This window comes from Epinephelus lanceolatus, chromosome 2, assembly GCF_041903045.1.
Source record: "Epinephelus lanceolatus isolate andai-2023 chromosome 2, ASM4190304v1, whole genome shotgun sequence".
Classification (NCBI taxonomy): Eukaryota; Metazoa; Chordata; class Actinopteri; order Perciformes; family Serranidae; genus Epinephelus; species Epinephelus lanceolatus.
Genome location: NC_135735.1, coordinates 617,653 through 689,741, shown reverse-complemented (window position 1 = coordinate 689,741; position 72,089 = coordinate 617,653). Strand labels below are relative to the sequence as shown.

At 43.6% G+C, this 72,089-nt stretch overlaps 1 protein-coding gene and 1 non-coding gene across 3 annotated transcripts; one reads left to right on the top strand and one right to left on the bottom strand.

Annotated features, from left to right (window-relative positions):
- The first annotated feature begins 11,587 nt into the window (after window positions 1–11,587).
- On the top strand, window positions 11,588–11,659 carry trnaq-cug (transfer RNA glutamine (anticodon CUG)). The gene has a single exon. It is a non-coding gene; the product is annotated as a tRNA-Gln (tRNA).
- A 14,388-nt stretch (window positions 11,660–26,047) lies between these two features.
- Window positions 26,048–57,935, bottom strand: hsd11b2 (hydroxysteroid (11-beta) dehydrogenase 2). Of its 2 annotated transcripts, none has more exons than XM_033620121.2 (5): window positions 57,404–57,935; window positions 43,204–43,416; window positions 33,172–33,357; window positions 31,127–31,264; window positions 26,048–28,888 (listed from the first exon to the last, which is right to left on the bottom strand). In XM_033620121.2, exons 1-5 carry the CDS (start codon window positions 57,684–57,686, stop codon window positions 28,473–28,475), a joined length of 1,236 nt encoding a protein of 411 aa, XP_033476012.1. In that variant the 5' UTR covers window positions 57,687–57,935; the 3' UTR covers window positions 26,048–28,472. The 2 variants fall into 2 exon arrangements, with proteins under 2 accessions (XP_033476012.1, XP_078029092.1); XM_078172966.1 differs by lacking the exon at window positions 26,048–28,888 and adding an exon at window positions 30,021–30,976 and having other exon boundaries at window positions 31,040–31,264.
- Between the last annotated feature and the right edge of the window lie 14,154 nt (window positions 57,936–72,089).

Sequence of the window (72,089 nt, the reverse complement as noted above, 5' to 3'; positions counted from 1 at the left end):
GCACCTCCTGTATGCACCTGCTGTATGCACCTGCTGTATGCACCTCCTGTATGCACCTGCTGTATGCACCTGCTGTATGCATCTCCTGTATGCACCTGCTGTATGCACCTGCTGTATGCACCTGCTGTATGCACCTGCTGTATGCACCTGCTGTATGCACCTGCTGTATGCACCTCCTGTATGCACCTGCTGTATGCACCTGCTGTATGCACCTCCTGTATGCACCTGCTGTATGCACCTGCTGTATGCACCTCCTGTATGCACCTGCTGTATGCACCTGCTGTATGCACCTGCTGTATGCACCTCCTGTATGCACCTGCTGTATGCACCTGCTGTATGCATCTCCTGTATGCACCTGCTGTATGCACCTGCTGTATGCACCTGCTGTATGCATCTCCTGTATGCACCTGCTGTATGCACCTGCTGTATGCACCTGAGTAGTGAACACACGCACAATCTACAACTTTTTACAAGTTCACTGAATAGAAATCTAATTAACACTATGGGCCCGAACGACGCATAGTGCGTCCAAATTCACACCTGTTCTTCTCTGATGATTTTCTCCGCGACCGTGCGTCATAGCAATAAGCCACACATATCACGTGGAACAGCGAATTGTAGCTTTCCGACAAGACCAAGCACTTGTCGGTAGTCTAATATTTTCACAGCAAAAAAAAAAATGATAAAGTTACACTAAAATTATGTATAACAGAGCTTTCATACAGCTTTGCACACACATTACTCTTGGATGGATTACTCGCGAATGCAGGCTCGCACTGAAATGCCACGCATATCACATGAAAGCACAGGAGAGCAGAGCTTTCCAATGATACCACACACATCATTGTGCTGTCATCCCATCATGCTATAAATCCAGATTAATTGTCTACAAAACAAAAACCTGACGAATTTCTTTACAATCCATTATACAGATCTTGTTATCAGTCACTTCATATAGTGAGGAATATCGTATCTTACCACGTCTTAGGCTTGTGTGTGTTTCTCCCTGTCTATCCACATTTGTAGTCCGGCTTTCAAGATGCAAATATCACCATGTTGTCCAGTTGACACTCCATCAAACTTTGTATGACAAGACCAGCCACTTCACCTTTGCGCACCCAGACAACTGCAGCCTAATTATGCATGCATGACAGGGCCGTAGTCACCATATACATTGAGGGGGACATGTGCCCCCCCCCCCCCCATGCCCAAAATGTCCCCCCAATATATAACTGAAACTGAAAAACAACAACAAACTTTGTTTACTGGAAACAAAGTGGCAAATATTATCTTGGAGGACATCATTGCACTTGGTTGACTATTTTTCTATGATCTTAGATGTAAATATTGCATGTTTCTTTAAGATAAAACACATTTTTGACTTGTGAATGAGTCAATGGAATTTCTTGCAATAATGAAAAAATATTGGCAATCATGTCCGCCTGGCACAAACCACATGTTTTGGACAACTGTGAAGTGACAGAATGTCCCACCATCATGGTTCTTATATTGCCAGATTCCAGAGTCTCCCCTCTTCATATATGGCAGAATATGTCAACTTCCAACTTGCTATGCTGAGATACATGTAAAAATGTAAGAATTTAGTCACACGGATTTGTTTTTTTCATTGATATAAAAATTAATATAAAATACAGGCACATAGAAGGACATGAATGACTGACTGATGGTCTGGTCTGACAGACGTCTGAGCTGCAGAGTTGACGCCTGTTAAAGTGCTTCTGTCGCCCAAAACAACATCTCATGTTTCCGTCACTTGAGGCAGATCAATCTCGTTACTGTCTGCAGGATCGTCACTCTGCAGTTTGCTCCTGTGAATCCCCAGCTTCAGTTACATATGAATCTAATCTCAGCCACTCTGCTCTGCTCTGTGTTTATATAAAGACATACAGGAAGTCTGACCGATTTGTCTCTGCAGGCTGTGCAGGAGAAGGGAAACGAGTCACAATGTATCAGGACTCAGATTCAAAGCTCTGCGTCTCTGCAGTAATAAACTACATTATGAATTTATTCAGTGTCATAAATGAATAAACTTTAAATATTCTTAGATAATGTATTAACAATAAATAGATGCTGCTTTTAATTCCAAATATCCTACAGCCTGACTTCCTTTAACACCTCCAACAGTTACTGTCGTCCGAAACAACAGTCAGTAGAAACAACAGTCAGCAGAAACAACAGTCAGTATTAACAACAGTCAATATTAACAACAGTCAATAGAAACAACAGTCAGTAGAAACAAGTCAGTAGAAACAACAGTCAGCAGAAACAACAGTCAATCGAAACAACAGTCAGCAGAAACAACAGTCAGCAGAAACAACAGTCAGTGGAAACAAGTCAGTAGAAACAACAGTCAGCAGAAACAACAGTCAATAGAAACAACAGTCAGCAGAAACAAGTCAGTAGAAACAACAGTCAATAGAAACAACAGTCAGTAGAAACAACAGTCAGTAGAAACAAGTCAGCAGAAACAACAGTCAGTAGAAACAACAGTCAGTAGAAACAAGTCAGCAGAAACAACAGTCAGCAGAAACAACAGACAATAGAAACAACAGTCAGCAGAAACAACAGTCAGTAGAAACAACAGTCAGCAGAAACAACAGTCAGTAGAAACAAGTCAGTAGAAACAACAGTCAGCAGAAACAACAGTCAATAGAAACAACAGTCAGCAGAAACAACAGTCAGTAGAAACAACAGTCAATAGAAACAACAGTCAGTAGAAACAACAGTCAGTAGAAACAAGTCAGCAGAAACAAGTCAGCAGAAACAACAGTCAGTAGAAACAACAGTCAGTAGAAACAAGTCAGCAGAAACAACAGTCAGCAGAAACAACAGTCAGTAGAAACAACAGTCAGCAGAAACAACAGTCAGTACAAATGTACAACAACATTATATCTTTATTTTACATCAACTATAAATAAAATGTTTATGTAAAAAAAAATCCATTTAACGAAAAATTTCTTATTTGATTTGGTGTTTCTGTCGATACAGATTTACAGTGACAATTGAAAACGTGTGTGTTGATGTTTTCCAACATTATGTAGCTGTTGTGATGCACAATCTGGCCCCGGGGCCCCTCATGGTACTGTGCATGGGGCCCCTCATGATACTGTGCATGGGGCTCCTCATGGTACTGTGCATGTGGCCCCTCATGGTACTGTGCATGGGGCCCCTCATGATACTGTGCATGGGGCTCCTCATGGTACTGTGCATGTGGCCCCTCATGGTACTGTGCATGGGGCCCCTCATGATACTGTGCATGGGGCCCCTCATGGTACTGTGCATGGGGCCCCTCATGATACTGTGCATGGGGCCCCTCATGGTACTGTGCATGGGGCCCCTCATGGTACTGTGCATGGGGCCCCTCATGGTACTGTGCATGGGGATCCTCATGGTACTGTGCATGGGGCCCCTCATGGTACTGTGCATGGGGCCCCTCATGATACTGTGCATGGGGCCCCTCATGATACTGTGCATGGGGACCCTCATGATACTGTGCATGGGGCCCCTCATGATACTGTGCATGGGGCCCCTCATGATACTGTGCATGTGCACTCTCTCTCCTTCTCTCTCTCTCCTTCTCTCTCTCTCTCTCTCTCTCGTATTCTATTACTACATCTTGCTAACTCGGCCATTCTGGATGTCACTAACTCGGCTATTCTGGATGTCACTAACTCGGCTATTCTGGATGTCACTAACTCGGCCATTCTGGATGTCACTAACTCGGCTTCTTCTCCGGAGCCTTTGTGCTCCACTGTCTCTCAGATTAACTCATATCACAGCGGTGCCTGGACAGCGTGACGTGTGTGGTTGTGCTGCTGCCGTGGTCCTGCCAGATGCCTCCTGCTGCTGCTGCCATCATTAGTCATTAGTCATACTTCTACTGTTATTATACACATATGACTATTGTCACACATGTATACTGCCAGATATTAATACATACTTTCAACATATTGTACCACAGTAGCCAGAACTATAACTATAATATTATTACTTTCAATAATGTTGTTGTAACCTACTGTCATTACCTGCATCTCTCTCTCTCTCTCTCTCTGTCTCTCTCTCTCTGTCAATTTCAATAAGCTTTATTGGCATGACTGTAGATTAACAATATTGCCAAAGACATTAAAAATTTACAAATAAAGTACAATAATAAAAGTAAGTCAGAAAACTATAAAAAAAAAAAAAGATTAAATATATGATATATAATACAAAATACACCAATCTACAATACAATACACCAATATATAATATAGAAAAATAAAAATGAATAAAGAAAAATGTAGGTTGTGAGTTACAAGGACTGTAAATATAGACAGGTGTGTCAGGTGTTGTGATGGTTGTCCCTCAGGCTGTGGCATAACCTGACATATTTTGCTGCTGCTAAGCTGCTGACTCTGTTCTCTCCAAGGATGTGTTGCATTTTAGTTTGATCAGGCAGAGAATCAAAGTCAGTGACTTTATGTTTTATTTTTGAGAGGAAGTCGGCTCTGATGTGTTCATACTTGCTGCAGTGCAACAGGAAGTGTGTCTCTGTCTCCGCTTGTCTGTGTGGACAGAGCTCACACAACCTGTCCTCTCTGGGCAGCCAGGTCTGCCTGTGTCTGCCCGTCTCTATGGCCAAGCTGTGGTCACTGAGTCTGTACATGGTCAAAGTCTTCCTCAGTTTCTCATCAGTCACGGTGCTCAGATATTCTGCCACCGTGTACTGTCTGTTTAGAGCCAAATAACACTGAAGTTTGCTTTGCATTTTTGTGGTCGATGTCCAATAGTTAATGTAATGTTCTTTTTGTTTCTCTATAATTTGGTGGGTCCAGATTGTGTGAGGGCTGTCCTGAGGTCTGGTGCTGTTAGAGGAGCTGAGCCTCAGGACCAGCTGGCTGAGGGGGCTCTTCTCCATGCTCTCCTCTTGGCATTGCAGAGCTTTGTAGTGGTAGGAGTTGGGGTCACTTGTTTTAAGGTGTTTATAAAATTTGATGGCTCTTTTTTGAATTCTAATTAAAAGGGGGAATTGGCCTAGCTCAGCTCGGCACCCGTTGTTGGGGGTGTTCCTGTGCACTCTGAGGATGCTCTTGCAAATCTCTGTATGCAGGATTTCGATGGGGTGTTTGTCCCATTTTTCAAAATCTTGATTTGCAAGAGGACCCCACACCTCACTACCATACAGAATAATTGGTTCAATTATAGATTTGAATATTTTGAGCCAGATTCTAATGGGTATATTAATGTTTGAAGATTTCTTTATAGCATAGAAAGCCCTTCTTCCCCTCTCTCTGAGATCATCAACAGCCAGGTTAAAGTTTCCCGTGGACGTGATGTGTAGTCCTAAGTATGTGTAGTCGTGTGTGTGCTCCACCTCATGAGAGCCCAGGAAAAACCTGGTTTGGTCTCCCTGACCCCTGGGTCGTTTCTGGAATATCATAATTTTGGTTTTGTCCAGATTAACTGTCAGGGCCCAGGTCTGACAGAAGGTTTGCAGGTGATCCAGTTGCTGTTGTAGTGCTTCATTTGATGGAGCCAGCAATATGAGATCATCTGCAAAAAGTAGGCATTTAACCTGTGTGTCAGACAGAGTGAGACCAGGGATGTCAGATAGTTCTAGTGATTTGGCCAATTCATCGATATAAATGTTGAAGAGGGTGGGGCTGAGACTGCAGCCCTGTTTTACTCCTCTACTCTGGGGGAAGAAATCTGTTTCCATGTTGTTAATTTTAACAGCACATTTCATATGACTGTACATGGTTTTGATGATGTCATAGACCTTCCCCCCTACACCCTTCTCAATTAATTTTAAGAACAGTCCATCATGCCAAATTGAGTCGAATGCTTTTTTGAAGTCCACAAAACAAGAGAAGATTTTCCTCTTGTTTTGGTGGACGTCTTTATTAATGAGGGTGTGAAGGGTGTAGATATGGTCTGTTGTTCTATGTTTGGGTGTGAATCCTATCTGGCTCTTGCTCAGGACATCATGTTCTCTGAGGAAGTCTTGCAGTCGGCTGTTTAGGATGCTGCAGAACAACTTCCCCAGGTTGCTGCTGACACAGATGCCTCGGTAATTGTTTGGGTCGAATTTGTTTCCACTTTTAAAGATTGGTGTGATGATTCCTTCACTCCAGAGGTCAGGGAAATGTCCGACACCCAGAATAAGGTTAAATAATTTTAATATGGCAATGTTAAATTTATGGTCATCGAATTTTAGCATTTCATTTAAAATGCCATCAGGACCGCTGGCTTTCTTTGGCTGCAGTGCCTGGATTTTAGCCAGCAGCTCTGCTTCAGTAATTTGGTAGTCTAGAGGGTTCTGGTTGTCTTTAATGACTGATTCTAAAATTTGTAATTTGTTGAGGAGATTGTTTTGGGCCGAATTCAGGGGAACAGCAGTATACAGACTTTCAAAGTGATTTTTCCAGATGTCACCATTTTGAATAGCCAATTCTTCTTTTTGTGGTTTGCTGAAAGAGTGCCATTTCTTCCAGAAGTCATTGGAGTCAATGGACTCTTCAATTATTTGTAACTGATGCCTCACATGCTGTTCTTTTTTAGTTCTGAGTGTTTTTCTGTATACTCTCAGTGTTTCCCAGTACTGGAGGCGGAGCTCAGGGTTGTCAGGTTGTCTGTGTTTTTGATTTGACACATTTCTGAGAGTTTTTCTCAGTTGTCTGCATTCTGTGTCAAACCACTCGTCATTGGTCGGGTCTCTTGGTCTGTGGTGCTGGCGCTTTTTCAGACTGGATAAGTCTGCCACATGGTCAAATATGTTGTACATGTCCTGTACAGCCTGTCTGAGGCCGTCCTGATTGAGGGGATACGAGGTGGAAAGAAAACAGTCTAAATGGGATTGAAAGATTGGATTTTTGATTGCTGTCTGATATTCGTCTTTGCTTTTGTTTGTCCATTTATAAGGTTGTTTTCTGTAGGTCAGATTGCAGGGTTCTACTGTGTGAGGGTCGTTTGCTGTCGTTTTAATGTAGAGTGTGATTTTACTATGGTCTGATAAGGGGGTTAAGGGGCTGACTGTAAATGCTCTCAGGTAGAAGGGGTCTAGGTCAGTGATGCCATAGTCTACTGTGCTGTTGCCAAGAGGAGAGCTATGAGTGTAAAGACCGAATGAGTCCCCTTGAAGCCGACCGTTAACCATGTACAGACCCAATGTTCGGCAGAGCTGCAACAGTTGCTGCCCATTTTTATTGACAGTTTTGTCAAAGTTGTTTCTGCGGGGGTGTGAAGGGAGGGGGATGCTGACTTGACCAGGTATATGTTTGTCTCCCTGTGTGCTGATAAAGTCTGGTTCTGTACCAGTCCTGGCATTCAGGTCTCCACAGATCAGTACACTTCCCTGGGCCTGAAAGTAACTAACCTCATCTTCGAGAATGGAGAAACTGTCTTCATTAAAATAAGGGGATTGTGATGGGGGGATATATGCTGCACACAGGAATACATCTTTATCTGTGGTGATAAGGTCTTTTTTGATTTTGAGCCAAATTGAAAATTCTCCTTTTTTGATTAATTCAATGTATTGTACAAGGTTTGCCTTATACCAGATCAGCATTCCCCCTGAATCCCTTCCTTGTGTTACTCCCTTTAGTTTGGTGGACGGGGACATTATCTCTATGTAGCCTGAGGGACAACCAGTGGAGACATCTCCTCTACACCAAGTCTCTTGCAGTATAAACACATCTGCATTTTCTAACTCTCTAATAAAGTCTGAGGTCCTGCTCTTAAGGCCAAGAGCAGAAGATCTCAGACCCTGAACATTCAAACAAGAGATGACAAAAGATTTAGATTTCATTTAAAACTCAAAAGGCTGCATTTGGTGATCAAAATGAGACAAACTACTAAGTCAAAGAAAATAATTTAAGAGTATCTACATGACATATTATAAAAGGTAACAAATCAATAACTGGTATATTAAATAATCAATACTTATGTACAATGTAAATGTCCTTTTTTTTTTTTTTAAACTGTATGAGAACAAGAAATACTCTAATAATAATAATTCATACAGTGTCTATTGTGGTACCTGTCCAATCAGATGAGAGCAAAGCAGGCTGAGCATCTGCTGAATGTCCTTCAGTTTATTGTGTGGGGGGGTGGTTAAGGTTGGACCACCTGGGCATAACTCAGTGGGCCAGGGTGTGGCTTTTGTCGCTGTGGTTGGGGTGGGGCCCCTAGGGACAGGAGTGACTGTGGTCTGGCTTGAGGGGGATCATGGTTGCCTTGGTGGGGTCTGATTTGGACATGATGTGGGTGGGGCTGAGGGTGGTCTTGTCTCCATTGTGTTGGTCTGGATGTTGGTTGAGGATGTCTTGGTGTTCTGTGGGGGTTGTGGGCTGATGTGCTCTTTCTGCGGGCCGTGGATTGGTCTCTGTTGAGAGCGACGCTTTTCAGTGTTTGGGCGAAGATGGGGACTGTGCTTTTAAACAGATGGACGTGGTCGTAGAGACAGCTGATGTCCAGGGTGGGGTGGTGGGCTAGGTGGACATTGGGTCTCCGTGCACAGTCTCTGGACAGGCTGCTGTTGATCCTGTGGATGGTGTCAGGGTGGAAGTCTTTCCTTGGGAGCAGAGTGGATATGACCACTCTGCTGTTGGGGAAGGTGGTGGAGGCTTTCTCTGTCACTCTCTTGAGTGACTCTGACACCCTCTCCTGCTGGCTCCGCAGATCATTGGTGCCAGTGTGGATGATGATGTGACTCGGAGATCCAAGCCGCTCCTCTGACAGCAGGTCTATGGCTTGGTGGGTGTTTGGACACCAGATTTTAGCCACTTTGTGGGTGGGGAAAAGTTTCTTTTCATTAAGGAATTTTCCATTGGAGTCGATGAGGAGGACAATGTCTGTCTTCTCTCTCTGTTGTGCTGGTCTGGTGGAATGAGGGGAGGTGCTGGTCTGTGGGCTGGATGTGGAGCTGGGGGTGGAGGTAGGTTCTTGGATTGGTGGGTCCTGGCTGCTCACAGGGTCCTGGTTGTGGTCTAGTTTTTCATCCAGGTCCTGTGTAGCTCCACCTCTCTCCTGAAGCTGTTCTGACAGAGTGGTGAGTGCTCTGCTGTGCTCCTCTCTCTCTCCTCTGAGCTCCTTCACCTCCTTTGACAGAGAGGTAAGTTCTCTCCTGTGCTCCTCTCTCTCTCCTCTGAGCTCCTCCACCTCCTTTGACAGAGAGGTAAGTTCTCTCCTGTGCTCCTCTCTCTCTCCTCTGAGCTCCTCCACCTCCTTTGACAGAGAGGTAAGCTCTCTCCTGTGCTCCTCTCTCTCTCCTCTGAGCTCCTTCACCTCCTCTGTCAGAGCTGTCAGTGCTGCTAGACGCTGCTCTCTGTCCTGATGCAGCTCTCTGATCTCAGTCCTGAGCAGGCTCAGCTCTCTCCTGCAGCTGTCCCTGTCCTGCCTCAGCATGCCCAGCTCTGTGCTGATGGTGCAGGGATCAGGCTGAGCTGTGGTGGGCTGGCATGGCTGTTGGCTGATCAGCTCTCTCAGTTGTACTAGTTCTCTCTCCAGCTCTGTGAATTTCACCTTCAGTTCGGTGATGGTGCGGTTCAGCTGGGGGTCCTGGACCTGCTCTGGGCTGGTGGGCTCCTTCTCTTCAGGGGGCTGCTCAGTAGTTAGGCAGCTGGGAGCTGGGACCTGGGAACTGTCAGTGGAGCTAGATCTCTCCTGCTGGGCTCTTTCCTTTATAAGGAGGAAGTCCATCTCAAACAGTTTGAGGTTCCCCTGCACCATGATAGTCCCATTCTTGTATAAGTTTACTGTCATCATGAAAGTATCTGAATCCTCTGCTTCTTTTATTTTTATTTTCCAGCCGTTACAGATCCCCTCTTTTTTGACAGAGGGGTAGTGGGCACTGATGGCAGAGTGCCATGCTAGCGGCTGGTCTGTGAAGAGGATCAGGTTGCTGACCTCCCCGGTCTTGTAAAGATCAGAAAACAGGGTTTCTGGTCTTTCTTTTAGCAGTTTTTGTTTAAATGCCTTCCTGGCAGTCTCATTGGTTACATCAGGAGGATAGAGGAGAGGAACAGCCTCTGTACAGCCTTTGGTGGATTCCATCAGGCTCTGCTGCTGTTGAACTGCTGCTATTTAAATTCCTTGGCAACAGTTGCTAAGGGTCTTGTTTACAGCTAGCTGTGTTATGCTAGCTTAAGTTTATTTAGTGTTCAGCAATTTTTTGTTTCCTCTTTTTAAATGTTATATTTTCTTTCTGATGGTTTCACTCACTTGCGTCTTCAGCTGTTTTCCTCCTCTTTGCTTGACCTTTTTTTGTTGTTGCTGGTTGGACAGTTAGGCTAACTGTCAGTTTGGCAGTTGGTTCCGTTGTTTTCCAGTCTATCACTGTTTTCTGAGGTTTTTGCTGTTTTTTTTCCTTCTTGGTAGATTTTTTTTTAAAAACAATGGTTTTCTCTTCTGTTTTCTTCCAGCTCTTAGAAGAACAGTAGTTTATCTCACTTTAAAACATCCAAAAAAGCAAAAATATTCAGGAGCTCATGTTCATGCTCATCTTCATGCTCTCTCTCTCTGTCTCTCTCTCTGTCTCATTGTGTCATATGGATTACTGTTAATTTATTATGTTGATCTGTTCTGTACGACATCTATTGCACGTCTGTCCGTCCTGGAAGAGGGATCCCTCCTCAGTTGCTCTTCCTGAGGTTTCTACCGTTTTTTTCCCCGTTAAAGGGTTTTTTGGGGAGTTTTTCCTGATCAGCTGTGAGGGTCATAAGGACAGAGGGATGTCGTATGCTGTAAAGCCCTGTGAGGCAAATTGTGATTTGTGATATTGGGCTTTACAAATAAAATTGATTGATTGATTGACTGTGCATGGGGCCCTTCATGACACTGTGCATGGGGCCCTTCATGACACTGTGCATGGGGCCCATCATGACACTGTGCATGGGGCCCTTCATGACACTGTGCATGGGGCCCATCATGACACTGTGCATGGGGCCCTTCATGACACTGTGCATGGGGCCCATCATGACACTGTGCATGGGGCCCATCATGACACTGTGCATGGGGCCCATCATGACACTGTGCATGGGGCCCCTCATGACACTGTGCATGGGGCCCGTCCTGACTCCTGTACTGCAGTGGACACAACTATGAAAATAACAAGTAGAGAAGAAATGCAGACGTCAGTTGGCTGTGTTGAACCTAATCAGTGTGTGAAGTGATCAGGTCAATAAGAGCAACAGAGCTGATTTTAGGACCAAACTGTGGTTCAGAGAGTTTGAACTTTTCCCCTCTCTGCCTGCTTCACTCATATGAACTGGACATCCCAGAATAATCTCTGTAGGACTGTGATGATGGAAAGGGAAACAGCTGACGAGCCACAGAAGCTGTTGATCTGACTCTCTGCAGACAGTCTGATCTCTGGGGGGCGCTGTAGAGTCCTTCACCCTGACTGTGTATCAGCAGCAGCTCTCACTAACCTCCTGACAGTCAGATAGATGAGCTCAGTCTCCGAGCTCTCATCATATCAATTACATCAAGAGCTGAATGTGATGTCACACTATAAACACTAATAACGGAGGGAAATGTTCCCGCGCCTGTCTTTATATACTGCACACATGACTCATAAAGGCCACATGGTTCCATGGTGTAATGGTTAGCACTCTGGACTCTGAATCCAGTGATCCGAGTTCAAATCTCGGTGGAACCTGTGTGACTTTTTTTCTTTGCAGCTGAACTCAAGTTACAAACTGACCTGTGATCAGCTGATCTCTGCTCACGTGAGTGTTTCAGACAGCAAGGGAAATATATAAAATCATATATATAATATCTTCACTGACAGAGTTCATTTATTTCCTATTTCACAGCAGCAGGGGGCCTCCTTCACACACACACACACACACACACACAGGACATATATATACAAATCAGACTACAATATAATGATAATAATTATAATAATAATAATAATTAATATTAATATCAGTTATTTATCAATCAAGTATATCTCATCTTATTAATAACAATAACAATAACAATAATAATACCTCTTGAAAAGTTTGTCCTTATTTGTTGTCGCAGTATTTTTCACTGGTATCAATGTTAACGTTTTGTTGTTTTGTAAACAAATTGTTTTTGCAGCTGTATTTTCCATTTCTTCTTCTTTTTTTATTGTTGTTTATTTTCATCTGAGCTTGTCTTGTTAAAGACTTTGGGCTGAATCTCTGTACAAATGTATGAATACAGATATTATTATTATTATTATTATTATTATTGTATTTATCTATTTACTTATTATTAAAGATCCAGTTTGTAGGATTTAGTGGCATTAGGCAGCAAGGTTGGAAACTGCACAATGTGAAGAACTACAGTGGCCGATGCAAAAACCTGAATGTCTCTGTCTAGAGTCAGTGTTTGGTTTGTCCGCTCTGGGCTACTGTAGAAAGATGGCGGTGCAACATGGTGATCTCTGTAGACGAGGACCAGGGGCCTGTATCACGAAGTGAGATCAACCTTTCCTGGGTTACCCAGACCTATCCTGGGTTGACTAACCCTAACAATGGCAATCAGGATAATCGGTATCACGACGCTGGATATCAACTCGGTAACTCAACCCAGGGTTGCTTTATCAAGAGCCGTGAACGCACACGCAGCGGACCAATCACAATCATGAGAGAAGCGCAGCGTCACTGAGCGTCCTCACAGAGCGCCGTATGTGAGGGAGAAAAAAAGTGTTTCTCGTGAGGATCAGACAATAATTCTACTAAAATATGAGGAGAAGAAAAGCAACATTAGAGAAAAGGCCAACACCGTGGCAGCTGCAGGAGGAGGAAACATGCGTGGCAACGCATAACGGGATGAATAATGTTTAGCTTTAGTTTAGATTAGTTTATTTGCACATAATGTTAAAAACAGACAGTATAACATTTACAAGACTAAAAAAAGAAAAGTGCCGGAGAGGTTAGAAGCCACTAAAAGCTTATCAAAGAAATTCCCCTGTCAAAACATCAATGAAATCACATGATAGAGAAGAAAAAGAAACGGGTGAGGAAAGAAGAAATAGAGGAGGAGAGAGGGAAAAATCAAGACAAAACAAGGCAGCAAATAAAATGATGTGCAGGTTAAATGACTCATCACTGGTTCAAGTAGCTACAGTACCTGTACCTGTACATCTGACACTGATCACACCCTTGAATCCCATGAAATCAATGCTGCGCAGATGAATTGCGTGTATTACAATTATCGTCTAACATCATTGCGTCTGATAAATTGGTCTTCTTTGTCATAACGTTATATATGCTACAATAAAGCTTAAAGCTGACGCCACAATTAAATCATACCAACACCAAATTGATAGTCTGAATAAAATCATCCTGATATTGAGCTGTGTTAGAAATTAACAGCTGCACAAAAATATAGCTAGTGTCCCTCTTTAAAAAACAAAAAGGAAAATCCCTCAAACACCATGAAGTGTAGACATGATAGGCTACTTTCCACATTTCCAGCAGCAAAGCTGTCAATTAGGCCCATTATCTTTAACAGGGATCATTTCCTCCAACAAAACAAAATGTTGGCACTAATTAATGGTGCTATTAAGTGTCTGCAAATGATCAGTTTCTTTCTTATGAAGGGGTGGGATGAAAGTTCCACTTCTTTCCACTCCTTTTTGAACAATCTTTTCATTGTCTGTTGTTGATGCTTTCTTTTCTTTTTTAATGTTCAAAATAAACTTTCAAATCAAAATCAATCAAATGAATTAAACTTCCCGTCATGACTGGGCTGCATTTCTGTCAGCCATCAACAGCTGATTGGCCAGTGGGTGGTGCTTTTTATAGGATCAGATTCAACCCTGAACTTACCCTGCTCCGGAGCAGGATAGCCGTTCAGAGTAAGTTACCATGGTGATCTACCCCGATAAGAACTGAACCGGCTTCGTGAGACCGAAAACCCAGAGTTAACCCTGAAGTTACCTCGCTAAGACATTAATCCTGCTTCCTGATACAGGCCCCAGATCCCTGTGCAGATATAACCAGCTCATTCTGAGGGAACCAGAACACAAGCTTCAGATTTTCACCAGGACATGACGCTAAATACTCCACTGGACCCTGACATGAGAATAAAATGAAATCATAATAATAATAATAATAATAATAATAGAAACAAGAAGTCACTCTTCTGTTTCAGCTTAAAACATCTTCACATTTCCTGTTTCATAATGTTTATTGATTTATTATTACGATTATTCTTTTATCATTTCATTATTTACTGAGACGTTGAGAGGAAACATTGAACATCGCTCAGTTCATGCTAAACATTAACGTTGACATTCACTGAGAACGTGTGTGAATGAAAGCGTCCTTTGATCACATGACAGACAGGCTGGAAGCTGATTGGCTGCAGGCCTGCTGAGGTTTCTCTCTGTGACACAGATGAAACCAAAAACATGTTCCTCTCTGAACAAAGAAAGTCAAACAGTAGTAACTTCGCTCTGATCTGCTCAGCAGGAAGTGAAAGGTCAAAGGTCGTGACACACTGATCAGGGCGTGGCTGTGTTTCATCAGTAGTTCCACTTCCTCTGGTTCACTTCCCCTCAGGCCTCAACGTTACATCTCAGCTGATGTCACACAGTGGACACGTCTGTCAGCAGGACACGTTCTCACCCCTTCAAGTTATTCTGTGGAACTTCAGCAGGAACATCTGACGAGAGTCTGTTCAGTTAGGGACATAAAGTATCATCTCACTGATGTGTCACCACATTTATTCACTTCTCTTAAAGGTGACTGAGACCAGGCGAATAAACCCACATGAGACCAGAGTCTGTGTCTCTCAGTAACAGGACTGACATGAAGAATCCAAAATGAACTGATTAACAGATCAGAGAATGTTGTTATTCAAAAATAAAATCTCCCAGTGAGATAAAATCACACTGGAGCTCAGAAAGTTTCCACCCTCTTATTTTGAAGGTGTCAGGATTTACTGACTTGATGGAAATTGTACATGTTTCACCAAAGATCCTGAAACGTGACACATTTGTTTCATAGTTGTTTTGGAAATATAGATTTTAAAAAATACTGTCTGTTAAAATAAACCTTAAAGATGTTACTGTTTATTTTATGATAGATCTCATGATTCGCTTCTATAAATTACATAAACACAAATCTAAATCTGTCAAATCATCACCCTGTGTAAACAGCTTGGTTATTCTAATGCAGACACACAACACACAGACACACAACAACAACACACAGACACACAACAACAACACACAGACACACAACAACAACACACAGACACAACAACAACACACAGACACACAACAACAACACAGACACACAACAACAACAACACACAGACACACAACAACAACACAGACACACAACAACAACACACAGACACACAACAACAACACACAGACACACAACAACAACACAGACACACAACAACAACACACAGACACACAACAACAACACACAGACACACAACAACAACATACAGACACACAACAACAACACACAGACACACAACAGCAACACACAGACACACAACAACACACAGACACACAACAGCAACACACAGACACACAACAGCAACACACAGATCTGTGGTCTGTAGGAAGGTTGACGCTGGTGGTGAATTTGAGTCTTTAGTAATCATCACTGTTTGCTCGCTCCCTCGTCCCTCCAACAGTCGATCTCACAAAGTTCACTTCAGGTTCCTCAGACAAATGGAACGGCACTCACGCTGGCGGCGGGGATTCCCCCTCAAGAGGAAGTGCTGAGGGGATGTTAAACTACTAATGAAACACAGGCCTGGTCTGTTGGATGCTTGACACATGACAACACACAGTGCTTCAGAACGACACCGTCATTCCAGTACATCCAGGTCTCAGTCAGTCGGCAGGAACTCTGCAGCAGCAGATTAAAATCATACTTAGTGCTAATGAATAAAACTGCCTGAACTCGGTCAGATCATCGTTAGCGTCCGTCTGCAGAGAGTTCAGTCAGGACAGAGGGAGTGCCAGACGTCTGCGGCCAAATTCATGAAGCACAGAGACGCTCTGCTGGCTTCACTCATCTGTCACATCCCATCTCTGTTTCAATACATCAGCGTTCTCACAGGAACATTTTACTGCTCTTGTTCTCCACAGAGAACGTGACACCATGAACACAGGAAGCACAGGAGCAGCGCTAAGTGTTAAATGCATGTTGTGGTTTTTATCTTTATATTTCTTATTCTAATTATTTTACTCAGTGACGACCACATGGAGAACAGTGACAGTAACACTGAAACAAATGAGCCGAATTTTGGAACTTTGGATTTTATTCCTGGTGACTTGATGAAGACGTTGTTCTCAGGATCCCTCCAACAACTTCACCACAAAATCAATCAAACATAGAAAACCACACAATAAAAACAAGATTCCAAGACATAAAACATGACACAGTAAACAGTGCACAAGTTAAAATACATGAATTAAATATTTTAACATCTAAATATGATATAGAAATATGCGGGAGTGTTTGTTTTACTTTTATTGACTCAATATTTATTTGCTCACAAAACAGAGCAAATGAAAAATGACATGAAGATGAAGATGCACACACACACACACACACACACACACACACACACACATCTACTCATCAACATGATTCACATTATACTTGTATATACATCCAAACATGAGCACAAAGACACACAGCAGTCAGAGATCAGCTCACACTGAGAAGTTCTTCAGTTTCTGCCTCTGCAGCTGTTCTACATGATGTCATACATTCAGTGGACAGGAAGCAGCTCAGTGTTGCGCTCAGTGCGTTTATATGGCATCAAAGAAAACCGATTTATTGTGTCAGTCCGACTGGAACAACCTGGTCTCACTCCAAAGGTGTCAAATATCAACGTTTGGTCAGTGACCTCGGGCGTGAAAGAAGCCGTTCTTTCACGTCAGCGTGATTCACCGCTGCTCACCAATATCGGTGACATAGTGTATTGTCCACCATGGTACCAGTTAGCTGCTAGCTAACTGTAGTACTTGTTAGTCCATTGTTTGGTCTGTGACGTAATAGGTCAACAGAGAGAAAACAGAACATGGACACAAGACACCAGCCTGCAGCACCAGACAGCAGCTTTTACCAGTCACAGTCACCAATCCTCCTCGTTTCTGGCAAAGAGGTTAAAAAGAGAAGTCCCAGCATCACATCGCTGAGGTTCAACACATGTGCAGTGATATCTGGTCTGCACTTACCAAAAAGCTCAATAGCTGAACACAGAACATGCAGACTCATGAATTCGTTTCACTGAGTCGTCCACTGTCGGCCTTGGATCAGAATATGTTTGTATGAAAAATAAAGACGCAGGCCAGAATAACAGTTTTGTAATTATTGAAAAAGTCTGAACTAAAAGACCATAAAAAAAGCTCGATACAAACATCTACTGTCCATCTGCTGCCATCCACATTCTGTCAGGCTGAGCACATTCCAAGAGCAACTGAGCCAACACCATCCCTTTATATCTATCACCGTCAACTGTAAAACTCCAACATCACAACTTATGTACATGTAAAGCTCTCACAGGGTCAAACAGTCCCAGCCCTCTCAAAGTAGCTTTGATTTCTGGTTGAGAAGATGAAGACGTGTAAATGTCTCACATCTGCAAACAAGAATTACTGCTGGAGACCATACGAGGTGATTCCCTGATGCTCTGTACTAAAGCTGGAGTCAACTGCTCTGCACCGAGCGCAACACTGTGTGGAAACACAAACACTTTTCTACTGCAGTACACAGCGGGAGTACGACTGAAACAGACAAGACAATTCCCAACGTTACAGGCAGCTGCCTCTATTGAACGTGCTGACAGAATGAAGCTGAGTCAAATTAAATACTCAGGTTAGTGGTAACTTTAGTTTGTGTCTTGAATCACAAACTCAGAACAGTTTGGTTTTATTCTCACTGGAACAAGTTGCCTTCAACTTTTAATAAATAATGTTGCAGTTTTCAGCTGCTCCCTCAGTCTCGTTATGAAAAAAGCCTCAAAACATCATAACGAACATTTAATATTTTTTAAATGCTGCAGTGAAATCAGACATTTTACAACAACTCCAAATAAAACCAGTGAAACTCTGAACACTGTGTTGGTTCTGATGTTTTTACTGTCTGATAGAACTGATCTCTACTGATAAATAAGGGGGAACCACAGGGTCCTGCTCTGGGTCCTATAATGTTCACACTCTATAAACTATATGATCACTGGCACAAACAGAACCTGTGGATTTTTTAAATAGTTTTTAGTGTTTGATAGAAAATGAACATCTGCTGAATGTTTTCTTTTTGCTGGTCATGTGATCGCCAATATTCACACAACACATTTAAACCTAAAATGACCTCCAGCAGACTAAAAGAACAACTGAGTAGATTTTAGTAGAAACTTTGAATCAGAAATTTAATTAAATCCTAAATACTTGAGGAACACATGGAAACAACAAACTGTGGGACACATGAACATTAAAACTGAAGGTTCAATATGGAGCAGAGAGAGCAAACATTAACAGTACATCTGATTTCTGACATTTCTTCTCATTTCACCCCAACCTGATTTTAATGCAACTGAATACAACACAATATTGTCACACGCAAGCACGAGGTGGTGGAGGAGACACTGATGACATTCTGAGTTTTAGAAGCAACAGCTAGATTAATAAGTTCTGTGGCGCAGAGTCCGAATGGGCCTGATGATGACTACAACACAGACTGATGACATCCATCTATATGCAGATGACTCTCTCTTGTTTTTATCTGTATTTTGCTTTATTGTTTATGTGCAAATAGTTATGCTGGTTGTGCACTTTAAATGACGTTGCTCACATCGTCACACTGTCTTGTTCGATTTCTTTCTTGTTGTATAATGTTCTTGTGAAGCAGCTTGTGTCCTCTGTCTAAGAAAAGCTCTGTATTAATACATTTTACTGATTTTACGTGTCTGTATGTGTCTCCTCTTCCTTCATGGTGGATATGCATAATCTGTTTTCATTGCATGTTTTCCTTTAATAATAAAGCTCACTGCTGTTTATTTTATTTTTGTCTTTTTGTCTTTATTTGATAGGACAGCTTTAGTGTGAAAGGGGGGAGACAGAGAGGGGCTGACATGCAGTGTTGGGTCCCCCTGGGTGGTCTGGGGTTGAGGGAAGCGAGAAAACCACAGAGCAAACACTCACTGCCAGAACAAAAGAAAAAGTACAATCCAAAACTTGACTCCAACAACACAGGAAACAACAGGAGAAAAAGAGGATATAAAAAACTGGCAGCTCTCCGACAGAACCTACAGAGCCTCCTGGTAATTAACTTTAGGGTTGTGAATAGGACAGAAGAAGCTCGACAGGAAACAGAGACCTCACAAAGATTAATTTAACAACATGGCCTGTGTAACAGATCACTGTAGTTTAACAAAGGTGAGTCTAATAACAGCAAGATTAGCTCAGCAGGTAACAGTCACTCATCACAGAATAATCTGACAACAAGCTTTTCCTTCACAAGTTTACATAAAGTCACAAAGAGCTGTGGACCATCTGAGCAGAGCAGCACACCAGCAGAGCAACCAGGAGAGCAGCTCCTCGGCTTTTATATACTCCAGATGGTCTGATTGGTTACTGGTCCCCAGCCAATGGCACAAGAGAGGGGAGGAGCTAGAGTTGAGGCCTGAAGAGCAACGCAGCATAATGTCGTGTTTTCAGCTTCTGAGGTAAGATAGGTTAATCCGGGTATCACTTCACACAACAAGGAATCTTATGTCTCTGCACTTTACTCAACCTGGGCAGGTGAAGACTGAACATACAGACATTTACATCAGTGACGGCAGCTCTGCTGGTTGTGGTCTCTATCTCGGGCACAGAACAGCGAGCTAGCGCTGTCCACGCTATGAGCTGCGAGCACCGTTCAACCTCGACTAACTGACTCCTGCTGAAACTGTCTTCATACATAATCTTGTCAGGTCAGCTAACCAATCAAAACGTTACACCTAACAACAAGGAACCATTTGTAAGGGAGGAGAGGGGGCTCAAACTTAACTCTTGTGAACTGCCTTACATTAGGTTAATCACCCATTCACCTGTGGGCGATGTAACAGACAGTGAAGGACTGCACGCTGGGATCAAACCTGCGGCCCTTTATACATGGGACACCTGCTCTGTTATTGATGCTGATTTCATGTTTGTGAAAGACTGAATGTGAAAAGACTTTAATACCTGCTGACATCTTTAACACAAAGAAACAGAAGAATATGAGTCAATAATAAAATGACATGTGAGTGTCGCAGCATGGACGAAGACACAGTACGAGCACTGACAGCTCAGTGTTCACTTATTTATGAGCATTTTACTACTTTAAAAAGTCGTGGTTTTGGACATACGAGGTTTCAGTCTGACTGGATCTATTGTGTAGATGTAGATTTGAACTTTTCCTTCCTGCATATTTAACGAGCTCTGTTGGAGCGCAGTGAGATCTGACGGCTGCAGCTCTGTGACTGCAGGAGTTGAAACTTGAACGCTGCTCTGAAAATCTCATCAGTGTGTTTGCGCCCTGAGGCTCAGTGTTGATGGAGGTTTCCTCAGCAGAAACAGAAACAGGTCAAATGAGGCGAGCGCAGAGAGAAGTGTGTGTTTTCGGAGGAGGGGGGGTGGAGGTGTCATTGGGGGTGGGGGTGGGGGGGTCATAATAAATCATAGTGCTCTGTGGGGATTGTGAGTGAGAATTAAACCCAGTGACTCTGTGATGCAGCCAGCTGGTATCCCACAGAGCTTTGAACAATGTGAGTTATTTCCATCACTTGGCTGAGAGCGGCTGCTGGGGGGTCCAGGCCGCTACACACACCACAGATTTTAATCAGGGGGAACATTTGGACTCGTCTCCCTCATCCCCGATGGAAACGAGCCGGATTTCCTCAGCCGCCACTCTGCCAGAGTAAACGCTCACACACACGGAGGCCGAGCTGGAGGTGAGCGCCGACATGCTCTCCCACTACACGCTGGGTTTGTCCCGTGGGTGCCAGTAAGCTGCTGGGTTCGGTCTCAGTGGAAACATGCACCCCGCAGAGTTCGCAGGAAGCTGCCAACAGCTCAACTGCTGCTGGAGCAGATCCACTGCAGATCATCTGAGGACACACACCTGGTCCATCAACACGGGAAGTTCCTAGAAACCAGAGAGACGCATCATTTCATCTTAAAAACGTCTGCAGGCAAACTCAGCTCAGTGAACACACTCTGAGTTTTCTCTTCACAAAGCCAGCAGTGTGTGTGTAACCACAGCCTGAGATATCTTCATCGTAGGCGAAACTAAGTGGTTCAGGTGTGACAGCCGGCGCCAAGCTGTGTTGATCTAACTTTCCTCAACCAGTGTGAGTACGAGGAACAAACACAAGATCCACAGTGAGGTCACATGCAGTCGTAACATCAGACTGTTCTCACAAACTGTTCGTATGTTTGTCTACAAAAAGCAAACATATCAATTCAATTTTCAATTTTATTAATAAAGCCCAATATCACAAATCACAATTTGCCTCACAGGGCTTTACAGCATACAACATCCCTCTGTCCTTATGACCCTCACAGCTGATCAGGAAAAACTCCCCAAAAAAACCCTTTAACGGGGAAAAAACAGTAGAAACCTCAGGAAGAGCAACTGAGGAGGGATCCCTCTTCCAGGACGGACAGACGTGCAATAGATGTCGTACAGAACAGATCAGCATAATAAATTAACAGTAATCCATATGACACAATGAGACAGAGAGAGAGACAGAGAGAGAGAGAGAGAGAGACAGAGAGATGCAGGACAGACGGTAATGACAGTAGCTTACAACAACATTAATGAAAGTAATAATATTATAGTTATAGTTCTGGCTACTGTGGTACAATATGTTGAAAGTATGTATTAATATCTGGCAGTATACATGTGTGACAATAGTCATATGTGTATAATAACAGTAGAAGTATGACTAATGACTAATGACATATCCCACATAAGAGGCTGTGATCATGTGACCAATGAGCTGACGGCAGTAAACAGGAAGCAGTCCTGAGCGCCTGTAAGGAGGCAGGTTGGGGTGGTGGATGGGACTTTCCCCTGGAGTCACGTGATCAGACCTGTGTGAGTCATGTTAAGGTTCGTCCTCACCGTGTTTCTGTTCCTAAAGCTAACCTCTGTAACAATTTCGTAGGCTATCACACAAACTGTTCTTTGAGAATATGTCTGACTCAGTGACAAAGAATCTTTCTGTTCCAGCAGTGACAACATCTGTCTACACTGTAGAGCGTCCCCAAAACAGGAAGACGCACTGATCAAACAGAGTCTGACAATAAACTGAATTAAACAAGAGCCAGTATCAGTGAAGAGTTTCAGAGATGGAGAGAAAATGTTGCTATTAATTTAACCTTCTGCTAACTTGAGCTGAAGACTCATGTTTATGTAGCTAACGTTAGCTAGAGCCTCCAATCCCAGTGTGTCCTCCGCCTCACTCTCCACCACCACAGACCACCTCGCTGGGAGGAGAGCAGGTAGCAGCTCCAGAGACTGACCTCCAGTCAAATCAAACCCCAGCTTTGAGGGACCAGACAGCCCCGGCTCCCCACCAGATCAGCAAACTTTCTGTTGCTGCTGTTACACAGGTTAGACCTGACACTGCTGCTGGACACCAGCTTACTGTGACACCTGGCACTGGAGGGTTTGAGCTGGCTGAATTTGAGCCGAAGCTGTGGCTGACAGTGGCAGGGAGTGAAGTGGAGGGAGCGTGGGGTGTTCTTGCAGCTAATTCTTGTCTCATCTGAGGTCTGATAATCCGACAGAGAGCAGGGCGACGAGGAGCTGAGAGAATGAAATACCATGAAATAAATGTATGTAAGGAAAAATTACTGTATGTCCATAAGGCTGTGGTTATCTGGTGGGAGGGGCTTAGGACAGAGAGGGAGGAGTTTCGGGGGCGGGGGATTTCTTAAAAATTTTATTATTTTTTAAATCATTTTATAAATACTGACATTCTTTTTTACCCTTTTCAGATTTCTGCCTCCCTCTGCTTTAAGTACAGTTTATAGGTACTTGTATTTCAACTTGAAATATATAGAACGGTGTGTATGATATCCTACATATCTGCGTCCCACAAATTACATCACGTCCTTAACGTGCAGTTACATGATTACTGTAAAGTTCCAGAGGTTAGGTTTCGGAACAAAAACGCAGTGAGGACAAACCTTAACATGACTCACACAGATCTGATCATGTGACTCCAGGGGAAAGTCCTGGACGAAAGTCATCTTACTGCCGTCAGCACATTGGTCACATGATCACAGCCTTTAAAAACATGTGGGATATGAACCAACTTGGGTGTAAAGCTTTTCATAGGACAACATTTTTGAGAACAGCCTGATGTATTAGAGTATTTCAGTAGAGGGAGGAGCGTCCTTCTTATTGGCAGCTTCAGTTTGGAGTTCATTTTCAAATTAAAATTTTGAAAACAAAACATTTTAGTTTCTCTGTTAAACTATTAAACTAAGCAGTCGTACATAAAGTGAACTTCAGATGATCCTCAGATTGATGAGAGACACAGAGTGAGTCCATGTACAGAGGTGTAGTCAGCGTGTGCCCTGATGTTTGATGGTGATTATCCACACTGAGTGTTTCTATGTGGGCTGTAACATGCATGATTAAACCACAGGACAGTCACAGTCACATGGAGAGAACATACGGACCCAGCCTGCTGGGAACTAACATACGAGCTCATTAAAAACTCCTGAAATTTATTTGATGTCTCAGGAGTGTGAGTCAGCACCTCGTCGTCAAACACCTCTGATATGAACACACATGGTGAGACATGTGGAGGGAAATGAAACACACAGTGGGTCAAAGATCATGTGGTCGACCCCTCGGTGGAGGCCCCCCCTTGTCTTCTTCTGCGGTGGTGGTGGTGACCGTCGGCCCTCGGGTCTCTCGGAGTTCTCTGGCTGGAGTTCAGTTAAAATAACTGCAGATCTGTGAAGAATAAACACTCGCTCGTTCTGTCCTCTGATAAACTGACGGCAGCTGTTCATGGAGTCACAACCAGGTGTCTCTGATAATCCAACAATAAAACAGGACAAGATTTATTTGCATGTTTTTCTGCCAGAGGATCGGATTAGTTTTATTAATACGGTCACAGAGTGTCTGTTAATATTCACAGAGAAATATTTCTCTGTCAGGCCTGAGACAGGAGGCAGAGGATCCTGTTTCTGCACTGAGGAGTTAAATAATTGTTACTGCAACGTCATTGTAAGGATGTCTTGTAAACCCATGAGGGCTGGGCACATGCAAGTGTGCATGACATGACACAAATGAAATCAATCAATCAATCAATCAATCAATCATATTAAAATGCACCGAGTAACATAACTGTTACCACCTGCATCTTGCAGGTAAATAACTTGTATACAGTGCTTAATTTGTAAAATTAGAAGTAGGGGAACACTTTGGGCCTCTGAGAGAGCAGTGTTCCCCTACTTCCAAAAGTGGGGGAACACTTTTTTAAGCGATACCACAGCAAAAATGAGGCAGATGTGCCTTTTGTCATTTATGAAAAGATAAATCACTTTTCTATAATACATCAATGATATTTCAATGGAATAAATTACTTATTGACTTATTCATACTTCAAAAACAGCATCAATGAGTGATTAACATAGGGGGGATCAAAATAAAATAAATAAATAAAATAAAAATCATCCAGCCACCCTCCTCCCCTGACAAGTAAAGAACAGTCCCTTCATAAGTAAAGAACAGTCCCTAAAGTGCGGTGAGGTTTGTGGACCGTTACCTGCCACAGAGAGAGAAATGTGAACGGCTCGTTTCTCCTCTGACACGCCACATACCTGTGTGCCGCCACGGCTCGGTTGTCCAGGTACTTTTGGGCAGTCATGACACCAAGAAGAGGAAATTATTAGACCTGGAGCCGGACTTCACTGTCGCCGGTAAGCCGTTATCTTGCGCCGCGGAGCCGCCGTAGGCTATTTGACCACCGTATTCCTGTCTGTGACCCCCGTTAAACCACAACCGGCAGGATTCGCCTTTCGTTTCTGCTGCTGGTTGAAATCTGTAGGCCTACTCACACAACGTGCTGAATGATTTATTTTGCTGGCACAAAACTATTTTTAGTCGTAAATGTGAGTAAAATGCTTGCACGTAGAGCTCTGTGGAAAACAAATCACTGCTGACAAGTAAAAAGAATTAAATAATAACTTTCACTGCTCAAAGATACTCACATGTCTGGAAAACAAACCACTACAGCAGCATATTGAGTGCCAGGTGGCCAGCGCGTGCCGTTATTGAACGGTGCATGGACACTCACCCTCTTGCGAATGGACTTTGAACTTATCCCACAGTAGTGGTACGTGAGGCACCGTAGTACTACGGTACTCCACCCTGCAACACCAGTGACATCAGCCAATACTGTATGTAGACCCATGCAAATTAGTTCCGGAACGCACCAGGGCCTTTTCTGAAAAGATACTGGTATGCATTCCAGTACATTCCGGCTCAAATTAAGCACTGCTTGTATATATCTTGTCTTAATACTCTGATGAGGTCATCTGTGAGAGTTTGAACTGGATGGTTTCAATGGTTTTCAGTGACACAGCAAACTAACGCCACCATGACGCCTCATCAGTTCGGTCTGTACAGTAAATGCTGTCACTGTGCCTTCCTGCAAAGTGTGGATACGTAACATACGTTTCTACAGTGACGTAGTATCTGAGCTAACTGTGACATCAGCAGGTGGAGGGGATGGAGGATGGTGTGACATCAGCAGGTGGAGGGGATGGAGGATGGTGTGACATCAGCAGGTGGAGGGGATGGAGGATGGTGTGACATGGATGTGAGTCGTATGTTTTCTGGTGAGGCTGTGAGAAGTTTTACCTTTTTTTGTGTTATTATTTTTATGTTTCAAAAAATAATTGAAATCCTGTCAAATCACTTTTTTTCCTTTGTGTCTTTTTCTTCATTAAAACATCAGTGTATATATTTGTTCAAGTGTTGTCTGCACCTCAATAAAACACACATATATATATATTTATATATCAGAGGAAGCAAAGTCTGAAAAAGTCGACTTTATTTCTATCAAAGAACGAACCAAGTGAACATTTTACATCACACGTGTGTTGCTGTTTTTTTGAGTCATTTTTACATTGTTTTAATATAAAATTCACAGTTTAAGTGATGATACATGAAAAGACACCATAAATAGTTTGATTCAAAAAGAAAAACAAACAGAAACATTAATAACGTTGGAGGAGGCGAATCAGACCTCAGAAACACACTGAACTCAACATGTGCATACAAGTGCAAATATATTCCACTGTCTAACGTCGTTGTTGTTGCTGTTGTTGTTGTTGTTGCTGTTGTTGTTGTTGTTGCTGTTGTTGTTGTTGAGACTTTATGACGGATTTATCTGAACCACAGCGAACAGACCTGCTGGATTCGTCACAGCTGGAAACATCACTGCTTTATTAATGGGAGTCATTAAAAACACGACAGGAGGCGACGCAACATCCAGAGATCCTCGACATGAACTCAGAGACACAGAAACTAAACACAGCTGGATGATGTGCTGCTCTCTGCAGAAGAACTTTATTCTGAAGAGTAAAAAAAACTAAAATGTATTTTTGATTTAAAAAACTTGCAGCAGAAGGAATAAACGAGAGACTCTGCTCATTAACTCCCTCCTCTTCTGAAAATCAAACACAGACACCAGATTTTAGTTTTCTGAGTACAAAACAAACAAAAGCTGAATGTGAGCTTTTATTTTGAAATTATTCTGGTTCCTGTTCCTCTGAAGTTAATAAATCCTTTGAATATAAATGTATTAATCTTCCTGTATGATCAGAGATGTCAGTATAAAATCTGACAGACAGAGGCGTCACCACAGCAGAATGTTTCATTGAGCACGCTCGTTTCGAGGCTCCTGACGCACCACACGGATGGAGTTAGTGCTCATTTTAAGATGGTCAAATATCTCAACAAAGATCCAGCTGATGAGGCGTTATCAATCAATCTACCAATGATTTTGATTGGTCACCCTTTGAACTGCTAAAGGGCAGAAAATGCTGAGTTAATTTGGAATTTCTTCTAATTTAATTCTGACTTTCTGTTGATTTAATCTGGACTTTACCCTGATTTAGTCCTGATTTTACCTTGATGTAATCCTGACTTTATCCTGATTTAATCCTGACTTTATCCTGACTTTATCCTGATTAAATCCTGACTTTATCCTGATTTAATCCTGACTTTCTCATGACTTTACCCTGATTTAGTCCTGATTTTACCTTGATTTAATCCTGACTTTAGCCTGATTTTATCCTGACTTTATCCTGACTTTATCCTGATTAAATCCTGACTTTATCCTGATTTAATCCTGACTTTCTCATGACTTTACCCTGATTTAGTCCTGATTTTACCTTGATTTAATCCTGACTTTATCCTGATTTTATCCTGACTTTCTTTTGACTTTACCCTGATTTACTCCTAATTTTACCTTGATTTAATCCTGACTTTATCCTGATTAAATCCTGACTTTATCCTGATTTAATCCTGACTTTATCCTGATTAAATCCTGATTTTATCCTGATTTAATCCTGACTTCCTCTTGACTTTATCCTGACTTTATCTTGATTTAATACTGACTTAATCCTGCTTTAATTCAGATTTAATCTGAGCATATCTGGATTAAATCCCAAATTTGTCTTTATTAAATCCAGATTTAGTCTTGACTTTATTCAGATTAAATCCCAATTTAAACTTCATTTAATCCAAATTCTATCCTCTCTTAATCCTGACTTTATCCTGATTTAATCTGATTGTATCTCAATTTAAGCGTGACTGTTTGAGTGACTAATTAATCTAATGTCACGTATTTATTGATTTATAGTCCTTGATCTCAAACGTGTTCTGTTTCCTTCAAGGAAAACGTCCTCACCTTGTATTTAGCGTTATGCTAACAGCTAATACTAAACGTTTACATCTTGACATCATGTGTTTCTTCTTCCTCTGCTCCCTTTTGTGGTCGTGACAGATCTAATCTAAAATCAAATTAAGACCTCCAGAATAAATGTTGTTCTCTTTGCCATAGCTTGTCTTTGTTGAGATGTGAGGACGCGATGACATCATCAGAGCATCTACATGGTCGCCTGTCAGAACCAGCTGCTGATCTCTGCTGTGGCTCTGTCCTCTGTGTGATGAAGGCACATGAAGTCAGTGTGAGGTCAGAGCGGCTGATCTCGCTGACGGAGGTGAAGTGTTCTCTTATCGACCTGTGGCTACACTGCTACCTCTACCAGACCCCTCCCCCTGAATGTCCACAGGGGGGCGCCGCAGGGCCAGATAACACAGAAACAAACAGAAACCATTTGGTGTGTCTCTATGATCCTTTCAACAGTTAAAAACAACACATAGAAAAGCACAGGAAACAGCTCTATGAGTGCGTTACAGAAATGGTCCTCTATCTGCAGGTGGTTTTGTCACCTACTGTCTCGCCGCTACTTTCTCCTCATTGTTGTTGTTGTTGTTGTTGTGGAGACTCAGGTTCAGGTCGAAGCCTGACTGCTTCCTCAAAGCGCGCGGCATCAAAGTCTTTTTCACAAACAGTTTCTGGAGGAAGCGGTTGCTGATGCTGAAGGGGCAGAAGCTGTGGATGAAGTACATGAGGCCGACGCCGGGCCCCGCAAAGTAGCGCACCTGTGGCTGCGGGGACAGCAGCGCCTGGACGATGGCGTCTGTGACGGGGCTGAGGTCGGGGTTGGCCTGGCTGGCGTGGCTCTGGAACAGCTCCTTGGTCTCGTTCAGGTAGTCCTCGCCGTACTCCTCGAGCAGCGCCGGTGACAGATTCTGCAGCAGCTGCTTGTGCTGCTGCTCCCAGTAGGCGTGGTTAGTGGACTGACCTGCAGGGGATGACAGAGTTCAGGTTTACCACGGCAACAACCACTGCACACTGACTGTAAACACCACATGACTGCTGCTGTCAAATGAGTGAGAGATGTTCCAGTGTTAAAGTCCAGTGTTAAAGTATGTGTGCCGTTGTACTCAGGTGATGATGTGCTGAGGTGACGTTGTACTGAGGTGATAATGTACTGAGGTGATGATGTACTGAGGTGATGATGTACTGAGGTGATGATGTACTGAGGTGATAATGTACTGAGGTGACGTTGTACTGAGGTGATAATGTACTGAGGTGATGATGTACTGAGGTGATGATGTACTGAGGTGATAATGTACTGAGGTGACGTTGTACTGAGGTGATAATGTACTGAGGTGATGATGTACTGAGGTGATGATGTACTGAGGTGATGATGTACTCAGGTGATAATGTACTGAGGTGATAATGTACTGAGGTGATAATGTACTGAGGTGATGATGTACTGAGGTGATGATGTACTGAGGTGATAATGTACTGAGGTGATGATGTACTGAGGTGATGATGTACTGAGGTGATAATGTACTGAGGTGATGATGTACTGAGGTGATGATGTACTGAGGTGATGATGTACTGAGGTGATGATGTACTGAGGTGATAATGTACTGAGGTGATGATGTACTGAGGTGATGATGTACTGAGGTGATAATGTACTGAGGTGATAATGTACTGAGGTGATGATGTACTGAGGTGATAATGTACTGAGGTGATAATGTACTGAGGTGATAATGTACTGAGGTGATGATGTACTGAGGTGATAATGTACTGAGGTGATGATGTACTGAGGTGATGATGTACTGAGGTGATGATGTACTGAGGTGATGATGTGCTGAGGTGATGATGTACTGAGGTGATGATGTACTGAGGTGATAATGTACTGAGGTGATAATGTACTGAGGTGATAATGTACTGAGGTGATGATGTACTGAGGTGATGATGTGCTGAGGTGACGTTGTACTGAGGTGACGTTGTACTGAGGTGATGATGTACTGAGGTGATGATGTACTGAGGTGACGTTGTACTGAGGTGAAGATGTGCTGAGGTGAAGATGTACTGAGGTGAAGATGTACAGTGATGATGAGATGACAACGTAATGAAGTTTAAAAAGATTTAAAGCATAGTTGTTAAATGAAGAAATGAAGAGCGTTACATGTAAACGTGAAGATAAAGATAATTAAAAAAATAAATGAGAGCTCTGAAACGTTGTCGTGTGCTGAGTGTGAGCGCCGTGAGAGGAACTCCCTCAGACCATCTGTTGGTTGTCTGTAGTTTCACACTGACACAGTTCACTGTCATGTTTCTGTGCGGCTGCAGCAGGACGCTGTCAATGTGGACAAACATGTTGTATCTGTGTGAGTCAGCACAAGCCAGCGTTGGTTTCACAGAGTGGGTGCTGAACAGGATGGCAACACAAAGTGTGGATAAAGTTCATCCACCCAGTGGGCGGAGCGCCAACCTGAGCTGCAGAGTAACAGCAGGATTAGACTTTAAATACAAACCTGTTCCTACAGGATTAAAGTGAGATCAGCAGGATAAAGTGTGCCCAGCTCGCTGTTTACATCACACACACACACACACACACCTGGTTATCTCAACACGTCTGTGTGTATCTGCACACACACACACACAAAACCAGAGAGTAAAGAGGAGCAACAGACCCATCATCATCATCTTCCTCCTGCTGCTCCTCTTTAATCACATCCATCCTGCAGGAAGCTCACACTCTACAGTCAGCACTTTGTCCTGAGTGCGTGTGCGTGTGCGTGTCTGTGTGTGTGTGTGCGCGTGTGTGTGTGTGTGAACAGATGGCCCGGCCCACATGTGGTCCTCATTAGGACAGTATTCTCCTCAGCAGGAGTCCGATCATCATGTTCATCATGAGGCCAAACCACAACAGGAAGAGCAGCGCCGCTACTCCTGACCAATCAGGAGCCAGAACCATCAACACCTCACCTCAACCTGTGTGATGGTATAGAGGTGGAGGTGCAGTGGGTGGTGGTACAGAAGGTGATTGAGTGGATGGTGCAGCAGGTGGTGGTGCAGCAGGTGTAGTTACCTGTCATGAAGGCGGAGGGCAGGATGGTGCAGTGTGAGTGGGTGGTGCAGCAGGTGTAGTTACCTGTCATGAAGGCGGAGGGCAGGATGGTGCAGTGTGAGTGGGTGGTGTAGCAGGTGGTGCAGTGTGTGGTGCAGCAGGTGTAGTTACCTGTCTTGAAGGCGGAGGGCAGGATGGTGGAGACGTGGACGCCCCACGGCTGCAGCTCGTGTCTCAGAGTGTTGATGAAAAGATTGAGAGCTGCTTTAGACGCTCCGTACGCCGCCAGGCAGGGGAAGGGCTGGTCACCTGAAATACAGGTATGACATCATCATCATGACATCACACACACCTGGACCAATGAGCAGGGTGTGAACCTCAGGTGACCTCAGTGTCTGTAGATTCAGTTCATCACAGAGGCTCATAAAGAAACCTAGAACATAAACATACAGAAGTGAAATGTTTACTGATGTCACAGTGATGTCACAGTGATTTGGTTCATACAGATACCAGCATGTATGCTGTTCTTGCCATCACCATGGAAACGTGGTGGCTCAACATCATAAACTTCACTTGCTTTGACTCAAAGATCAGAAAACCTTTCTCAGTCTGCAGGATGAATACCCATGATGCATTTCTGTTCTGTAGTCCCTGTACAGGTGTGTCAGGCAGGAAGCACAAAGATCTAATGCTCAGTCATGTGACCTTTTAGTGTTGTGACACACTTTAGGTCGCTGTGCAGAGGATTGTGGGAGCTGCTGCTGTCAGCCGCAGCGTGACGTCATTATTATCAGAGGACGCCATGCTCACAGCTGTTCGTGTTTCTGTGTCTCTGAGGCTCCAAACGTCAGGTCCACTTACTCTGGAGCTCTCAGCTGGATCTCACTGAACTCATCAGCTCCGCCCACACAGGAAGTCCAGGAGGCGTTCAGGAGAAAAGGTCAAATAAGTCCATTAAAAGCTGTCACATGTGACAGACACGCAGACTGTGAGGTTCCTCTGCTGCTCTTCATCAGATGCTGCTTTACTCCACCCTGACTGCTCTTCATCACTGTTTACAGCACAGTGACTTCAGCTGTTCTTTTATCTCAGACAAAACTGTCACAAACTGACAGGACGGTCACGCCTCCCTAATATCAGCTGACTGACAGATCAGCTGATGAAGACGCGTCACAACCACCAAGGGACAGTTCTGAGGAAGAAACATGTCAAGGTGTGTGACATCACAACATGTCTGAGGTAAAAGAACAACTAAAGTCATTATCAGAAACTAAAGACATAATGAACACCACTGTACTACTGTGATGAAGGCTGAACCTCGTACAGCCAGGAAACAGTCCGGGATCAGCTGGAGGCTCACTGAGGAGGAGGAGGAGGAGGAGGAGGAGGAAGAGGAGGAGGAGGAGCCTCTGATGAATGAATCAGTGAGATAAAGGCGTCTTTGTGTGGAATTACAGGAACAGTCTCACCTGTACAGTCACATGATCAGCTGTAAACATCACACGCAGGATTTGAAAGGGAAATAAATAACAGGAGGAAACAACAGCTCAGAGACTCTTCACCCTCTGCTGCGCTCCTCTTCCTCTAGAGCCTGAAGGAAACTTGAAGACATGACGATTCTGCAGCTGAGTGGACGTTTGTTCTTGATGGACGCTGACTGTGTTTAATGAGTTATACAGAAGAGAAGTAAGGAGAGTTTTGGTGACATCATCAGTCTCTGAAGTGTTTTAGAGAACCTTCATATCTGCTGTTACTCTCAGAGAACAGGCGGTCAGTTTCATTGGTTCATATATCTAAGTTATGAAGTGGTTACTTATTCCAGAATGATTAACTCCGGCTCTGTTGGTCGTGTTTTGGTTCTGTTCTGCAGATTTTGGACGTTGTGAGTTTTCCTCTCGACCGCATGCAGCCTCAAAGTGAAACTCTGCACATTTCATCAGATGGAGCTCCAGCTGAAATCTGCTGAGTGTGTAACTTGTGTCGGGGGGGATGAACCTTTGTGATTGATTTGGTTGAACTCTGATGTTTTGGCGAGATGTCAGTTGGAAACACAGACGGCAGAGAGACGAGCAGCAGCACTATTTGTTTAGTTTGGCAGCTTGAAGGCAGCAGTCAGTTCATCTGTGGTTCAGTTGTTCTGGAACATTCAATTAAGATGTATTACATCATCCATGTGTGTGTGTGTGTGTATGTGTGTGTGTTTGTGGGGCACTCACCAGCAGGGCTGGAGATGGACACGATGCGTCCTTTGGCCTGTCTTAGCAGCGGCAGGAAGCTCTTAGTGACGCTCAGCGTGCCGAAGAAGTTGACCTCCATGCAGCCGCGGAAGTTTGACATCAGCGACAGCTCAGCATCTCCGAAGTTCACACACACGCCGGCGTTGTTCACCAAACCCCACAGACCTGCCGGACACACAGACACACACACAGCAAACATCACAGGTGTGTTTATACAACTGCCACCAGCTGGTCGGTGAAGACCCAGAACAGAGTCTGTTTCCATTTAGGTGTGGACACGCAGTCTGAACTCAGCCCTGTAACATGTACAGGAAATATGTGTCAGTATTTACACAGATGACACACAGCTATACCTCTCTATATACAGTTTATATATCTATATGTGTCTATCAGACTGTTCTCACAAATGTTTCATATGTTTTCCTACAAAAAAGCAATCCACCCAAATTCATACATATGTCATGTATGTTGAAAGGCTGTGATCATGTGACCAATGAGCTGACGCCAGTAAACAGGAAGCAGTAAGGAGTAAGGAGGCAGGTTGGGGTGGAGTCACGTGATCAGATCTGTGTGAACGTTGATACATGTTATGGTTCGTCCTCACCGTGTTTCTGTTCCTAAAGCTAACCTCTGTAACTTCTATCATGTAACTGGACGTTAAGGACGTCACGTCATTCATGGGGTGCAGATTCATAAGATATCATAAAAACTGTTCTATGAGAGTACGTTGATATAAATATGAAGCCCAAACTGCTCTTGGTGACACTGCATGTGAATGATGTTCAGATGAGCAGGTGGGACCTTGTAAAGCTGCCTCAGCAGTACAGCAGCGCTTTGAGTTGTCGGAAAACTACAAAGGAGCTTTACAAATGCAACTTTCACCATATCGTCACTTTGAGAACTGATCTCAGAGCAGATCTGATCTCACAACATTAAAATCGTGCTTCATGTTTTCACATCAGTGCAACAGTAATGATCCATCAGTCGTTTGGGGAGGAGTCAACCATACGTTCTGACACTAGTAGTTTAAGTGCATGTCACAGTAGTTTGCTGATAGTTCAACTACCTTCATGTCTACACTGTGATTCAAGCAGTTAAATTACTTTTTTTTTTTTATCATTTTTTAACCCAGTCAGCAGAATAAATACCGTCACTGTACGTGTCCACAGACACCTGGTACATTGCATTTATTATGAAACAAAGTGGCTCCCACCTGGTCCAGATTCACAAAGTTTAATACACTCAGCGTCATACTTGTGTTTGGCCACAAAGTTTGCTGTCTCTGTTAAGTAACTGTCCATTAGTCGCTCACTCCACAGCAGGAAACAACACTTCAAAATAAAAGCTCTGAGCTGGGCATTCACTGTACTTAAAACAAACAACAAACTCAACATGTCTGTGAGTCACTTGCGATCCATTCAGAATCATGTAGAACCACTGCAGATCTGTTTAGTTACAAAAACACTTGGTTATGGGTTGGAGAGGATCAGGAGGGGGCTACAGTCCAGCAGGAAATGCAGTGGTGCCAATAAAAAAACAACAGTCTTTCATGGCACAACCCCTGCTGGGAAAACACCCACGACTGGGAGCTAACAGGCAGCTGGAAACACAGTGACCAGTCACTAAAAACATCCGGTGTGTAGTTAGTTGGTGCTGAACAGTGTCTGCAGCTCTGCAGGCGTCTCTCTGAGGTGTCACACCATCCACCGTCCCCTCCACCTCCTGATGACACAGTCAGCTCAGATACTATGACATTTTAGAGATGATGATGATGTGATACATGAACCGTGCAAATGGCGTGTATTTGTGGCTTGAGGAAACGTACAATGACAGCTTGTCCTTGAGGGTTTGGGCTGTACATGTTGTTATAATTTCATCTCACATTGTCAGTTTGATCATTTTTACAAAGTAGTTTAAACTTCTTTTTCTAAGAAGCTTTAATGAACCAAACAAACCCCTCAAATAGGTGTCAGGCACAGACAAAAAAAGCCGTCCTTCGATGCCAGCATGGTACGTAGCCGGGGGCTGTCATTTTGTAACAGCGCCTGGCAGCGTCATGGAGGAAACAGAGCATGACAACAACGAAAGTTAAGGCGGCAGAAGTCCAAGTAAGCCGGGTGGGAGGGGTGGGGGGCGACTTTCACCCGTCAGGTTGGTGTTCACTTCCTGTAAGAACGTAGCGTCAAACCCTCTTAGGACGGACTGAGAATGTGTTGACCTAACTGTATTTGTCCTCAGGGTAACTCTGCTGTAGTTCAGCTTCTCTCAGTGTGAAGTCATCAGTTTGTTGCCAACAGCTCAGTGCATTCTGGGTAAATTCATTTTCCTGATGATCCTTTTAACGGAGTAAATTTAAACTGTGGTCATAAAGCTTAAATCTGCACATGTGCAAACAGTTTGGTGGTTATATATAAGACGTGCAGCATCAGAGATAAGACCGCGATGACAAACAGCACCGACTGCCAACTCACTGAGCTCAGGAGAACAGCACCAGGTCAGCCCCTCTTTGTCTGTTGTGCTGCTGCTGAAAACAAGCCGCGCTCGTCCTTATCTCACACGGCTGACCCAGAATCCTCTGCTTTGTTTTTACGAGCCACCATGGGAGCTTTTTTCTTTTTATCTGAGCTGTTCCAGAGCTGATGAAAGATAACCGGGAAAAGATTATCCAGGCTGGCAGACAGCCAAACACCTGAAGGGCCCGCCCAGGTAACTTCCTGTTTGCAGAGTGGCAGAGCAGCCGTAAATGTCCAGACTGTCGACACGAAGGTTTTACAGGAGTAAAGTTTAAATCACAGAGCAGGAAACAGAAAAATGTCCAGATGGTGAACCTTTCCTGGTCAACATGTGTTGGTATCAGACTGAATAATGACTTTAAGGTTCTCCTGTTTAATGCTCTGGCCCCGTCCTAGATCTCAGACCTTCTAACCTCCTATTCCACGCCCAGGTCCCCCGGGTCAGCTGACCTGGGGGACCTGGCTGTCCCATGCTCCAGTAAAATTGACAAGTTAAGAAAGAATAAGCAATGCAGTGATGGCTCACGATCATATACATTAATAAAGAAAACAATTATGAAGGACAAAAACCACCTCTTTAAATTCAGTCAGATTGACAGAAAAACTGTTTCAGATCTACTCAAGTCACAACCAGACTCCAGTTCCCGTGGTGCAGATAACTTAGAAAGTAAAATGCTCAAACTTGTAGTCAACTCTGTTACCACTCCTATATGCCACATGTTCAATCAATGCCTAAGCTATGGGGTTCATCCAACTATGTGGAAAGAAGCCAAGATTATTCCTCTTGCAAAAGACAAAAACAAAATGTGTAACGGTCCCAACCGGCGGCCAATCAGTATTTTACCATTATTAAGTAAAGTTATTGAAAAAATAGTATTTAAGCAACTGATGGATTACTTCTCTGACTATACTCTACTTTCTAGCTGTCAACATGCTTACAGAGAAAACCATTCAACAGGCACCGCACCTGCACATATGACTGATGACTGGCTAATAGTCATGGATGAAAAGAAATTAGTGGGAGCAGTTATGTTGGATTTCAGTGCGGCATTTGATGTCATCGATCACAGCTTGCTAATTGGCAAGTTAGCGTGCTATGGCCTCTCTCCCACTGCAGCCTCATGGTTCAGGCATTATCTCTCAGGAAGGAAGCAGAGAGTCTACTTTAATGGCAGCTATTCAAACTGGAATGCTACAGACTGTGGGGTCCCACAAGGAAGCTGCCTCGGGCCTTTATTATACTCCATTTTCACCAATGATCTGCCTCTGTATGTTAAAAATATCAACACTGTTATGTAAGCAGATGACACTACCTTGTACAGTGCCACCATATCTGAGCAGGCTGTAGCCTGTTCCCTAAGTAATGCTCTAACAGAAGTGAATAAGTGGGTTGAATGCAATAAGTTGGTTTTAAATATCTCCAAGACAAAATCCATTGTGTTTGGAACCTGACATATGTTGGCCAAAAGCCCTCCACTAAAATTAGCAATAAACAACATGAGCGCAGCTACTCCTCTGTCCCACCTCCGTCCCTCCTACCTGCGCAAGTCAGAAAGAGGGAGGAGAGAAGGCGTGGAGTGGGTTTTACACACATCACACCAATCAAATGAGCCCCTCTCCTCGCCCTTAAATGAGCCGCGCGAAGGCGTAATGAGAGTTTACTGAATTCGCCATGGCAGAAGAGAGCAGCAGCGTCAGACGGCCAAACTTCTCCCAGGAGGAAACTGATGTTTTGGTCCGGGAGGTCCAAGCTCGCAGTGTCCGACTATACGGAACTGTGAGCTGACCTCCACGGGCTGATGATGCAAAGGTAGCCTGGGAGGAGGTCACCACAATTGTAAATCAATGCTGCGTTTCTCTCGTGCATGTGCTCTCTCTTTCTCTCTCGCAGTCTCACTCTGTTTCTTTTCTTTTGACTTTTCTAAGATGACAGATGCTGAATATATATACTCCCTATCTGATGCTGTGGCTGTTTGTGGTTGGCTGAGAGGGATGTGAACTCAATAGTTTGCAGCTGTGTAATCAAATCAGGTTGGGTTTCCATTACGTGTGCCAAACGTGCCAAACGGTGCCAATCCCCTTTGATCTGACATCAGATGTGACGGGACAGTCGATATAGAGATACATTTATGTGCTGATTGCAGATAGTTGCATTGAATTGTGTTTTTTGGGTATTTATTGCATTGTTAATGTGCCTGATATTCTGGAAACCTGCCTGTGAGGTTTTGGTGACGTGTGTGCACTGTCCGCCGGTCAGCCAAACTTCGGCTTACACCGGCTGCGCTCCCCCTGCGCTGACAGTAGACCTGGTTTCAGCTGGCGAGCTTTTAGCGCACCTTCGGCGAAGCCTTTTGGCACGAAACTGTCACTGCGCCAAGCTGGATCTGTCCACACCTCCCCCTGCTGAGCCGCCACACCCATCTCAGCGCACCTCGGTCTGCCAAACTACCAAACTGAGCGCGCCTCGTGTTGCGCTGCTTGAAACTAGCTCTGTGCGGGGTTTGCCACCCTGCGCCACCCTGCGCTGCGCAGCGCTCTATAGAGCTCTATAGAGCCCCATAAGTCAACACAATGAAACGTTTAGGTGTAACCACTGACAGCTCACTATCCTGGTCAAATCATATAAATAATATTGTCACTGAAATGGGTAAAGGAACCAGTATGACCAGAAAGTGTTTTACATTCATTACTCCCTCAATAATCAGATCAGTTATTCATTCTGTGGTTCTGTCTCATCTAGAGTACTTCTCTGTAACTTGGCCCTCAGCTGAGAAGATTGCAGGTTGCTCAGAATAAGGCGGCTCATCTAGTTCTTCATTGTTCATACAAAACAAGCGCAGACTATCTGCACACACACACAGCTGGTGTGGCTGACAGTAGAACAGAAAATATATTTACATCTGTTAATGCTACTGTGGAGCATTATTAGCACCAAATATCCATCAGACTTGGCTCATCAGATACATATGATCTCCGTGCATGGTTACAGTACAACAAGTGCTGCCTCCGGTCATATATTGCTCCCAGCTCCAAAAACTAACTCTCATAAGCTTAATGTCATATATAGATCAATAGTCCTCTGGGATTGTTTGCCTAAAGAAATCAGATCTACTGCCAATAACAAAATCATTTTCAAAAACCTTGCTAAGAAATATGTAGCCAATTAACAAAGTGTATATCCATCTATACATGTAGTCTGTCTGATTATGTTTTGCCATAGTTTCCTCTGATCATTGGGTTCATACAGCTGCACTATGTTAGCCCGATCACTGTCGTATTATTTTATATTTAAGAGTTTTTTTCTGTTGTATTGTACTATTATCTATATTACTTTATGGTAAAGCTCATTTGTTATATACTCGATGTTGATTATAATTATCACTGAATGTCTGTATTATCGGTCTTGTACATTGTGTCATTTGTACATTACACTGTACAGTCAGTCTGTCTGATTGTTTTTGAAGTTGTCTGTATATTCTTCATTGTATGCGTGTTCAGGACCCCAGGAAGACTAGAGGCATATTTGTGTGCTTCTAATGTGGATCCTTAAATAAACTAAACTAAAGTTAAGCTCAGGGGTGATCGTGGAACAGCGTCCCCCTCCTGATCAGATCTGCCCCCAACACTGACTCGTTTAAGTCCAGGCTCAAAACCTACTTTTATTCATCAGCGTTTGAGTCACCCTCATGTGTGCCTGTGTGTGTTGCCTCTACATGTGTGAGCTGTGTTCCTGACAATTATGTCACACATATATGTTTTTTAGCATTTTATTTCCTTTGTACAGCACTTTAGTCAACGTGAGTTGTTTTTAAATGTGCGTTACAAATAAATTTGAGTTGAGTTGAGTTAAAACCAGCCACCGGCCATTTGACCAGCTGAGTGTCAGGTGACATCATCAGCCGACTTGAGTCGAGCTCAGACCGGCCAGTTCACACCGCTGACACTTTTCTCTGCAACTGTTTCAACTCATCACCAATCTTTGCTCTGAAGTGGCCTTTATGTTGGAGAGATGGCCGACATCTTTACAGCTGATAAACAACACTACAGGGAAGAGGAAAACTATGGAGCTTCGTTTATAGGGTGAAGTGTCCCTTTAACATTTAGAATAAACACACATTTGTTCTGCTCAGATTTATTGATCTGCAGAACAACCTAACTGATTGATTCATGTTCACTGTAAACCCCCAGTCCGTCCCTGACACAATATTTTAAAGTCACACAGACAGAGTTCCACAAAATTAAAGAATGGTTGTAAAATGTGGACTCATTGTTTTATGTTCATATGACAGAATGAAACGCTCAAACAGCAACAAAGAATTAACTGACATACACTTCCTGTCAGACAAGGATCATGTGACACATTTATTTTGTGACTTTTATGTTACTGTGTTGAACTAAACTAAAAGTTTTGAGTCTGAGCTGTTTCCAAAATAAAAATGAGGCAGCAGCTCAGTGATTATCATATCAGACAGTATGTCTCAGTGTGTCTGTCTCTGGACACTTCATATATCAAATGTCATATGTCATATATATACTTCATATATCAAAGCTTATTTACCCTCTGTCTCTGATCTCAGGTTTATTTGACTCTGTTTTAGTCACTGTGAATCACTGAGCTGCTCTGTTTCTGACACCAGTTTATTTGTGTGTGATTTATGTGAAGGAGCTGCTGAAACGCTGCGAACGCCAAAATCTTTATCTGAACCTGTGTGAGTGTGTGTGTGTGTGTGTGTGTGTGTGTGTGTGTGTGTGTGTGTTAGTCCAGGAGTCAGGACTGATGCCAGTGTCACAGCAGCTAGAAACTCACCACTTACACTGACACACCTGAAACAAACACCTGTCTGCACTGAAGCCTCAGCCAATCACAAACCACACACACACACACACACTGTTTCAGAGAGAGTACATGGGAGTGTGTGTGACCTTTCCTCACAGTTCTTTTATTACACACACACACACACACACACACACACACACTGACTATGTAACCTTAAATGACTCTGACTCTAATTACAAAGCCAGTGGGAGCTGCAGATCTGAGCCAATCACAGGGCAGCCGAGGAGAAACATGAGACGTTATCTGCTTCAACACTACAATACTCCTTAGTTACTCCTCAGTTACTCCTCTTCATGTTGATTAATTCAGCCTGTGTTATTTCTTCTCGTCTGTTGCAGCTGAGTTCCTAGAAGGACACCAAACATTCTCTGAACTCTGAACACACACTGAGGGGAACTCACATGTTCTGCTCCGTCAGCAAAACCACAGAGACGAAACAAAGAACAGATAAAGGAACAGTTAAGGGAACAGTTAAATGAACAGATAAAGGAACAGATAAAGGAACAGTTAGAGGAACAGTTTGAGGAACAGTTAAAGGAACAGTTAGAGGAACAGATAAAGGAACAGTTAAGGGAACAGTTAAAGGAACAGTTAGAGGAACAGATAGAGGAACAGTTAAGGGAACAGTTAAAGGAACAGTTAGAGGAACAGTTAAAGGAACAGTTAGAGGGACAGTTAAAGGAACAGTTAGAGGAACAGATAAAGGAACAGTTAGAGGAACAGATAAAGGAACAGTTAAAGGAACTGTTAGAGGAACAGTTAGAGAAACAGTTCGAGGAACAGATAAAGGAACAGTTTGAGGAACAGTTAAAGGAACAGTTAGAGGAACAGTTAAAGGAAGAGTTAGAGGAACAGTTAAAGGAAGAGTTAGAAGAACAGTTAGAGGAACAGATAAAGGAACAGTTAGAGGAAGAGATAAAGGAACAGTTAGAGGAAGAGATAAAGGAACAGTTAAAGAAACAGTTAGAGGAACAGTTAAAGGAACAGTTCAAGGAACAGTTAGAGAAACAGTTAGAGGAACAGATAAAGGAACAGTTAAAGGAACAGATAAAGGAACAGTTAAAGGAACAGTTAGAGTAACAGTTAGAGAAACAGTTAAAGGAACAGATGAAGGAACAGTTAGAGGAACAGATAAAGGAACAGTTAAAGGAACAGATAAAGGGACAGTTAGAGGAACAGATAAAGGAACAGTTAGAGAAACAGAGGAACAGTTAAAGGAACAGTTCAAGGAACAGTTAGAGAAACAGAGGAACAGATAAAGGAACAGTTAAAGGAACAGATAAAGGAACAGTTAGAGGAACAGTTAAAGGAACAGTTAGAGGAACAGATAAAGGAACAGTTAAAGGAACAGTTAGAGAAACAGTTCGAGGAACAGTTCGAGGAACAGTTAGAGGAACAGATAAAGGAACAGTTAGAGGAACAGTTAAAGGAACAGTTAGAGGAACATATAAAGGAACAGTTAAAGGAACAGTTCGAGGAACAGTTAGAGGAACAGTGAGAGAAACAGTTAGAGGAACAGATAAAAGAACAGTTAAAGGAACAGTTAGAAGAACAGATAAAGGAACAGTGAAATGAACAGTTAGAGGAACAGTTAAAGGAACAGTTAGAGGAACAGATAAAGGAACAGATAAAGGAGCAGTTCGAGGAACAGTTAGAGGAATAGATAAATGAACAGTTAAAGGAACAGTTAGAGGAACAGATAAAGGAACAGTTAGAGGAACAGATAAAGGAACAGTTAGAGGAACAGATAAAGGAACAGTTAAAGGGACAGTTAGAGGAACAGTTAGAGGAACAGATAAAGGAACAGATAAAGGAACAGTTAGAGGAACAGTTAAAGGAACAGTTAGAGGAACAGTAAAGGAGCAGTTCGAGGAACAGTAAAGGAACAGTTCAAGGAACAGTTCAAGGAACAGTAAAGGAACAGATAAAGGAACAGTTAAAGGAACAGTTAGAGGAACAGTTAAAGGAACAGACAAAGGCACGGTTCAAGGAACAGATAAAGGAACAGTTAGAGGAACAGATAAAGGAACAGATAAAGGAACAGTTCGAGGAACAGATAAAGGAACAGTTAGAGGAACAGTAAAGGAGCAGTTCGAGGAACAGTAAAGGAACAGTTCAAGGAACAGTAAAGGAACAGATAAAGGAACAGTAAAGGAACAGTTAAAGGAACAGTTAGAGGAACAGTAAAGGAACAGTTCAAGGAACAGTAAAGGAACAGATAAAGGAACAGTAAAGGAACAGTTAAAGGAACAGTTAGAGGAACAGTAAAGGAACAGTTCAAGGAACAGTAAAGGAACAGATAAAGGAACAGTAAAGGAACAGTTAAAGGAACAGTTAGAGGAACAGTAAAGGAACAGTTCAAGGAACAGTAAAGGAACAGATAAAGGAACAGTAAAGGAACAGTTAAAGGAACAGTTAGAGGAACAGTAAAGGAACAGTTCAAGGAACAGTAAAGGAACAGATAAAGGAACAGTAAAGGAACAGTTAAAGGAACAGTTAGAGGAACAGTAAAGGAACAGTTCGAGGAACAGATAAAGGAACAGTTCGAGGAACAGTAAAGGAACAGTTCGAGGAACAGTAAAGGAACAGTTCGAGGAACAGCTAAAGGAACAGTTCGAGGAACACTGATCTAACCCTGAGAACTTGTTGGTCTGTCTTTACCTTTGTGTCCCAGCTTGGCCTTGGTGTCGAGCAGCGCCTGTTGGATCTGCTGTGGTTGGGTGATGTCCACCTGGAGGAGGGTGAGGCGGGCGGAGCAGGTTCTCTGCAGCTCTCTGGCTCCGTCTCCCGACAGGTCCAGCACTGTGGCGAACACCTCAAAGCCCAGAGCGTCCAGACGCTTCGCTGACGCATTCCCAAAACCAGAGTCACATCCTGCGGGGACACAAGGAGACACGGGTCAGACAAATAGACAGAAAGACACAGACAGATAGACAGATGGACAGACAGACAGGAACATGTTGCTATAGTGACAGACAGAGATTAATATGCTGCAGCAGTCGTGATGAGACAGTGTTTCCATCAGTCTGACTGACTGACTGACTGATCCATAACCCCTTGGTGAGCATGAGGGATTCACCCCGCTGTGATTGCATCACTTCCTGTGCAGGCTGGCAGGAAACAGCAGCACATTGGCTCAGCGAGTTGAAGCTTAACCTCAGATCACATGGATCAGGTTTCCCCGATCGGCTTGGCGCCCAGCAGATGTTTGGATGTGCTGAAAACAGGCAGGTCTGGACAGAAACTGATCCGGCATCAGTCCTCAGCTTTGTCTCGTGAATCAATCAGCAGAAATGGAGATGAGGAAAAATACGGCTGAGGTCATTTAACACTTTAACATTTTATTGACACTGTGAGTGCTCGTCTGCAGTTTGATCACAGATTTGTCTTCAGGGGACACAAGGACGTCTCACTGAGAACGTCTCACTGAGAACATTTCACTGAGACAGCTCTGAAGACACTGATTGTTTTGTTAACAACTCAGCTGTCAGCTCAGAGTTTCTCTCTTCATTAATTATTTATTATAACTCAACTTTATTGAAGGAAATGATGATGATGATAATGATGATGATGATATCATGTTGAGAGGAGACTGTGTTCTGTCTCAGTTTGGGTTTTGTTTTCACAGTTCTCAGATTCTCGTCTGCCTCATGCTCATCTGTTGCCTCTGTCTCACAGCTCTGACTCTCTGCAGACACCTGAAGGCAGCAGGTCTCTGCTCTCTGACCGCTGTGATGATGTCACCGTCAAACACACAGCAGATCAGCTGCTCACACTTACAGCAACCAACATCAGACGGTAGTAAAATAACCACAGACCCCCCGCGCTGTTTGTGAGCACATCAAACGTCTCCTTCTGATGAATTACTTTACAGTTTCCTCAGGACATCAACACGTGTTGGAGACGGGACGCAATGGAAACAGTTTGGTCTGCTCCACCAGAAACTGTAAATCACTTCAAACTTCTCACTGAATCCCTCCATACGTTCACCATCTGACACATGAGGCAACAAACACCAGCTGCATGTCGTCTCTTTCTAAACCAGGCTGGAGCTCCACATGATGACATGATGACATAGGTCAGTGCAGGAGTGTCACAGTGTGGGGCTGATTATTCTCCAATAAGAGGGGAGGCCCTGACACGTCCAGAATAAATATTAATCAGTGATATAAGCAAATTACAATTTGCTAAATGATTCAGCTGAAAGACTCAACTTTGAATATAAAAACAGTGGAAGCTCTTTGAGGCCCCTCCCACCCCTTTAATTTGCAAATGGTTCGGTCCACCCTGCACCAGGTTTGTCTCTGAAGCTGAGTGAGTGATTCTGCTGCAGGAGACACGTATCCTCCCCCAGTGACGGACGTCAGGGCTCCAGAAAAGGAAAGAAAGAAACTGACTGTATCTAAAGATGTGTGAGGTCCGACTGTTGTCACTAACGTTTTCCTATGAAAAGCAGTGCACCCAAATTCATACATATGTTGAAAGGCTGTGATCATGTGACCAATGAGCTGACGGCAGTAAACAGGAAGCAGTCCTGAGCGCCTGTAAGGAGGCAGGTTGGGGTGGTGGATGGGACTTTCCCCTGGAGTCACGTGATCAGATCTGTGTGAGTCATGTTAAGGTTCGTCCTCACCGTGTTTCTGTTCCTAAAGCTAACCTCTGGAACTTTACAGTAATCATGTAACTGCACGTTAAGGACGTGACGTCATTTGTCAGGTGCAGATTCGTAAGATATCATATGAACTGTTGTATAAGAATGTGCTGGAGGGAGACATGGATCAAGAGAGGAAAGGCAGGGGCCCCACAGAGACAACCTATGCACAGGGCCCAGAATCTGGTGCTACGCCCCTGAGTAGATGTGCTACTGTGATGACAAACAGGAAGTGACAGAATTTGTTCAGGTTTAAAACTGAAGTTAAAAAAATCCACCCAGGTCTGAGACAGAGGGAAACACTCAGTGATGACGGGGGGAGCGCTGTGATTAACGGACTGATAGCAGAGATAATAAAACATTCTTCCTAATCCCACCACAGGTGCATCATGGGAGCCTGTCCATGAGGAAACGACTGAGAGTCTGTACAGCCTGTATCTTCCAGTGTATCATCAGGACGGATAATAAAACATGGCCTGGTGTCAGCTCAGGTCTCAACCTCAGCGGGGGCAGGAGGGCTGAGCTCGGCTCTGTTCACCACACAGCGCATGAATTTATGATGGTGGCACAGCTGCGTGCACGACAACATAACCAACCCTCACTGAGGGGTGACACGTTTCCTGTGTGAGCAGGTCACATCGACGACACCTGAGTGTTTTAAAGTGTGCCATCATATGTTCTGTCACAAACAGGCACCGTGGGGATCTGTCACGTACCCCGCAGCTCTCCCAGTTTCCCAGAAGTCCCAGCACCTACAACCTGATTCCTGGCGGTACTGGCTGTTCTGTTTGTTCTTTTGTGCGGCGGGTGTCTGAAAGAGCTCTGCTGGCGAGAGCGTGGAGGCGTTGGCACGCTGCTTCACTCCGTGTCCTTGGAGGATTTCCAGAGTCACGTCCTGAGAAGAAAAATAGAGCAAACGCTGGCTCCAGAAATAAATACCACCGCTCTACTCCACGCTACACAAACACAGTGTGCACCTGATCACACACACACGCACGCACGCACGCACGCACGCACAGTCAGGTTCAGGTTTCATGCTGTCGGCTCTCTTTACTCTCACACTCTAACTAAAGTGAAAGTTCTTCAGCTGATAACAACAGAGAGAAAATCAGCAGAGTTCAGCTCTGTTTTCAAGGAAGTAAATATTTTAGAGTTGAGATGTGTGTTTGGTTGTCAGTTCTGTTTGTGTGTGTGGAGACGTGTGTTTCGTTGTGAGCGGTGTCTTGTTGTGAGTGTGTGTGTGTGGAGACGTGTGTTTGGTTGTGAGCTCTGTGTGTGTGTGGAGGTGTGTGTTTGGTTGTGAGCGGCGTCTTGTTGTGAGTGTGTGCAGGTCAGATCAGAACTGCAGCATGTTTCATATGTTACTGTGTACAGACCACACGCTGTCCCACATTCTTCATCCTGTCCGACCTCACAGCGAGCCTCCGTTTCTGCTTTGAGGCCGATGTCTCTCTCAGAGAGACTCAGCCGGAGCCGCTGCCTCTCTGACAGATGAACGCTAACTCCACCCGGCCGGAGGGCCCCTATAATCTCTGGAACATCCCCAGTGTAAACGAAGCGTTGAAGCAGAAGATTCATCTCCATAAAACAGACAGTTTGGAGTTGTTATCGCTGCAGGAGACGGATTGGGCTCCGAGGAGGAGCAGCGTTACGAAACTGGCTCCAAGGGGCCCCTCGGATGAAGAAATAAACGGGGATGTGTGCAGAGACAGACGAGCACTGAGAGGTCAAAACACACATCTGTCTCTGGGCGGAGGCCTCAACATCCTCCACATCTGCACACAGCCGCTCCACCTTCAGAGTCTATGATCCACAGGTTCACAGTCTGCACAGAGAGATCACTGCTAACTGTTCAGAGATCAGATCAGAGTCCTGCCCGATGGGTGACCTGCACACAGCTGTGTAACAGGTAAAAATATGTATTTATATATAAACTGATGGTAAAACTGAGCTCCAGTCGGGCAGCAGGAGAGAACAACTATCTGTTTTTAATCTGTCATAATAAAGTGCAGTAAAAAGATGTGCAGTATGTGTGTAATATTTTGACACCAGTGTAACCTTTGACCCCGTGGTCACACTGGTCACTGACGTGGAGGACTCCAGCCATGAAACTTTGCAGCCCGAGGATGAGGTGGCAGCCTACATGGAGTTCAGGTCTTTTGGAGGTTTGATGGTGGTGGAAGGGGCATGCTAACATGTTTCCTAACCTGGCAGTGATTGAATGTTTTCACAGACACATGACAAGAACCAACCATCACGTACAACCTGCGGCTGTGTGACAGGAAATAACTCTCCACAGCAGCAGATGGCTGTCGTCTGTGTTCATCATTCAGAAAGAGAAACGGAGAACGACAGGATGGATTCATGATGCTAGTTAGCCAGTTAGCTCATTAACAACCTGATGCTTAAAGAATAAATGATATTTCCTGTGAGCCAAAGAACACAAACAGTCACAAACTGTTTCTTCTACAGAGCTCAGTGGATAAAAGATAATCTGACCTAATGTAACAGGTTTGTTTTGGTCACACTCCATCTGGACTTTAGTCATCTGTTTCCTTTCATCACTTCTCTTCTGAGTTGATCTCACAATCAGAGGCCTTCCTGTCTCCTGTCTCTCCACTCTGTTGTCTCTCTAAAACAGATTCAACACGCTCAATCAGCTGAAGAAAACCTGACAACCAGGGCCGACGACACACCACAAAAACTATGGCGACAGACGCCAACTGATGAGCAGACAGTGAGCGCCCATCAGCTCGGTGTGTCAGGACACGAATGCTCGGAGACTCCAGGTGCAGTGAGCTGTGGAACGTGTGTGTGAGAGTGTCAGAAGACCTGGAACATCAGATAAATGAGAACTGAGTGATTTAAAGTTCAGAAATATTTTCTCGAGTGTTTTTATTTCATCACGTGTCTGTTCATCTGTCTGACGGACGAGAGCTGAACTCTGAGATACTGTATCTGCTGAGATTAGAGTCCATGTGACGATCCATCATCAGCTGTCTGTGAGCGCGATGTTAAAAGTTTAAATCAACAGTTGGAAGAACGTCTGTGTGTTTGAGGGTTCTGTTGTGGTTTGTACTCCATGTTTTATTAAAAGGCTTCAGAGAGGAACGATGAGAGCCATGTGCTGCGGCTGAGAGGTCAGGACGTTTCATTATACAGCACACAGATCCACCTGGAAGTCATCAGCACTCCGACAGCAGCACATGAAGAGCTAATTGCTGCTGTCAGAGGAGAACGTCATCATTCACACAGGACGACTGAGGGGCGGAGCCAGGAGAGGGACTGAGGAGGGGGTCACACAGAGTTCACCTCAGAACATCGTAATGTGAGGAGACGTTCCACCTCAGTGTTCTACCTGATGGTGTTTGAGGTACTGGGGATGGAATTCTGGGGGTCCTTGATGAGGTTATGGGATCAGTGATTAGGTTCCCTGGGTCCTTTAAGAAGTTCTAGAGATCCTTTGTGAGGTTCTCAGGGTCCTTGGAGAGCTTCCAGGGGACCTTGATGACATTTTAAGGGTCATTTTGAGGAAGTTGTAAGGAACCTTGAAACAGTTGTAGAGGATCATGGTGAGGTTCTAGGATCTCAAACAGGGCTCTTGGGGACCTTGAAGAGGTTCTAGTGGTCCTTAATGAAGTTCTGAGGGTCCCCCGGGAGGATACAGAGGACAGTTGTTAGGTTTGGGGAGGTTCTAACAATCCCTGAGAAGGCTTCAGGTTTTGGATAGTGATGTCAAAAAGATGTGATGACAGCAGATATTAACCCACACTGCTGTTCTCACGCTGGCGTTCTCGTGCTGGTGTCCTCATGGTGGCCTCTGCCATGTTTCTAAAATTCAAACCACATTTCTGGTTCTCGTGTTGTTTGTTCTGTTGCTGTGAAGTGATTTTCTCTGTGCGAACACAACATGACCACACGCTGGAGGTCTTCATTGCTTCATCGGATGGAAAGTCGTTCTGCGGTCCAACTGTGAGCAGAGGTCATGTGACAGGAGCAGGAACAAATGATGATCGTGGACAACTCTTCAGAGGAGATGTTATGTAACACGCTGTGTGAGGACTGATGGCTCTTATCAGTGTGTTATCAGACGAGTGTTTGAGTGACTCGCAGCTTCTCTTCCTCTGATTGGCTCTGAACGTCCAGAAAGATGAACTCTAATGAACCTTCGGCTGAGGTCATGTGACGGAGAGAAGAACTTCAAGAAAGGGAGAGAGGGCGTGATGAGAGACAGGAGAGACGAGAATGTGAGAGGAAGGAAATGTTGACGGGATGAAGGTATGAAAGTGGGAAAGAACAAAAAAGGAGGGAAAGTAAAAAATGTCAGATGAGACTAAATGCAGGGAAGGAAGGAAGGAAAGGAAGGAGGGGAGGATAAAAGGAAGCACCAAAGGAAAGAAAAAAGATGGAAAGCATGAGATGGAGAGAGAACATGAAGATGATAAAAGGATAAAACAAAAGGACGAGTCAGATGAAACCATCAGCGACACTTTGAGCTCAGAACCGAGCAGAACGAAGAGTTTACTGTTTGAAGTTTAAAGTGAAGCAGCTGAGTTTGTGTTCTTGTTTTTGTTGGACGGGTTTTAGTGCAGCTGTGGAACTGAACCTTTGGACCAGAGACCAGCGTCTCCTGAGACTCTGTCCAAACTACCAGTCAGAGACCAGTTCCTCTGTCCAGAGACAGCTGACTCAGACTACATGAGACCACAGGGAACGACATCCAATGACATAGAACTGCATAAAACTACGTGGAACTACAACTCAGCCTCGGACAGTGGGAGGCCTCGATGATCAGGTCCAGTGTTCTCCACAAAACAGGGAGTGTGAAGGCTCTGGAGGTTTCCTCGACAGGAGAGCCTGCAGCGCTGGCCGGTCAGCGAGCCCTCATCCTTCGAAGAATGTTCCTCTTTGTTCCACAGTCCAATTAGCTTTCTAAGAGCTTTACTGGGGCCTTTTTTCCAGCCTCTGCTCTTATTTCCAGAGTGACCTCTCGCTGACCTTCAGCAGCTTTCAGCAGAACCAATTAAGAACGAGCTGTTGATTGAGATCTCGGCTCAGGACCAGTTTTAAATCTCTTCATAGATATCGCCTGTTTGATGGGAGCCAGTGCTGGCCGGGCTGCCAGAGTGGGACGGCGTCCAGACTGTAATCAGAGCTAAAGTACAGTTCGTCTGCTAATGAAGTGAAACATGGATTCATGAGAACCGGCCTCTCATAGGAGGAAGTGGAACTGTTGCATAAACCCTCTGTTTGCTCCTCTTTGTGTTTGCATACATGCAAATATGCCCCGCTTCTCGTAAAGGCGTGCGGAGAGGTGACGTTCGGACACGGCCGTGTGCAAGTCTCAGGGATTTTGAACTGTGTTGCCATGACACCAGACGACCTCCCGAAGCTGTTGGGCTCGGCCAATAGGAGCTTAGTCTGCAGTATATGTTGATCTGGAGTCAGATTACTGAGACCTCCGTCAGTGTTAATCAGCCCAGCAGATGAATGTGTCTGTGGGTGGAGGCTGATGGATGCAGCACGCACTCAGACCTACATGATCTGGTTGGAGTCATCAGAAACAGTTCAGCTGATGAACGTCCAATAAACTGCTAGCAAACAGAGTCCTTTGTTCATCAGACACCTGGTACCTGACAGGACCCATTCCTTGTTTCTCACATGTGAATATGATCTGGTTTTCTCTCCTCTCCAGTGATTTAATGTTTGACTGACTCAAAACACACATTAAACACACATTAAACATGGCCTCACAGAGACAATCTCAAATGTGAGAACACAAAACTCACAAAGTTCACAGACAAAACATTTGTCTTTTACTTGACGCATTTTCCCCATGAACACAACATGTTAACATTATTAGCACAAGCCTATTGCATTTTACATTGTATAAATTAGCCTAGCAGCTAACTGACTTTTCATCTTCTAATATGAAGCCAGGAACAACAGCAACATTTAGCAAAAGTAACGTTACACAGTCAGCTCCATTACAGCTCACAGGACTCACTGACAAAACAACTGTTGTATACTGAGCACAACATGCTAGCGTTATTAGCACAAACCTGTGGCATTTTACATTGTTTAAATTAGCTTAGCGACGAGCAGAGGTTTCCTGTGCTCATATGAAGCCAGGATAAATCACACCCAGGACTTTAAATTACCATCCTGTGGAGGCTCTGTTGTCTTCACCATTTATTGTTTCTGATCTGTGAAATTAAAGTAAAAAAATCATTGCTTCCACTGAGGGAAATGGTTTCAGCTCACAGAAACAGACAGGAGGTCTGCGTGACTGTGACGTGGGGCAGTGCATGTCAGACTACAGTGTAGAGTATGGCATGGGGCACGTGTCCACGCAGCCTATGTCATAGGTAGGCCGTTGATTCGACACAGAAGCATGAAAACATGGGACAAAATGCGTCTGGTGTTGATTCAGTGAGGGACAGTAGGAGACAATCCCGAGTCGTGTCTCATCAGAAGTGTTGTGGGTTAGTGTCAGGTTTCCACCTCTGATGATAAACGCTGTCTCCTACAGACAGAGACGCACACAGGATCTGAGTCCGTCAGACGCTCTGAAGACTGATATCAGTAGAACACTGTCTGATGTTCAGACGTCCTGTGGGACGCTCCCAACACACCTGTGTCCCCACTAAGGTTGAAAGAAACTTGAACCAAACAATTAATCAACCAGTCGAGGAAACAGTCAGGAGATTAAACTGTAATAAAGAGATCTGATAGCTGATAAACAGAGATTCAGCTGTAACGGAACAATAAATACATTTCCTGGAGTTTAAATGAATAAAGTCACTGATAGTTGTCACCAGAGTTCACTTCAGTTCACTTCAGACACGTCGTATGTAAATGACTCCGATGTTACAGACGTGTAAAATAAACTGAACATGTTTGTTTCCCAGATGACTGCAGAGCTGATAGCTGACTAAATGATGATGATAATGATGATGATGAAGCCACATTAAAGCAGTTAAACATGATGTGGAGCTGATTTATACACAGTTTATCTCTCGGTTTAAACTGTGACATCACTTCCACACCATTATTTTCCCTTACAGGACGACAGAGAGTGGTTCCTGGTGAACACACGCTGTCTGTAATCAGCAGCTGTGATTTATACACTGAATGTTAGTGAACGCGGCCTGTTTCTATTGTGTGACTGTGAACACTCAGCGATGTTTGTGTAACCCAGATTTCTTTCCTCCTCATCAAACAAACACTCCTTCCTGCGTGGGAGGTGACTGGAGGAGACGTGGACCACACCTTCATTCAAAGTCTAAGAATGTTTGCACACATCAGCAGAGCTGGAGCTGCTTCAAAGAGCCGCCTCCCTCCTCTCATTACAGCGAGCTGCGTTCAACACAGAGACACAAAACACTGCAGAAACTAACTCAACACGACCACAGTTAACTGAGATAACACAGAAAACAGACTGGGGCTGTTTGCTTCTGCTCCACAGGTAGAAAACCTACAACTACCAGAATGCACTGTGCCACAGGAGACCAATAAACTCTCCCGCTGGTGGTCACATGATGCCAGTTCCCCGTGTGAAAACAATATGGTGTCTGGCTGTTAACAGACAATCTGGTATTACAGTTAAACAGTAATCTGAAATATGCAGCAGGAGGTTTGGATCTGGAATCATTCTCCAGGCCGCATCTCTGCAGCATCTTGTAAACATCCTGTTCGCAGGGTTGAACATCAGCTGACTGGACCTGTCTCTGCTGTCTCTGTTGTCTCTGGTGTCTCTGTTGTCTCTGCTGTCTCTGTTGTCTATGTTGTCTCTGCTGTCTCTGTTGTCTCTGCTGTTTCTGCTGTCCCTGCAATCTCTGTTGCCTCTGCTGTCTCTGTCGTCTCTGCTGTCTCTGCCGTCTCTGTTGTCTCTGCTGTCTCTGCCGTCTCTGCCGTCTCTGCTGTCTCTGCCATGTCTGCTGTCTCTGTCGTCTCTGTTGTCTCTGTCGTCTCTGTTGTCTCTGCTGTCTCTGCCATGTCTGCTGTCTCTGCTGTCTCTGTTGTCTCTGCTGTTTCTGTTGTCTCTGTTGTCTCTGCTGTCTCTGGAGCAGGTCCAGATGACGTCAGGACGCTCTCACTGCTGCAGGAACACAAACCCCTCAGGACATCATCAGTCCCACTGAGGACAGGATCACTGAGGACAGGATTAGGTCCACTACAGCTCACAAATCTTGATGAGTGAGTCAGTGTTTGTGATGAATGGATTAAACTTGATATACCGCAGCTTGTTTCACCTGTGATTTATAAAATGATGACATCACAGACATTGAGTTTAAACTAACATTTTGACACACGCACGCACGCATGCACACACACACACACACACACACACACACAGAACCCTGATTTTAACAATACTTTAACTTTATTATAAAATTACTTTTAAAAACTTAAATCTAACAGGATTTTGTTCAACTTTTTTACTACAGTACTTTTAAAAAAAACTTTATTATAAATTACTTATTATTATTAAACTATATACATTTGTTTTGATTTTATACAGTATCTAAAATACCCACAAAACATTGTCATAACAGTACTTTAACTTTATTATAACAGTACTTTATTATGAGAGTACTTTATTTAACTTTATCATAACAGTACTTTATTTAACTTGATTACAACAGTACTTTATTTAACTTGATTATAACAGTACTTTATTTAACTTGATTACAACAGTACTTTATTTAACTTTATTACAAGAGTACTTTATTTAACTTTATCATAACAGTACTTTATTTAACTTGATTACAACAGTACTTTATTTAACTTGATTATAACAGTACTTTATTTAACTTGATTACAACAGTACTTTATTTAACTTCATCATAACAGTACTTTATTTAACTTGATTATAACAGTGCTTTATTTAACTTTATTACAACAGTACTTTATTTAACTTTATCATAACAGTACTTTATTTAACTTGATTATAACAGTGCTTTATTTAACTTGATTACAACAGTACTTTATTTAACTTGATTATAACAGTGCTTTATTTAACTTGATTACAACAGTACTTTATTTAACTTGATTATAACAGTACTTTATTTAACTTGATTACAACAGTACTTTATTTAACTTTATCATAACAGTACTTCATTTAACTTGATTATAACAGTGCTTTATTTAACTTGATCATAACAGTACTTTATTTAACTTGATTACAACAGTACTTTATTTGACTTTATTATAACAGTACTTTATTTAACTTTATCATAACAGTACTTTATTTAACTTAATTATAACAGTACTTTATTTAACTTGATTACAACAGTACCTTATTTAACTTGATTATAACAGTACTTTATTTAACTTGATTACATCAGTGCTTTATTTAACTTAATTATAACAGTACTTTATTTAACTTGATTACAACAGTACTTTATTTAACTTGATTACAACAGTACTTTATTTAACTTTATTATGACAGTACTTTATTTAACTTTGTTATAACAGTGCTTTATTTAACTTGATTACAACAATACTTTATTTAACTTGATTATAACAGTACTTTATTTAACTTGATTACAACAGTACTTTATTTAACTTTATTATAACAATGTTTTATTTAACTTGATCATAACAGTACTTAATTTAACTTGATTATAACAGTACTTTATTTAACTTGATTATAACAGTGCTTTATTTAACTTGATCATAACAGTACTTAATTTAACTTGATTATAACAGTACTTTATTTGACTTGATTACAACAGTACTTTATTTAACTTGATTATAACAGTGCTTTATCTGACTTGATTACAACAGTACTTTATTTAAATTGATTACAACAGTACTTTATTTAACTTTATTATAACAGTACTTTATTTAACTTGATCATAACCGTACTTTATTTAACTTGATTATAACAGTACTTTATTTAAATTGATTACAACAGTACTTTAACTTGATTATAACAGTACTTTATTTAACTTTATCATAACAGTACTTTATTTAAATGTATTATAACAGTACTTTATTTAATTTGATTACAACAGTACTTTATTTAACTTTATTACAACAGTACTTTGTTAAACTTTATCATAATGATATTTTCTTTAACTTTTTTACAACAAGACAAAAAAACTTTATTATGACAGTACTTTAACTTCATTATAAAATTACTCTTTAAAACTTTATTTTATCATTATTGTGTTTAACTTTTTTTATAACAATACTATTATATTATAACTGTGCTTCTTAAAACTTTGAGATAACAGTACTTCATTTAACTTTATTATGACATTACTTTGTTGTAAACTTTATTATAAAAGTATTTTGTTCCACCTTTTTTACAGTTATACTTTTAAGAAACTTTACAGTATATTATTTAACTTCATTTTAACACTACTTTAACATTATTATAGGGTTACTTTTAAAAGTTTATTATAACAGTACTTTATTTAACTTTATAATAAGTTTATTGAACTTTTTTAGAACAGTACTATTTAAAACTTTATTAATAACAGCATTGTAAAACACTTAGTAGAAGATCACTTTAACTTTATTGTAGTAGTAGTACTTTTAAAAACTTAATTATAAGTGTATTTGTTAAACTTAATTGTGACAGTACTTTTTTAACTTGATCACAATAAAAACCTCACTGTGACAGTACTTAAATTTATTGTAACTTAATTTTATAGTTTTGCATTTCAGTAGTCTACAGCAGTTTAGAGGGGAGTTTAATGCTATTATTAAAATCTGAGTAAAAAAGCCTTGAATAAAAAAACAGCCTAAATGAAGCCGTGTGTGTCGTGAGTGAGGCGTTACGTGATGTTTATCCAGGAGCTGAAGACGTGTGATGTCACAGCAGCTTGACTGATTCAACAGCGTCCAGCAGGAGAACAGATGGTGTTGGATGGTGTGATTCAGTCGAAGAAGAAAAGAGTCCCGTTTTCTTCTGTGCTCAACAAACTCTGATGACTTCACGCAGCTAATGTGCCGTGAAACCACTCGACTAAACGCCGACACGTCCTGCAGCTGTGAGAAGGAAAAACTGAGACGGATTCATGTGGATGTTTCTCTGCATGTAAAGAGTTTATTCTGTCTGTGTGAAAATGTGTTCACTGGATTCTTTCATTTCATGGTTCATGTTAACACTCACATGTGTGAGCATGAGGCAGTGATACATACTTCATTCATTCATTCATTCATTCATTCATTCCTCACTCAGTCATCACTCAGCAGTGTCAGTTTAAAGCTTCTTTTGTTTGGCAGCGTCAGAGTTTGAGGCTGGGGCTATTTCCTGGAAACAGGAACACACTGGGTCAGTACTGGTCCCAAACCATCATCGGCGTTATGAACACATTAATCTGCAGCTCTGATTATCTCATTAACACACACACACACACACACACAGAGTGCCCGGCCAGCTGGCCCCGGGGCCACAATAACATGATTAGGACTGAATGGAGGCTGCGTGCACACACACACACACACACACACACACACACAGATCTATAAACTAATCAGCGTTGTTATCAGACTCGTTTCCACGGCGCTCTGATAACATAAAGTGAAGCAGTAACCAGTGAAAACACACACACACACACACACACACACACACACACGCAAACACACACTGAGTTTTATTGTGCAGGGAACACCCCCCCCCCCCCCCCCCCAACAGTTCATAAAGTTTATTCGCCGTGACACACACTCCTCACACACTCTGTGCTGTACAGTGGGTTCAGCAGCGCCGCGACCTCGTCATTTAAAAACTAAACATCACAAACTTTTAACCCGTTTACGTCCAGTTTCCCTCCGAGTCGAGCCGAGCAGACATTTTTGAGGCATCATATTTATAATTCACATTTCTGAAGTTTAAAGTTTGAACAGCACAAAGTTGAATTAACCCTATGATGCCTGTCAGTCTCTGCTGTGACTTGTTTTCTCACAGAAGCTGCTAAAGTTTCACCAAAGATAAAATCAACTTTACTTTGAGGCGTCACACTGACAGGAAGTTCAGAACAAAAGCCACAACATGTGGAAACCTTGTATCTCCATTTCTGCTGGTTTTCAGATCAGCTGAAGGATTTTAACGTTGGTGTTGGACTCAAGACGCCAAACATGAAACCACACAAGCTTCACACCCAACACCAGCTCAAAGATCTGCTACCAAGAACAAATTCTAACACATCAGCTGTTCCACACACACCTGACAGAGTGGGAGGAGCCTGGTCTTACCTGTGATGAGGACGGCCTTGCCGTGGGTGGGCAGGATGGCGGGCGGCGGGCCGGTCCTGGTGCTGGAGTACAGGTAGCAGGCGAGGCCGAGCACTGCCAGCAGCAACACCGCCGGCAGGCACAGTGCCCACAGGCGCTCCACCAGCACAGTGGCCCCCAGCCACGCTACCAGAGGGGGGGCGGCGCTCAGGTGGGACGCCAAGATCTTCTTCATGACCCCGCCGACCACCACGGTCAGAACGCCCAGGTAAATCCAGAAGGGAAGAGTGTAGTCATCCATCATCAGGGGAGAGGCAGAGGAGACACCTGAGTTACCTGTCTGTCCTTCTGTCCTTCTGTCTGTCCTTCTGTCTGTCCTGTCTGTCCTGTCTTCACAGCTGAAACAAGCCAGTCCACTCTGAGCTGTCTGTCTCTTTTCCTTCCTTCAGTGTGTCCCTTTGTGTCTCAGTGTGTCCCTGTGTGTCTCAGTGTGTCTCTCGGCTGCTCTCCCTCTCTGCTGAACACACTCCCTCTGTGAGTCGGTGCAGAACTCGTCCTCTCCGTCTCTCTCAGTGTATATATAGAGGAGAGCTGCAGGGGGAGGAGGGACTACAGGCTGCAGCCCTGCATCTAATCTGCACACACACACACACACACACACACACACACACACACAATAGTCCTGATTATTGATCTTTCATTATCAGAGTTACTGAGGGACTGTTCTTTACTTATCAGAGTGGAGGGGGGGGGGGGGTGCTGAGTTCCATGATCCCCCCCCCCCCCCCCCCCCTCCATAAATCACTTATTAGATTTAAAAACTTGTGAAAAAGTTTTTAAACTCAGATTTGATTCAGAAGTGTTTGTTGCTCATGATGCGTCCAAGGACCGTTGGGAAATTGAAGATCCATTGATAATTTCTGTTTTTACAGGTCATGATAAACGGTGTCATTTTGGCAGTTTTTAAATGTATTGCCAAAACATTCTTCTATAAAAAAAAAGGCAAAAATTATCGACAAAATTACAGAGTTGCCAAAATTTGGAAGAAATGTTTTCTTTCAAATTGCCTGAATTTATCACAACAATTTAGAAAATTGAAAATATTTTGAGGGCAAATTCGCCAAAAGTTGGAGCGCATTTTTTTCCCTGTTAAAGGGTTTTTTTTGGGAAGTTTTTCCTGATCAGCTGTGAGGGTCATAAGGACAGAGGGATGTCGTATGCTGTAAAGCCCTGTGAGGCAAATTGTGATTTGTGATATTGGGCTTTATAAATAAAATTGATTGATTGATTGATGTTTTCTCTAAAAAATGTACTGCCAAAATTGATCACTACCATTTGGAAACTTGCCAAAATGTGGACGCCATGTTGTCTTTAAAGATCGTTGGCAAAATAAATACATGTGTAAGCCCCGCCCCTTAGCCACAGTGTGCAGTGTGTGAAACACGTCAGCTGATCTGAGTGGAGATACGAGGTTTTCACTGATGGCTGTATGGACTTTAAAGAGTTAAACAGAGTTCGTCCTGATCAAACCTCACATAAACAAAGGAAAAAACCTCATATCTCCAGACCATCAGCAGCGTGGTGTCTGAAACCTCGTATCTCTAGGACCTCAGAGGACGCAGGAATTGTCTATGTTGTGTTCAGGTGCATCTCCTGTTTATCTGATGTTACACTGAATGTTCCGACTCGTGTTCTCTGGGATGTTTCCTGAAGTGTTCCAGTAATGTGAGTCTGGCTCCGCTTCTCAGCAGCCTGACTCCACCCGCACAGGAAGTCAAGAGGACGACAGAAAGACCTGTTGGTGTTTGTGGAGTCAACTCAGGCTGCAACTTCCAGAAAGTCTCAGAGAGACTCAGCAGGTTCAGAGTTTCCACAGACATGCTCCGTCCTCTGTTTGTTTGTTTGTTTGTTTGTCTGCAGGATCACTGAAAATCTTCCCGCCTGATCTTCATGAGAGGAGGAGGAGGAGGACACAAGTCGAAGAAGACTGAATGTCTTCTGACTGTGGAATGAATCTGAGTCACAGCACATGAATTGTTTTTCACTTCCTTTCATTAACATTTTGATCATGTGACCTGATGAGCGTCTGAATGTGACCCAACACTAAAACTCTCCTGATGATGTCACTCATCACCATACAGGCAGGTTTCCTGTTTGCACGCAGCAGCAGCAGCAGCAGCAGAGGGTCAAAAACTCCTTCATGTGTCCACAGCACAAGTTGACATCATAAAGTTCGACAAACCACAGATTTGTTACATTTGTTTGTTATTGTGTCACAGACACGACAAAACTTTTCGTTTCAGGACGCTGTGTTAATGTATGAAAACACCTGGTCATGGCTCACAACGCCTGTTTTTGGTGACACAGTGATGTCTCGATGAAGCACAGCTGGTTTCATGGCGCCATCCCTGCTGGATAAACAGCAACTGGTCGCTTCAAAACACCAACGACTGGTTCCTGAACAGCTGCTGGAAACACAGCGATGGGAGGAGTCACATCATCCACCTTCACATCCACCTGCAGAGGACAGTCAGCTCAGATACTACGTCACTGCAGAAACGCTGATATGAACATGATGTAGCCACAGTTTCCTCTGGTGACGGAGCTGAGTGACGTCTGGTCAAGGAAAATATGTTTCATCCAAGATGGCGGCGCAGCCTCAGCGATGTGCCGTCTGAATCTCCTCAGGTGATGTCAGAGTGAGACAATGAACACGTGGAGATGTTTTATTAAAGTTAGTTGAATCCAACAGGAAACAGACGAATCTGAGAGAGAAAAGAAAACAAACATATTTTGAAAAGTGACCAATCAGCTGTCAGTGAGTCGTGGATTATTTCTGCTCCGGCGTCATGTTGGGAAATAAAACTCTGAGTGTTTGATTCTGTGGGTCATCACGGTGCAGCGGCGCAACCCTTTGACTTTGACGATGAGGATCAGGTCAGCAGCGCACAGTGAGCGCCATCAACCTGTCTGACACGATTACCTGCTGCTGTGAAAGCACCTGCTGAGCTGCTCTAACCCCTTTCTCTTAATCTGAGCAGTGTTGGACACACATCGTGTCCCACGGTCAGAGCAGCCCGTCCTCACGTGTCCCAGAGCAGCTTTAGCGATCACACAGTGACCCCAGGTCTCCACCGGATGTCCCACAACCTGCAGATTAAAGACAAGAGACACCACGGGAACTGGACGGTCACATATTAGACGGCACGCAGAGGGAGGAGGACACACACACACACACACACACACACACACACAAGGCCGACGGTCACCTTGTGGAGTAAACACATCAAACACACACAGCAGGAGGCCAAACAACAGCACTCAACTGGAAACGTTCACAATGTGACAACATACAGTTTTTGTGTCCAGGAAACACACAGGAGATTTATTTATCAATCATTACAGACAGCAAACGGTCACACAGGAAGGTTTTTAAACTTTAACCTGCTCAGACTCAAAGATTTTGTTTGGTTTGAATTTTTAATTTCTCTGAGCTATTTGGGATCAATATGACCTGATGAGTCTAAAACACTCAAGACTGTTTTTAAACAGGAAGTAGTTTTTGAACAAAGAAAGATGTCATCGTATGAGGACAGTGGGTTTATTGGTAATCGTCACAAGTATGTAAGAAAGTATACAACTTTTTTAATGACTGGACATCGATGTGCAAAAACCAAATTACAAGCAAAGTAACAAATCCAAAAGTCTGTGATTTGTTTATTTAGTAACTAAAGGAGACAATAATAAAGTCCCAGTGTCCACAGACGAGTCCTTCTGAATTAACAGCGTCTTATCTTGTTACTGTTGCTAACATTAGTCACATGTCGTCATATCAAACTACAAACATTACTAATCATATATTAACCATAACATCTGATCTGGTTTTGGACCATGTCCACTTTCATGTCAGGATCAGCTGCAGACTGACTTGGCAGAGATGGCTGTCATCTTGTTTTTAAATGGATTAGAGTATTGTGTTTTTGCTCCCACTAGATGGAACAAAAAACTGTCCACGGACGAGGACAACAGGTCTGAGTGCAGCAGAACAGAAGAGACCTAAAATGTGATGTCCTCATGTGAGGACTCAGGGTCTCAGGAGGTCACAGTTAAACTGTTTGGGAAACAGGCTCATTGGCTTACTGGTGACGAGTTGAGGAGAAGATCGATGCTCTGAAACTCTGAGCTGATAAAGAACCAGGTGGAGGAGTGCGATGTTGTTTTTATACTTCAGCTTTTGTCCAGAAAAAACATGTTCATCAGCTTCAGAGGAGCCAGGCTAGCTGTTTCCCCCTGCCTCCAGTCTTCATGCTAAGCTAAGCTAGCTGTTTCCCCCTGCCTCCAGTCTTCATGCTAAGCTAAGCTAGCTGTTTCCCCCTGCCTCCAGTCTTCATGCTAAGCTAAGCTAGCTGTTTTCCCCTGCCTCCAGTCTTCATGCTAAGCTAAGCTAGCTGTTTCCCCCTGCCTCCAGTCTTCATGCTAAGCTAAGCTAGCTGTTTTCCCCTGCCTCCAGTCTTCATGCTAAGCTAAGCTAGCTGTTTCCCCCTGCCTCCAGTCTTCATGCTAAGCTAAGCTAGCTGCTTCCCCCTGCTTTCAGTCTTCATGCTAAGCTAAGCTAGCTGCTTCCCCCTGCTTTCAGTCTTCATGCTAAGCTAAGCTAGCTGCTTCCCCCTGCTTTCAGTCTTCATGCTAAGCTAAGCTAGCTGCTTCCCCCTGCTTTCAGTCTTTATGCTAAGCTAAGCTAGCTGCTTCCCCCTGCTTTCAGTCTTTATGCTACGCTAAGCTAGCTGCTTCCCCCTGCTTTCAGTCTTTATGCTAAGCTAAGCTAACCAGCTGCTCTACAGACATGAGAGTGAAAACAGTGAAGAGGATCAACCTGAATGTTTGTCGCAGCCTGAGGAGGAACACAGGAGGAAACAGTGTCTTTGTTAGGGACTATTTTTCTATTTTTAGTGGTGGATTAATCCACATTTGGTGCTGTGGTGTGTATTTGTGGCAGCAGGACGATGTGTGTGAGTGTGTGAGTGTTTGTGTGTGTGTGTGTGGGGGGGGGGGGGGGGGGGGGGGGGAGGGGGGGGGCGTTCTTAGGGAAAGACTCCATTGATGAGATCAGGACGTTCTGTGACAATAAAGTAACTTGTCTTATCTGATGTCCTCACATGTCAGCTGGGACTGAACCACGTCTTGTGTTTGACCTGCGGCGTCTTTCAGACGTCATTCTTCAAGGTGGAGCTCACTTCAGGTCAGAGACTCGACCTCTGTGAGAAGTGAAATCTGATTCAGATGAAATTCAAAGAGGAGACAGAACCAGGTGGATCAGAGACGAGCCGCAGACGTCTTCAGACTGCTGAAAGTGTCCCAGTGGACACACAGCACAGACGTCCAGCTGACTGAGAGAACAGGAGGACAAACGTGTGTGAGGACACACTTGAGACATGGACATGTGGATGTTTGGATGTGAATCACTTTACTGTCTTTAAGGGGTTATTTTACTCTTAAATTTCCCCTTAAGTTCCATTAAACTGATTAAGAACGTCTCCTGTCCTCTTTGTGTCCGTCCACACCTCAGCTGCTTCACCTTTATGTTTCTGTCAGATGTAGACGTGTCTGTTAAATAAAGTTGATGTTTGAACAACAGGCCTCACATCTTCCTCAGAGTGTAATTAGATAAGAATCTGCTGTTATGTAAGGACGCTCCGTCCTGCCAGCGTGTCTCTGTCCTCCTCAGGACCGACTCATCCCACCTTCTCTGGTCTGAGTGCAGCCCGTTGTGCCAACATGCCTCAGGCTCGCTGTGATTAAAAGCAGCCTATTACAGCGTGACGTCTGTGAGCCAGGAGCGAGCTGGCAGTGGCAGAAAGCATCACGCTTTCAGTCAGCCGCAGTGCGCCGCTCCAAGAATCCAACGAGCTGTTTCATAAATGAGACTGAGCGCAGACTGAGACGTGATTGGCTGCTGCAGAGCTGACACAGAAACACCACCTGACACGGACTGGAGAGGCCACACCTCCTCCACTGCTGCTGCTGCTGCAGGTGGAGGAGAAGGATCCACCATTCTGCAACATGTGGAGTTTCTGCTGGAATATCGGCAGGTACACATTTGACTAAAGCTGGGAGAGAAAGAAATCTGGCAAAGGAAAAAACAAAATCAGAGTCAGTATTTAAATATCCCCCCCTCCTCCTGCAGCTCCTCCCTCTCTGTCCTAAGCCCCTCCCAACAGATGACACACTTATTCCTGTCTTAATTCATTCTCTCAGCTTCTTCTCACCTCGCCGTCTCTACGTTTATCAGACCGCAGATGAGACAAGAATTAGCTGCTAACGCTCCCTCCGGCTCACTCCCCGCCGCTGTCGACTGCTTCACCAAGAGGAGAGGTGGCAGCAGCTGTGAAGACGGACCTGTGGTCAGCAGCTGTAGCAGCTCAGACCTTCCAAAACAACACGTACTCACTGTGACCTCGTCACATGTCCATGTTTGGTCATGGACTTTCCACGTCCACATATGACGTCCAAGGTACCCTGGGTGTGTTGGTTGTTGACGTTCTGGGACGCCGTGTCAACTTCAGCCTGTTACATGCATTGTCTGTTTTCAAAATACACTTCTGTTTTCACAGGAAATGTACAGTTTGCATACAGTCTCTTTCAAAATAAAAGTCTTTCCCCCTGATGCCACCAGGGGCTGTTGAGCAATAACCACAACCAGCCATTTAACATGCCAACATTAAAGGACTTCTTTTTCGTTGGTGTCTGACACTGGAAGTCACTGACAAAGCGCCGGTTTTCCAAGACTTAGGAGTGAGACCAGGTTGCCCAGCACCGGGTGTCACAGTAAGCTGGTGTCCAGCAGCAGCGTCAGGTCTAACCTGTGTAACAGCAGCAACAGAAAGTTTGCTGATCTGGTGGGGAGGCGGGGCTGTCTGGTCCCTCAGAGCTGGGGTTTGATTTGACTGGAGGTCAGTCTCTGGAGCTGCTACCTGCTCTCCTCCCAGCGAGGTGGTCTGTGGCGGCAGAGAGTGAGGCGGAGGACACAATAGGATTGGAGGCTCTAGCTAACGTTAGCTACATAAACATACCTCATGTCATACATAGCTAACACTGTACTTTCTACTGTGAAAAACACATCCTCAAACTTCTGGTCTGAAACACCGTCTGTAACCAACAGTACAACAACGTGAAGCTCCAGGAAATAGACCCCACCAAAGGTGAGCCCTCCTTGGGTTGGCTGTAGCTCTCGGATCAAGTTAGCAGAAGGTTAAACTAATAGCAACATTTTCTCTCCATCTCTGAAACTCTTCACTGATACTGACGTGTTTAATTCAGTTTATTGTCAGACTCTGTTTGATCAGTGCGTCTTCCTGTTTTGGGGACGCTCTACAGTGTAGACAGATGTTGTCACTGCTGGAACTTTCTCTGCCTCAATTAAATCACCTTTCACCATCTTCGTATGATATCCTACGAATCTGTGCCCCATGAATGACGTCACGTCCTTAACGCACAGTTACATGATTACTGTAAAGTTACACCTTCGTGTATGTGGGAGATTGATTGAAGAGACTGGACAAGATTCACATTTACGCTTTTACTGTTTGTACTGTAATTTGTTGACAGACCATGTCATTGCGACACAGAAAGGAAAAGACAGCACTGCAGAGCACAAAGAAAAAAACAAAAAAACAAAATAGAAATGTGAACATACTGTAGGACAATCTCCATGGGGAAAACTGTATACATGCAGTGCTGTAGGAATTACAGTGCAGTCTATACACCTCCTGACGTTCCTGTCTGTTGGGCCACAAATTCTCATCCACATCACAACAAATATCTTCTCTTGCGATGCAGCGTGGAAAGAATCTTTTAGAGTGTCTTATCCAGCCTCTGCCGGCATCTGCTGTGATGTCATCACACGCTGCATCCATGGCAGCCAGAAGGGTCATCTGTGTATGTGGCTGGCGGTCATATACTTTCCATCTCCGTGCTGAGAAACATTCCTCAGTGGGGTTAAGGAATGGGGAGTAGGGTGAGAGGAACTCCATCAGCATCCTGTTGTGGGTCGCAACCATTGCCTGATGATGTTGGAGCGATGGAAACTGACATTGTCCCAAACTATCACGTACTTTGGCAAGTCATCTCCAATCTGACCCCTCTCTTGTTCAGGGATGAGATCCCTGTAGAGAGTGTCTCAGAAGGTGACAAGACGCTCTGTATTGTACGGCCCAATAATGGGAATATGCGTTAGCACACCATTCTCAGAGATAGCAGCACCCATGCTATGTTCCCGCCCCGTTGGCCTGGCACATCAACTGTAGCCCTGTGGCCGATGATATTTCGACCACGCCTTCTGCGTTCCGTTAGGTTGAAGCCAGCCTCATTCATGTCGATGAAGTTGTGCGGTGGTTCACTTGCCTCCAGTTCCATTATACGCTGTATCCAGAAGACACAACATTAGTTTTATGAATTACATGCATTTTCATTTTTGACAAGATACAGTTACATCAAATGTATACAGCACATATTGCATCTTCTTTTCTACAGCCACAGCAGATGTGTAAAGGTCACACTTACTGTACAGTATATCACTATACGATGTTGTACTGTTTACTGTGAGGTACAGTTACTGCATCCTCAAGGGTCCATTCTCAGACCACTTCTATTCAACATCTATATGCTACCCCTAGCCCAGATTATGGAACATCACAACATCTCCTATCATATGTATGCCGACAACACACACCTCTATATCTCAGTGTCATCACATGACTACAGTCCCTTACTCTCATTGAGTAACTGTATTCATCAAATCAATGACTGGATGTGCCAGAATTTTCTCCAGCTAAATCCAGAAAAGACAGAGGTATTAATTTTTGGCCCTAGAAATGAAAGGGCAAAGATCAGCGCTCACCTTGGCTCTATGTCATTGACAGCTACAAATCAAGCCAGAAATCTTGGTGTTATTATTGACTCAGACCTGAACTTCAACAGCCATTTAAAGTTTATTACTAAATCTGCCTATTACCACCTGAAAAATATAGCTAGAATTAAGGGGTTTCTGTCTAAACAAGACATGGAAAAACTTATTCATGCATTCATTTTTAGTAGGTTGGATTATTGCAATGGCTTATTTACAGGCCTTAACAAAAAATCAATCAGACAGCTGCAGCTGATTCAGAACGCGGCCGCCAGAGTCCTTACAAACACCAGGAAACTGGACCATATTACACCGGTCATTAAATCGCTACACTGACTTCCTGTGAGTCAAAGAATAGATTTTAAAATCTTACTGCTGGTCTACAAAGCCCTGAATGGTCTTGGACCAAAATACACGCTTGATCTACTGGTTCCCTACGAAGCATCCAGACCCCTTAGGTCATCTGGAACTGGTTTGTTGTGTGTTCCAAGAACAAGAACCAAGCAAGGTGAGGCAACATTCAGTTATTATGCTCCTCACCTGTGGAACTAACTTCCTGTAGATCTGAGGTCTGCTCAAACTGTCAGCTCCTTTAAATCAGGGCTAAAAACACTATTGTTTACTGAAGCGTACTCTTAGATTAAATACTTACCTGCTGTATTCTACTGCCCGTACTTTTTAACTACACACTGCTGATTTATGCCTTTTATTATTCTACTTCTTTTCTTATCCTGACTGTTCAATGTATTGAGCCTGTTTTTATTTTATGTTACTGTGTTTTATTATTATCACTATCATTCTCAATTTCTATTTCCCTTTTTAATTGACTGTTTTTATTGTTTTAAATTGTGTCTTGTTGCTATTAATGTCTCTGTAAAGCACTTTGAATTACCTTGTGTTGAATTGTGCTATACAAATAAACTTGCCTTGCCTCATACATGTTTTACCTGTAGGCCTACATACTGGTAGCAGCTCCTTCACTCTTTCACCATTTCTTTCAAATGGAACAGTGTACAGCTGCTTCATATTCATTTGGTGTCTTTTCAGCACCCTGTCAATGGTTGAGATGCTGACTGTTTGGATGTTTTCAAAGATGTTGCTGTCCTCTATAATGGCACTCTTTGTCTCCCTTAGTCTTATGGCATTGTCTTCTACAACCATGGTGCAAATAGCCTCCTCCTGCTCAGGACACCCTGTGAAGTTGTCTTGCAGTCCTATGTGGAAAAAATATAGTAATGCAAAACACAAAATTGAGTAAGATAAAATGTCACTGTATAAAGTATACTTACTGTATTTTGTAAAATGCAAGTGTAATACTGTAATATTGTATGAAGCATTACAGAAAGTATACAGTATTACAGTACAGTGCCTATTGTTAGATTACATACCTGTTCTGTCGACGAAAAGTCTGAATGATTGACGACACAGTTGTTCTCCCAACATTTGGCTGCACCCTTCGACCAGCCTCAGCCATTGTAAGCCCATGATTGAGAACTTGGTCTACAAGTGTGGCTCTTATCTCATAAGGAACGCGCATATGTCCTCGGCCTCTTCTGCCTCTTCCTCTGTTTTGCCTCCCAACTCCTCTGCCACACAGCCTCACTCCTCTTCCTCTTCTTCTTCTCTCTGGCTGTCCAATTCCTTGTCCTTCCATTGTCAGACATTGTAACATTGTGTTGTGCTCTGGCTATATATATACTTGCCAGCTGATGGTTCATGAGATGCACCTTTGAGCTATTTCAGAAAACTGGTTGATCATTGGTTGATCTAATGCTTCACATATTTCCCTTCATTAGAGAAAGTCAAGATTCACCTGGGAGCAATTTACCAATTCAGGACAGATTTAGAAAAAAAGTCTCATGGAAATGTACAGTATAGAAATATGCTTGACATATTATGACAACTTGTTCAACCATTTTGCACGTAAAGACTTATGCGATGAACTAATGCCTAAATGTTGTGGGGGTGAGACCCATTATAATACATTTTGATCAACATGACATAAACAACTGATAATGTAGGAAACAGCAGAGAATTGTACATACTCATTTGCATGGATGTACCAAAGCATTTGCAACTTGTTCAAAGAAATGAGAAACTGCTTTTTGGATGTGCACAAGTGACACAATGATGTGAAAATTGAAGAAGTAGTTTTGAGAATTTCAATTCTGATCTGAGAAAAGTACCAGCGCGACTGAGAAAAACTGTAAATATATTACATTTTTAGAGTAACAAACTCTGCTGTCGTGCAGGTCATACATATATTTTATGAGTTGAATAATGAAGCTGTACTCACACATGATGACAGTTACAAATGTAACCCGTGTTAGAAATGAGCCGCAGGTCATGCTGATGTTTCCTTAAACAATCCACACTAAGTGATGCATGTTTTTTTCAGGCATGTTTACTACATGAGGTAAAAACATCTTCTGATTTATCAAACTGTGCGTCTGTCTGTCTGTCTGTCTGTCTGTCTGTCAGGGTGCAGCTTCCTTTTTTAATCCCAAACTCAGGATTGTCACATTTAGAGTCCTGTCTGTTGGTACACAGTGGACATACAACACGTATGATGTGACACCTGAGCTGACAGGTGGAGAACACGTCCTGACAGCCATGTGGATTTTAGTTCCACAACAGAAACACATCTAAAAAAATTCCCAGGATCTTAATTTTTATGTCGTTGGTGCCAAACTGGTTTTCCAGCTGCGTTTCCTTTTCTTTTTTTCTTTTTTTCAGGCATGTTTACTACATGTCAGCGTGATGATGTCATGATGACAGCAGGAGAGACCTTGTGTGTTACATGAAGGCACCACTGACACAGTGAAGGCTGCGCTGTAGTGATAAACTTTATTTAAACACAAAGTGCTGCACATGGAAACACAGAAGATCACGAGTATTAAAATCATTACATCATTAAATGAAGTAAAATAAAACATTTGAAAAGAGCTGAAGCAGAGTGAGACAGACAGACAGACAGACAGACAGACAGAGAGACAATGAGACAGAGAGACAGAGAGACAGACAGACAGACAGACAGACAGAGAGACAGTGAGACAGACAGACAGACAGAGAGACAATGAGGCAGAGAGACAGACAGACAGACAGACAGAGAGACAATGAGGCAGAGAGACAGACAGACAGACAGACAGAGAGACAGTGAGACAGACAGACAGACAGATAGACAGAGAGACAATGAGGCAGAGAGACAGACAGAGAGACAGTGAGACAGTGAGACAGAGAGACAGACAGACAGACAGACAGAGACAGACAGTGAGACAGACAGACAGACAGACAGAGAGACAGACAGACAGAGAGACAGAGAGACAGACAGACAGCCAGACAGAGAGACAGAGAGACAGTGAGACAGAGAGACAGTGAGACAGACAGACAGACAGACAGACAGACAGACAGACAGTGAGACAGAGAGACAGACAGACAGTGAGACAGAGAGACAGACAGAGAGACAGACAGACAGACAGACAGACAGACAGTGTGTGAATCATCTCTCAGTATCAGATCTGGTCTCAGGAGGCCTCGGAGAGAAATGGAGCTAAAAGTGGTGAAAAATAAATTGACTGTTGTCTCTGTGTGTCTTCATGTGAGAGGACATGGACAGGACAGACAGGAAACACCCTGCTGTTGGTGGTGATGGTGATGGGGGGGGTGTGGAGACAAAGCGGTCTGAGCTGCTCGTCACGCAGGCCTCTGCTCCGGTCTACTTAGCAGGACTCAGTGAACAAAGAGCAGCAGATTGAGGTCAGTGTGTCACAGCTCAGGTCCTCACCAGCTGCTCTCCATGGAAACCAGTGGCTTTACTGGGAGAGCCTCCGACCTGTGGGAACACCTGTTGAGTCGCCGCTGAACGAAACGACGGGCTGGGACGGAGCGTGATGACCTTAAACGTCAGATTAAAGCTGAGCTGTGATGTGTAGGGTCGTCACTTTCAGATTTGTACGTACAAATGTTTCAGATTAATCAGACTGTTCCTGACTTGTTACAGCCCGATGAGACTCACCTGATTCGTCACAGCCCGATGAGACTCACCTGACTCGTCACGGCCCGATGAGACTCACCTGACTCGTCACGGCCCGATGAGACTCACCTGACTCGTCACAGCCCGATGAGACTCACCTGACTCATCACAGCCCGATGAGACTCACCTGACTCGTTACAGCCTGATGCGACTCGCCTGACTCGTCACAGCCTGATGACACTCGCCTGACTTGTCACAGCCTGATGAGACTCGCCTGACTCGTGACAGCCTGATGACACTCGCCTGACTCATCACAGCCTGATGAGACTCGCCTGACTTGTCACAGCCTGATGAGACTCATCTGACTCGTCAGTGCCTGATGAGACTCACCTGACTCGTCACAGCCTGATGAGACTCACCTGACTCGTCACAGCCTGATGAGACTCACCTGACTCGTTACAGCCTGATGTGATTCACCTGACTCGTTACAGCCTGATGAGACTCACCTGACTCATCAGTGCCTGATGAGACTCACCTGACTCGTCACAGCCTGATGAGACTCACCTGACTCGTTACGGCCCGATGAGACTCACCTGACTCGTCACAGCCCGATGAGACTCACCTGACTTGTTACAGCCCGAAGAGACTCACCTGACTTGTCAGTGCCTGATGAGACTCACCTGACTCGTCACAGCCTGATGAGACTCACCTGACTCGTTCCAGCCCGATGTGATTCACCTGACTCGTTACAGCCTGATGAGACTCACCTGACTCATCAGTGCCTGATGAGACTCACCTGACTCGTCACAGCCTGATGAGACTCACCTGACTCGTTACAGCCCGATGAGACTCGCCTGACTCGTTACAGCCCGATGAGACTCGCCTGACTTGTTACAGCTTAACTCAGATTCTGTCATCACTAGAGCATGTGTTATAAAAACAGATGGCGGTCAGAAAGGTCACAGTGACCTTTAAGGTGTGTCGACTGATTCACTGAGTAGCATGTTGTTGTTAGTGGCTAACTACTTTAACCCTTTACTCCTTCAGTCTGACAGAGCCCAAAAATGTCAGTAAAGATGAACAACGCTCTCTGAAATCCAAAATCTAGAGTCATCAGGTCTTACGTGGAGCTGCTCCGTAGACACTGACTGGTGACAGATGTTCTGTAGTCGACACTGAGAACAGTCAGGAGAATGTTCTGACTGTATGGGAACATATTCGGTTTCAGACCTGAGAACTCTACGGCAGAATAAAGAACAAACTAAATCAGTCTCTTGTTCAACAACTACAGTGCAACTCCACACTTTATACCCTGTGATGTCACAGGTTTGAGACTTCCTCCTCTGGTTCGTGTCTCTGACAGAGAGCAGCTCATGTTCACTGACACTGACTGAACTGTCCTAGAACATGGAAACAACCAACACTTCTCACCCCATCGTCAATCTGTACGTAGACTTTCACAGCTACATATTACATGCTGTGATTCTCCTGCATCTACTGCACAGTGTGGGATGCTGCAGCCAACGCCGACAGAAGCATGTGTTGGGTTTGTGGCGGTGACGTTAAGTCGTGTGACCGTGGCGTAGTTCGTTTACGGCCTGGTTGTGGCGGTGACGTTAAGTCGTGTGACCGTGGCGTAGTTCGTTTACGGCCTGGTTGTGGCGGTGACGTTAAGTCGTGTGACCGTGGTGTACAGTTTGTTTATGGCTGAGGACCCTGAGAAGCCAACGAAAGAGTGTCTCAGCCTGTGTGACTCTAAATATTGTGTGTGATGTTAAAGCTGATCATTGATTCATTTAACTAAAGTGTGTGAAGGATCAGACAGAGAATCA

Coding starts and splice junctions, on each gene's coding strand:
- hsd11b2 (XM_033620121.2), bottom strand. CDS start 57,686: ATGATGGATGACTACACTCTTCCCTTCTGGATTTACCTGGGCGTTCTG. Junction 43,417..57,403: donor CAAGGCCGTCCTCATCACAG/GTAAGACCAGGC, acceptor GTGTCCCCGCAG/GATGTGACTCTGGTTTTGGG. Junction 28,889..31,126: donor GCCCTCCGCCTTCAAGACAG/GTAACTACACCT, acceptor CATCCCCTGCAG/GTCAGTCCACTAACCACGCC.